The sequence below is a fragment of the Gobio gobio genome (genome assembly GCF_949357685.1).
Source record: "Gobio gobio genome assembly, chromosome: 17".
Classification (NCBI taxonomy): domain Eukaryota; kingdom Metazoa; phylum Chordata; class Actinopteri; order Cypriniformes; family Gobionidae; genus Gobio; species Gobio gobio.
The window spans coordinates 26715517-26787605 of NC_137110.1; the positions used below are offsets into that span (position 1 = coordinate 26715517).

General features: G+C 38.3%; 5 protein-coding genes across 5 annotated transcripts in view; 3 read left to right on the plus strand and 2 right to left on the minus strand.

The window, feature by feature from the left end:
* Positions 1-15065, plus strand: part of gng12b (guanine nucleotide binding protein (G protein), gamma 12b) — an 88070-nt gene extending 73005 nt beyond the window's left edge. Inside the window, exons 2-3 of the mRNA XM_079841274.1 lie at positions 8443-8555; positions 9563-15065. Of these exons, the coding sequence (XP_079697400.1) occupies positions 8463-8555; positions 9563-9688 (219 nt within the window). The 5' untranslated portion in view covers positions 8443-8462 and the 3' untranslated portion in view covers positions 9689-15065. The remainder of the gene's footprint in view (positions 1-8442; positions 8556-9562) is intronic.
* LOC307141225 (uncharacterized protein) lies at positions 462-3034 on the plus strand. The gene is made up of 5 exons (XM_079841271.1): positions 462-671; positions 816-1816; positions 2161-2230; positions 2305-2479; positions 2665-3034. The coding sequence occupies exons 1-5, from the start codon at positions 650-652 to the stop codon at positions 2825-2827; spliced, it is 1431 nt and encodes a 476-aa protein (XP_079697397.1). The 5' UTR covers positions 462-649; the 3' UTR covers positions 2828-3034.
* Positions 15066-21302: 6237 nt separating the features above from the next.
* gadd45ab (growth arrest and DNA-damage-inducible, alpha, b) lies at positions 21303-23575 on the minus strand. The gene is made up of 4 exons (XM_079840326.1): positions 23438-23575; positions 22987-23088; positions 22576-22789; positions 21303-22075 (listed from the first exon to the last, which is right to left on the minus strand). The coding sequence occupies exons 1-4, from the start codon at positions 23485-23487 to the stop codon at positions 21962-21964; spliced, it is 480 nt and encodes a 159-aa protein (XP_079696452.1). The 5' UTR covers positions 23488-23575; the 3' UTR covers positions 21303-21961.
* Positions 23576-24652: 1077 nt separating this feature from the next.
* sec16b (SEC16 homolog B, endoplasmic reticulum export factor) lies at positions 24653-52697 on the plus strand. The gene is made up of 26 exons (XM_079840715.1): positions 24653-24733; positions 24980-25150; positions 25868-26161; positions 28708-28808; positions 28893-28995; positions 29111-29195; positions 30375-30495; positions 30661-30806; positions 30890-30951; positions 31624-31762; positions 31912-32139; positions 32917-33014; positions 41921-42002; positions 42843-42960; positions 43071-43182; positions 43274-43379; positions 44553-44690; positions 44804-44917; positions 45723-45804; positions 45961-46296; positions 47234-47262; positions 47449-47550; positions 47650-47742; positions 49379-49478; positions 51871-51920; positions 52002-52697. The coding sequence occupies exons 3-26, from the start codon at positions 25902-25904 to the stop codon at positions 52008-52010; spliced, it is 2814 nt and encodes a 937-aa protein (XP_079696841.1). The 5' UTR covers positions 24653-24733; positions 24980-25150; positions 25868-25901; the 3' UTR covers positions 52011-52697.
* Positions 51515-55976, minus strand: znf648 (zinc finger protein 648). Its single transcript, XM_079840716.1, has 2 exons — positions 55842-55976; positions 51515-55421 (listed from the first exon to the last, which is right to left on the minus strand). The coding sequence occupies exon 2, from the start codon at positions 55354-55356 to the stop codon at positions 53893-53895; it is 1464 nt and encodes a 487-aa protein (XP_079696842.1). The 5' UTR covers positions 55357-55421; positions 55842-55976; the 3' UTR covers positions 51515-53892.
* Between the last annotated feature and the right edge of the window lie 16113 nt (positions 55977-72089).

Consider the following 72089-nt stretch of genomic DNA (forward strand, 5'->3'; position numbering starts at 1 on the left):
ACCAGTTGCTTCAGTCCTATCTAGCTTGTGGCAATTTATTCCCTCCTAAAATTCAGTCTGTCAGTGAAGCACGTGAACACAATGACCAGTTATACAATACAGAAATACAACATGCAATAAGGACAGCTAACTGTGTCAGTCAGAGTACTTCAGAGGTGTCAGGGGTTGTTTATAAAGGAACCAAATATACCAATGGCCTTGTAGTTGTTGTAGCCCAGAGCAGCTGTGGGTTTGTCTTTGGGAAAATATCACTGATACTTATTAATCCAACCAATGTCTACTTTGTTGTCAAACTGTATGACTCTGTGCTATTATCTGACCTTGGACTTCACTCTCTGCACAACACTGATCTCAAGTATGTGTGTGTTAATGCTGACAATCTCTTGAATTACTATCCCCTTCCGGTGTATGAAGTGGCAGGCCTTTCTGTGGTGTCATTACATCACTCCATATGTTCTTTTTAACTTTAGATACTGAGCTGATTCAACAAGAAATCACAAAAATTCTTCCAGAATTGGATATTCCAAAACTTAATGTAGTAGTCAATCATCTCTGTTTTGTGGTGGGCGTTGAGAGGACACAGGACCTTGCGCTAGTAGAGCTGACAGACCTTCAAGACATCTTACTTCCAATACAATGTCGAAAACTAATGATGGCTTTTAAACAAATAGGTAAGCCAAATCAATTCTGATTACATGTCTATGATCATTATTTTCAACATCATATTCCATATATGTAGACATATATACTTGTATAATATGCATATTATGTACATTATATGTCTCACTTTCTTTTTCTGTATGTATTTTTCAAAGCATTGAGAGACCAAGTGGATGAGACGTCATTAGAAATAACATTCACCTCGTTACCATCACCAGACTTAGAACAGCCATCCACTTCTTACACTCCTTCAAATTCATACTGGCTAAGTATGTTTCAGATTCCTTGGAACCACATGCCTGCAGCCCTTCTTCATGCAGCGTCTAATAAGGAGAAGGCTCCTCTTGGACCAAGAAGAGAGTTTATAAGAGCTGTTGTAGCAGCCATAAGAGAATTTTGCCCAAACCCAAGCTTGGCAGACTGTGGGGAAGTGGCAAGAAACATTTTTTCCAAATTTCCCTTAACATTTGGAGACTTTACGGAGGAAGGGGAACAACTGGGGAAAGGCTATAGTTCACTTCAAAGACAGCTGAGAACCAGAGTAGAACATGTCAACAGAGACAATGTAGCACACCGGATTCGTCAACCAAAAAGAACCAACAAAGCTGATGAAGAACAGGACAACATAGTCAAAAAAGTTCGATGTAAAGTTGACAGTTATGGATGCATTAATTGGCAACCTACCTCCATGCCAGATGGAGAGACATCTGAATCTCTTGAAATTAAGAGACAGACTTTATTAGAAATGTTTCAGTCTGGAGGCCCAAGGTCTTGTGAATTGTCTGATGTGGACAAGCTAATGAAAGAGACTTATATTGCTCAGCGCAAAATGATTAATTCATGCCCCCCTCCTGCCATTAGTGACATAGCACTGGAATGGCCATATCTTTTCAGTAAAAGAGGCCTATGCAATCATTTTGAAACACTTACAGGTGTTGATATAAGCAGTTGCTTGAGTGAATGCCAGAACGGAAAATGCATACGGATTGTGAACTACTTTCAAAAACAGACGTTAAAATGGAATGCCGAGGTCCAGGCTCTCCTCAGAGAAATTGAAGCCACACCAGCAAGCACTGATAAGACTGCCATATCAGCCATCCTACTGACAATGAAACACTTCAAAGAGAAAGAAAACTCTCTCTTCATTTTAGTAGACGTAAGTAATTAAAACATTACATGACTAGTAAAGAAATACCTTGAAATAATAATTGTAGGCTTGGTTTCACAGATCATATGTGACATACCTGTATAAACATGGGCAAAGATTTGAAAAAAAAAAAAGTTGGATGTATGATGTCTGTCTGTGCTACATAGTACAGTCTGTTAGGCCTTGTCTGTTTGACAATTATTTTTGTAGTATGGGCCTGTATGATGCTACACAGAGCATAAGTGCTTCTATGGACATTTCACTCTAAAGGGTGTGCTCACAAATCAGAATCAACCTTAGCTGTAAAAGAATTTGAACAGCTTTGTAATGTTTGGCAATTTTTTTTTTCTAAGAAAACTTCAACCCAAATGTCAGTGGAAAATGAGCTCCGTCTTCCAGTCACACCAAGGCTCATCATGCTTGGTAAGTATGAAATAAATGAGAAATAGTAAATGTGTTTGGCAGTTTTTTTATGGTGAGTTTTATGGCTGTTTCAGGAGACAGCCTTCTAACTTCATCTAAGTGGATGGTCAGCATTGAGGGAAAAGTGACACATTGCATTGATGAGCAGTTAGATTTCTCTGCGGCACTCTCTGTGTTTTTCAGCGTGTTCTATGTTTTTAACATTGAATACCAAGAGTCAGCCAGTGCCACATTAGAACTCATTCAAAGGTACATGTTAAAAAATTGTTCAATAATGTAACATGAGTTTGCCACAGTTGTGCATTTTATTTTTATATATATATATATAATATTATATAATTTTTTTTTTTTTTTTTTTTTAGTATGATGTTTTTCTGAACTGTTTAATTTGTTACTCCATTTCTAAAATAGTTGTTGTCTGATTTACTCAACAGGTTTTTAGTGAGGATTAATCCTGAGGGGACAAAGTGTGCTTCCAAAGCTGGAACCAGCCGTAAAACTGGGTCATCTGTTAAAAGAAAGATTCAAAACATAAATCCACATGTACATACATTTTTGCAGAGGCTCACCGAATTTGAGTGGAAAACAGGCAACTAAGTGAAAATATTTTTGTTAACGTTTTACTTGTAAGAATATGAGAAGGTCATTTAATTTATGTTAACTTAAATAACATGAGGGTCATTGGTGACAGAGAGATTTTTGGGTGTTGTATCAAAAACAAACAGGTTGTTTCTTTCTGTTTTTGTAATTCTGTTATGTTGGGATAAACACCTAAGTAATAAAGTGAATTTGTGTAAAGATTTAAAAGTTCTTTCTATTTTATTTTTTAAATGAAGTAACATGAAAGAATGCTTCGTAAGTTTAAGAGTACCACAATGAGTACTGCATTATAAATTATTTAAATGTATATGTATGTTACTGTACAGTAAATAACTGAAACCACTGCTGCCAGTTATCAACTGTAATGCCTGATTTACGGTATAAAACTGGCAACAGTGTTGCCGGTTAGTCACTGTATTGGTATATACACAGTACTATACTGGCAACACTGTTGCCAGTTAGTCACTGTATTGGTATAGACACAGTATTATACTGGCAACACTGTTGCCAGTTAGTCACTGTATTGGTATAGACACAGTATTATACTGGCAACACTGTTGCCAGTTAGTCACTGTATTGGTATAGACACAGTATTATACTGGCAACACTGTTGCCAGTTAGTCACTGTAACAGATTCTTTACAGTAACTAGCTGGCAACAGTGTTGCCAGTATTTTACTTATAAAAAACCTGGTAAGGTTTAACAGTGCAGCGGTTTGCCTGCTGGATGATTCAAAGTCACTGTTGCGTAGACAGCATACGCTGACAGCACTATAGTGGCGGAAATGTCACACACCGACGTCCCAGCACAGAAAGGACAATTCTAGAGCAAATGAAGGGAATGAACGTGAGAGGGATAAACTAAATCCCATGGGTCAGGATATGCAGTTATTAGTGAGCCCTTTCTCTGCTATGAGTCCAGGCACACAGACGCCCCCGCTTCCTGTTCCTTTACTATTTATACATTCATACACATCTTTAATCATTTATACTACAGGGAGAGGAGTGAGTGGGTTAATGAAACGGATGTGGGATCTTGGAAGGCTCACTTGGCGCTGGTTTTGGCAGTTAATCATATTGTAATCTTGATTCTGTCTCCACACGTGAACCTCTGCTTGGATGGTGTGAGTGGATGAGAACAAAAATCGACCTGAAAGGTCAGAGGTCAGCAGTGTGAGAGTAGTGAATAGAGTTTGATCGGCACAGCACTTGAGCCGTGTCTATCTGTGTCACAGTTCTCCTCTCTGTGCTGCGTCTGCAGAAAATTGACTCGTTGTCCCTAAGAAGCCACTCTGAGCGAATGAACCGTTACCGCACAGGAACACTGTGCCTTTTCAAAGAGCTGCATACTCAACCTTGACTGAGATCAACTGAACACAATCTGTCCTTGGACAAATCAAATTGTCTAGGTCTGTTAGTCAGACTGATTTCAGACTAAATCCGACATGAAATTTTTTTTTCATTGTTTTAGTCCCACTGAAATCTTTTAAAGCGCATACAAACATACTGAATACTTATTACAGTTCTGACTTACTACAGTTCGTACTAAACACAATTTATCAGCATTTATGTATTTCATTCTTCAGTGTTTCTTTAGATTACAAATTGTGTTGTATGCATAGACCAACACATTCTCACACCCAACTCGTCACATATGGATGCTTGGTCATGACCCCTTGGTGCCATTTTTTCCTTTTTTTTCAGGTGATTGCCTTATGCGTCAGATCAAGACGCATAATTCTTTGCATTTGTAAAAGTAGACATTATTTTACAAATATTTATTCTTTATATTTTGGAGCAACTAACGTGTTCATTATTTTACAAACTAACCCCACTCCTACCCTAAACAATATAGGGTAAACTGTACCCATTTTCATTTATGCATTTGGCAGACGCTTTTATCCAAAGCGACTTACAGTGCCCTTATTACAGGGACAATTCCCCCTGGTGCCTTGCTCAAGGACACACTGGTGATGACCGCTGGGATTGAACCAGCAACCTTCTGCGTATCAGTTCAGTGGTTTAACCCACTGGACCACCATCTCACCCACTTCTAAAATATATAAAAATGTACACTCACCCAGGTATTTATTGCAAAAACTGACCAAAAACAGTATATTAACTCATGTTCAAGTCTTTTGAATCCATACAAAAATTTTATGTAAAGAACAGAGTGGATCTTGGGGCAGTCGGACTTGTAACCGGAAGGTTGTGGGTTCGAGTCTCAAGTCCGGCAGGAATTGTCGGTGGGGGGAGTGAATAACCAGCGCCCTCCTCCACCCTCAATACCACGACTGAGGTGAGACCCTTGAGCAAGGCACTGAATCCCCAACTGCTCCCCGGGCGCCGCAGCAATATGGCTGCCCACTGCTCCGGGTGTGTGTTCACTACTGTGTGTGTGCACTTGGATGGGTTAAATGCAGAGCACAAATTCCTATGGGTCACCATACTTGGCCACACTTGGATCTTAATGTTTTAATCACTGAAATGATCCCGCTGTTCCGTGAATGCACAAAATCATGTCTCATTCAAAAGATACACTGACTCTTTAGCATGACGTAAGTGGTCACAAGACACATGAGAGCCAATGCCATTCCACTAACAAAGCTGATGTAACGTTTCTTCGGGCGGCAATTTTTTAATGATCTATGGCAGATGGAGACAGTGATCACTTTTGGGTCAAATCAATCGTTTGGCCCTCGAACACTTGGAATATTTGTACTTTTTGAATAAATTGTAGTCGTATCTTTCTGTTATATATAATGGGTAGGTTTAGGGGTGGGGTTGGGTTATGTGTTCAAACCTGTCTAAATATCGTGAATAAAAAAACAAAATAAATGTAAATGAAATGATGCTGGCTGATTAAGTTGAGAATAACACTCCAACATATCATGATTGCAAAAATGATAACCCAAACGATAACATCCCCCTGCCCAATGCGTCTGTGTATGATGCCAAAGGTTTCTCATATAAATCAATGGAGTACCCTGTACATTGAAAAATTATGCTAAAGGGGTACCCTGTGTGTTAAAAATTGACCAAGCATCAATCTGTGTTGCAGAGACAAGAAACATGCACAAAATGTAAATGTAGCTCAATTGCAGCATGTAAACACAAGCATTGTTAATCAATTTTGCCTTTTAAAAAAGACATGGATGCCAACTGTATAACCTGTTTGATTTGAGCAAATCTTGATTCAACTAAAATTAGCAACCTGGATGCTTTATTGTCCGGAAAATGTAATAGTTAGTTAACTGCTGTCGTCAGTGGCGTCATGTTTTGTCTGTGCTTGTTAAGCTGCAGCTAAATAGTTTGTTCTCTGGACCGTAATGTATAGATGGCCCCTTGACCTCAGGGCTTGTGGGAGCAACTATGGCCTCTGTCTCACACTAATTATGTCACTACATTAACAACTAGTTGTTATCCAAACCTCTTAACCCCTTCTAAGTATGTCTGCTGTGCGACCAGATAAGGTCACCTCCCAACACAGACCTCCGGGTAGAGATACCAGCCTTGTGCCGGTGGAACGGGAGGCAGCCGTACACTCTTCCTCTGAATTCTTGATAAAGCTGTGTCTGGGCTTCTCAGGAAGTAGGATATAAGGGTTTGTTGTGCTAGAGATTATGCGGCTGACCATGTAGCAGTATGGAAGCCACTCTAATAAACATTTCCCCTGTTGTCAAATCTGACACTTACACCGTGTCTACACCAGACACGAACTGCAAAAACAAAACTACTCCCGTATTTATCAATGGCGCTGTTTACAGTGGAAGCTAAAAGACCTGCTGCTGTCTGTTATTTCATTCATGTTAATGAAACGATGATATTGACAACAAAAAACAATACACTGCTCTTTTTATTTGATCTTTACTGTTTTCATATTTACAATGACGTTTACTTAATCAAAATACTTAAAGTCTGCATGCCATTATTTTAATTGAATTACTTATATTTTTTGGTAAAACTTTATTTTACAACACAACATTAAATAAAAATCCCTACATAATGGTGCATGTTCTTACTATAGTAATAACAGTAAATTATGCATAATTAAATGCAACTAACTATAAAAAGTATATACAGTCAAACCAAAAATTATTCAGACACCATATATAATTGTTTACTAGTGGGTGCAGGACACTATAGTTCATTTATGTAAGTGAGGATAGCAAAATAAAGTAAACTGTGACATATTATACTCAAAAATTCTTCATACAGTGGACTACCAGTACAATTTATAAAACTTATTTTTACAGGACACTTTGACCTGACCATGTTTTGCTTAAGTGTTTATTCTTTAATTACTAACGCGACCTTATACACCACAGAATAAACAAAATGAAGCATTGCTTGGTAATTGGTTGACCTAAATTGGTATTATCTAATTATGTGCTTGAATTGAACAGCTGACAGCTGATTGGTTGATTGTAATCCATTACATACCTTTCTATCAAAGTTATCTGACATTATCAAGATTAATTTGTTCTGACACAGTTTAACTCTGAGTTCTTGTCATATTTTATTACCATTTTATAAACAATAGCAAATAAACTGATAAAGTGAGAAAATGTTGAAGGTGTCAGAATAAATTTTGGTTTGACTGTAATTACACTGTAACAATGACACCTTAAAATAAAGTGTAACCTTGTTTTTTAAATCAAATTTATATGTATTAATGTATATACACTGTAAAAAAAAAAACTGGTAGAAAATTATCAGGACATTATCCAGTAATTTTACGGACATTTACGTCAACCCTAAAACACAACTCAATGAAGTTCAAAATTCAAAATACAGGTAAAATTTATACAGTAATTAATACAGTACATTGTGCCCTATTTCTATGTTTTTTTAGAGTGTCGTTTTTATTTTATTTTTACAGTTATTTCATGTATAAAAAATGAAATTCATTTTGCTGTGCTATTGTGAAGTTTAATTGATACTGGTATCTGCTACCAAATTTGTTTTATTGATTTATTTACTAAAGTTAGGAAGTGAGAAAGCTAACCATCCTCTCTATATCTCCTGACAAATGAGAGACCACTTGCCTCACTCAAACCATTTCCTTTTCTACCTTTTGTATTGCACAACTCCTTCTGCTTGAACGATTGCACTGCTGACTCTGTCTCTGTGTGCCTGTGCACATGTGTCCATTGATGAGTTGGCAGAGTAACCGGTGATGATGGTTTACGGAAAGAGTGCTCTGCAGGAACAGTCGGTAGCTGTAGAGACTGAGCTGCTGGCAGCATGTGATCTTCTGTTTTCTGTTCACACACAGCTTTCTTTGGTTCTCCCGCCTGCTGTCGTAAAGCAATACAGAGGCTGCAGATCCAGTAAAAAAAAAGGCCCTCGCTGGGGGTTTGACGCACTAAACACCCTCACCCACTGCAGGGGTCAAAGGGGCCCTCAGTACCTCCTCCTCAGAGAGCTATATGTGTTAACATGCATGTACATACAGACACATTTCCTGTCTTGCATATGTTTTGCATGCAAATTCTGCTGAATGTAGTTCATGGAATGATACGTAACTTTGATCTGCTGCTGGCTGCTCATAGGAAACAAAGCAGAGTGCGTGTCAATATCAAAAAAATTTTTTTTCTCTTTTCAATCCAGGTCTGTGAAGATAAACAAAGATGTCGTCTAAGACACAAAGCTCTAATAATATAGCCCAGGCCAGGAGGACTGTTCAACAGCTACGGATAGAAGCTAACATAGAGAGAATAAAGGTAAATTAATTGTTCATTATCGTTACATCAAATACTGTCACTTTATGGATACCATCCATGTTGTACAGTAAGATTTAACATACACTTGACTTGATTTAATTGATGTTTCTCATGATCCCAAATATGTTGTGAAAGGGTTAATAATGCATTTGCATGAATTTCTTTACAAAACTTTACAAAATTGTAATTTAATTAAAATAATAATAATAATGGATTAAAAACAGCACTTCGTGAGGTTGGTTGATAAAATGAGTGTGCAGAGCTGTAAATCTAGAAATGGAATGGTCTGAAGAAGCTACATTTAGGTTATTTTTTATTTGAACTGAATTTTATTTTATTTTTTAGTTTTTTTTTTTTGCTCAAAATAAAATTCCTGTACTTCTAAATATATATATATATATATTTCAACCCTTGTCCTACCCAATTTCAACCCTTGTCCTATACCCATTAATTTGACTTAATGTAAAAATTTGATGAAAATTGTGAAATAATTGACATTACTTATTTAATACTTTTGATGACTTAACTTTTTTTATTCTAAAATGTGGTATTGTAGCGGTTAAAGAACTGAGCTTGTTTGTAGGCTCGCACAAAAAACATTGAAGTGTTCTTCCTTGTGTTTTGTGTTTTGCATTTTGCAGAACAAAAGTAATATAGTTGACATAATTTAATTTAGTTTAACACCCCTTTAATGACTAATTAATAATTAATTTAGTTGCAAATCAATCAAATCTGTATGTACTTCTTTCTTCTGTGAAATGGGGGGAAATGTATTTAGAACAATTACTTAGTGTTTTTTGTAGTAAAAGTAAATGGAATTCAGTATTGTTTTGGACACCACCGATGTTCATTGCATGGACAAAAATAGTTGAAATATTCTCCTTTTGCATTTTTCATAAGAACAAAAGCCATATATTTTCATATTTGAATGAACTATCATTTTAATTAATAGTTAATTTACTTGTATAGACATATCGCATATTTCACATTGTGTCTCTTCTCTGCAGGTGTCTAAAGCTTCTGCAGACCTCATGCATTACTGCAGCGAACATGCCAAGTATGACCCTCTGCTTATGGGTATCCCAGCTTCAGAAAACCCTTTTAAAGATAAAAAGCCCTGCACTATATTGTAGTGAGATGCTTGAACTCTTGATGTGTTTTGATGTTCCTTTTATTGTTTTGTTTTTTAATAGAAAGAATATGATCTTCAAACATTCATTCCCTTTTCGCCTTAAAGTGAACTAAACCCCAAGCCATTATTTGATTGTATCTACAAATCTCCTGACTAGAAATGTTCATGTTCTCTATGAAAAGGAGAGTCAAAGCACATAGTAAACAAATCATTTGTGGTGCAAAGACAAAACCAACCCATGAATGAATTTTAGCTTTAGGGCACAGCACAGATGAGTTGTTTGCTTTGTGATGGAGTCCACTGATGTGGTTGTGTCTTCTGCAAATAAAGGGTGAGGTCAGAGTGGGCGGTTCTCAGCCATGCTAGTATCACGAAGCACAGGAAATGATCATTTAATGACTGCACTCTGTAATATATATCTGCAGATAAGCAGAGCCTCGTCGGCTGTGCTTTTGACCCCAGCTGATGCTTTTAAAGGCATCCAGTCACAGGGAGTGTTGGGGGTTGATGTGAGGGGTGAAATGTCAGCATCACAAATGTGTGAAGGGTGCTTGTGCTCACTGGTGGAGGAAACAGGTGTCTTTGGAGGCGTCACATTGACGCAATGCTGCTCCGGCCCTCCCTCATTAACTCACTCTTTGAACAATGGAGTAATACAAAGCTAACTGCTCCTGTCAAATCACTACACGCAACACTGTGCCCTTTGCTTTCTCTCGCTCAGTAAACCAGGAGAGCTGTGTTTCTAAAGTTCAACAACTGCCAGTACTTGCAGATAAGCATTTTAAGAGTAATACAAGATGATGTGTTAATGCTGTGGTATGGAAATGTTGTTTATTCCCCCTTTTTCTTAAAAATAGCCAGACAAAATGTGGGCAACTTTCCTTTTCAATAAGGATGACTCTACTTTACAATAAGGTTCAATTCAGTGATATTAGTGCATTAGGAATCATGAACTAATAGTAATGAACAACATATGATGAACAGATTGAATTTAGGCTTTTATTAACATATAAACATTGATAACATAAACAGAAGCTCAATTGAACCTGCTTGATGCGTGAGAACAAACCTCATTGGTTCTTGCTGAAGCTCAAATGTGCTGCGTAACACAAGAATGAACCTCATTGGTTCTTGCGGAAGCTCAAACGTGCTGCGTAACACACGAGAATGAACCTTATTGGTTCTTGCTGAAACTCAAACGTGCTGCGTAACACACGAGAATGAACCTCATTGGTTCTTGCAGTAGCTCAAACGTGCTGTGCTGCGTAACACACAAGAATGATCCTCATTGGTTCTTGTGGAAGCTCAAACGTGTGGCGTAACACACGAGAATTAACCTCATTGGTTCTTGCAGTAGCTCAAACGTGCTGCGTAACACACAAGAATGATCCTCATTGGTTCTTGCTGAAGCTCAAATGTGCTGCGTAACACACGAGAAGGAACCTCATTGGTTCTTGTAGTAGCTCAAACGTGCTGCGTAACACGAGAATGATCCTCATTGGTTCTTGCTGAAGCTCAAACGTGCTGCGTAACACACAAGAATGAACCTCATTGGTTCTTGCAGTAGCTCAAACGTGCTGCGTGACACGAGAATGATCCTCATTGGTTCTTGCAGTAGCTCAAACGTGCTGCGTAACACACAAGAATGATCCTCATTGGTTCTTGCTGAAGCTCAAACGTGCTGCGTAACACACAAGAATGAACCTCATTGGTTCTTGCAGTAGCTCAAACGTGCTGTGTAACACACAAGAATGATCCTCATTGGTTCTTGCTGAAGCTCAAACGTGCTGCGTAACACACAAGAATGAACCTCATTGGTTCTTGCAGTAGCTCAAACGTGCTGTGTAACACACAAGAATGATCCTCATTGGTTCTTGCTGAAGCTCAAACGTGCTGCTTAACACACAAGAATGAACCTCATTGGTTCTTGCAGTAGCTCAAACGTGCTGCGTGACACGAGAATGAACCTCATTGGTTCTTGCAGTAGCTCAAACGTGCTGCGTAACACACAAGAATGATCCTCATTGGTTCTTGCTGAAGCTTAAACGTGCTGCGTAACAAACAAGAATGATCCTCATTGGTTCTTGCGGAAGCTCAAATGTGCTGCGTAACACATGAGAATGAACCTCATTGGTTCTTGCTGAAGCTTAAACGTGCTGCGTAACACACGAGAATGAACCTCATTGGTTCTTGTGGAAGCTCAAACGTGCTGCGTAACACACAAGAATGATCCTCATTGGTTCTTGCTGAAGCTCAAACGTGCTGCGTAACACACGAGAATGAACCTCATTGGTTCTTGAGGAAGCTCAAATGTGCTGCGTAACACACGAGAATTAATCTCATTGGTTCTTGCAGTAGCTCAAACATGCTGCTTAACACAAGAGAATGAACCTTATTGGTTCTTGCTGAAGCTCAAACGTGCTGCATAACACACGAGAATGATCCTCATTAGTTCTTGAGGAAGCTCAAATGTACTGCGTAACACAAGAATGAACCTCATTGGTTCTTGAGGAAGCTCAAATGTGCTGCGTAACACAAGAATGAACCTCATTGGTTCTTGAGGAAGCTCAAATGTGCTGCGTAACACAAGAATGAACCTCATTGGTTCTTGAGGAAGCTCAAATGTGCTGCGTAACACAAGAATGAACCTCATTGGTTCTTGAGGAAGCTCAAATGTGCTGCGTAACACATGAATGAACCTCATTGGTTCTTGAGGAAGCTCAAATGTGCTGCGTAACACAAGAATGAACCTCATTGGTTCTTGAGGAAGCTCAAATGTGCTGCGTAACACAAGAATGAACCTCATTGGTTCTTGAGGAAGCTCAAATGTGCTGCGTAACACAAGAATGAACCTCATTGGTTCTTGAGGAAGCTCAAATGTGCTGCGTAACACATGAATGAACCTCATTGGTTCTTGAGGAAGCTCAAATGTGCTGCGTAACACAAGAATGAACCTCATTGGTTCTTGAGGAAGCTCAAATGTGCTGCGTAACACAAGAATGAACCTCATTGGTTCTTGAGGAAGCTCAAATGTGCTGCAGAACACAAGAATGAACCTTATTGGTTCTTGAGGAAACTTAAATGTGCTGCGTTACACACAAGAATGAACCTCATTGGGTCTTGCACGTCAATCGAACATGCTTGAGCTTTCCTTTACCAGATCTGATGTTAGAGTTGATGAATGTTTAAATGTGAATAAAATCCTAAATTGACAAGTTCTCTTTTGCGGTTGAACGGTCAAAAACACACAAAAGCATGGTAAAATGTTTACGTTGTTGAGTATCCTCGCATAGCACAAGATCCGGATCTTAAGATCTTAAAGTGACAGCAGCTTAATAAACCTGCTGCTGTGATTTCTGTCATTAATGTAAATCAAAGAACAAAAGACAAAGAGAATCACTCACTGCTCTTGACTACACTTTTGTAGCTTTAATAAGGATTAATCTATATATTTAATTTAGAATTTATGTAGTGAAGACTGTGAAGTGTTTGATAACTTTATTAAATCCCTGTACATTTCCTACCTGTTGGATCAAAGTTAATATTGTCTTTATGTTGTTTCTACATTCATTTTGAGATTCAATTTGTAATTATTACAATATAAAAATATATTAACAACTTTAATGTCAGGTGTGATTAATTACAGAAAAAATTTATGATTAATTTGTTAATTTCTTTTTATCGAATCGGGAAATGTCCGGGTGTTAGTTCATGATACTCGCATTAACTAATGTTAACACAATCAACCTTATTGTAAAGTGTTACCAAAATAAATGCACTAACTAATGTTAACGGATTAAATATTGTAAAGAGTTACCAAACTGTGTTTGTTTGATATTTCACAGAACCCCCATTTTTGAAATGCCCACGTTCATTAAATGGGATCAGATTCTACATACAAAAAAACTGAATGCTGAATTTGCATTAGGATACTTTGACTTGTGTTATTGCACTGTGTATGATAGATACAGTAGCAATACTTTATTGCAGATCATGGTACATAATATATTGTAACCCTTTAATGATTATTTACATGATGCCTTATATGTTAATGTATGCATTTCTTCTGATTGTTTTGTTATTATTGTCTGTTTTTTATGACAAACTTTTAATGTCATTGTGCCATCTAATTCTGGGATCTAGTCAGCAATAGAAACTATAGGCTCGCATATACATCATTTTTCTGTACTCACCGAGCACATAATTATTTCCCTGATTGTAATGATTTTCGAGACTGTTATATTCATGCCTTTTGACTTCATTCCATGTTTACAACTCCTGTAACTTTTTTGTAATACCCTTGTGAATTGCCATGAATATAATGAAAGTGAGTGTGTAATGCCTTCATGACACAGCTGGCTGAAAACAACTTCACCAGACCAGCTGAACCAGCCTTAATGAAGCATTCCTGACTTGTTCACTGCCGCACTCAGCAAGAGTTAAACTACTGTGAACTTGAGGCGCTGCTGTCCCACAGACATCTTCACTGTGTCTTCATCATTACACATCCGTGCCATCAGTCTGGATATACCCAGGCCGACATCTGATCCTTGCCTTTGCAACAATAATGATTGCTCATGCAACTGAACTTGCAGCTAAACCACAATCCTATCTGAACAACAGTATGCTTTGAATGGCAATTTCAACCTTGCTGTCTTGTTGAGTGATGCTTTTAAAGTGACATTTTTGCAATGTTTCCCTAAAGTAGTATTGAGTTGTCACAGTGGCCTGTTGCTCTTTGGACAATTGTGTTTTTCTTGATGCGGTGGTCATTTCTGAAGGTGTTATTGTATTGTAAATATGACATGCACAAGCTCTTCTGTCTGCCTTATCTCTTTTTGCCTTTGAAAAAAATATTTTTTAATATGAAGAGCATTCAGTGTCATCATATTTGAGTGAATTTTCCATCTTCCTTTCCTTGTGCAGAATTCCAGAGTTGGGTCCCAGTATATCGAGTTGTAGATGTTGTCTTTTTCCAACAAAATATAGTTTTATTCTGAGTCTTGTTGTCTTGTTTATGCATGTTCTTTGCTAAGTCCAGTCTTACATTTGAATTTATATATTTAATCTGTATTGCACTTTTCAAGATACATATTGTTTCAAAGCAGCTTCACATAAAATGTGTTTCAATGTTACAATCATATTTAGCATTTGCTAATACAAGCAGAAACAATTATTACAAAGTTATTGTATATACGGTGTAAGTTTGAGTCAATAAGAAACTGATACTTTTATCCGGCAAGGACACATTGAATTGGTCAAAAGTGACAGTAAAAATTTAAAAATTTTCCAAAACACACCAAAAACATTATATGTTGGATTTACTTAATTTTCGGATTTACTAAATGTCAACAGGTTCCACATAATTGGTTATTTACTAAATGAATAAAAAAAATACAAAAAAAACCTTTTATATTATTAAAACAATTGTAATTGTAGCTAGCAGGTTCTCACCCCAAGCACTACAAGCTCTGCACTTCACTTCACCACAATGGTAAACTCCAAAAACACTAACATAACAAAACATTAAGCATTAAAAAGTCTCTCCATTCCCTCATCTTGTTAAAAAATGCATCAAATAGCACTTTATTTAAACATTTACTCGAATTCAGCCCCTTTGTAAAGCATGATGGGAAGTGAAAGTCCTGTTTGATTGGGTTACTTGATTGAAACATGTTATTTCAAAATCAATTTATGTCAAAGAGTAACGGTTTTAAGTCAGTTTAGCATGAATCAATTACATTTGAACCAGAAACAATTCAGCTTTAATTGTAAAAATACTTTGCAATAATACAGTTTTCACTGTATTCTAGATCAAATAAATGCAGCCTTGATGCATTATAATAACTGCATAAAGGCTTGCAAATCAACTAATCTGTCATAGGTGCACACACAATCACACAGTGTGTAAACTAATGATCCTAACTCAAATTAGACAAATTAGTTAAATCAGACCCACTTTATATTAGGTGGCCTTAACTACTAACATTGAAATTGTACTTACATTTAAAAAATGACCAGCATGTAAATACATCTGTACTTAATTTCTGTAGATACATTTATAATTACACTGTTGACACTTCCCTTTCACATAACCCTACCCTTAAACTTAAGCTTAAGCTTTCATCATGGTGACGAGTGCATGGAGCATGAGCTTAGTTTGAGAACAGATATGTTAAATGTTTTATGTTTCTGTTTTCATTCAACAAGTTCTATGCTAATGCTATCAAAGCATTGTGTTACCAATTAGCAAGGTTGCATTTATTGAATTATCTCGTTAAAGCTAGTCAAGTTTCCACTATTAAAAATATTTAAATTGAGATTACATGATCATTTTAAATTAAATTAATGAATTATCTTACTCAAATATTTCAAATTAAGAGCAATTCAAATGTATGAATACCAAATAAATCTACAAGATCTGCTTACTTAAACTTTAAATATGATGTGATTACATAAATGTTTTGAGTTTTGACAATTTATTCGGGTTTACAGTGAAAAATAATATACTAAATAGTTTGTGCGTATTATCAAGGTTTTTTTTAACGTTTTTAACGTTTTTTTTACATCAGGAGAGTATAATGTGTATTTAAAAACTGCCTTATGCTTTCGCACAGCTGCCAGGTGTTCATGGTCTCACTTTTCCCACTTACTCTAATTTCTCTGATATTGTTTTATTTGGGGCTCCAGGTCAAAGCCTTGTTGTAATGCAATGATCCCAGTAGAGCTCCTCTCATACCCGCTACACTCAGAAACAGGTCAGGCTGTATTTACTGCCCTATATCGATGTAATCAGTGGAGCTTCTTGCGGTTGATTGATGAACTGGCTTTGTGCTCGTGTCAATTTTAGTGCTTGAGTTACATGTCATCTCGGTGGAAAAGCTTCCAAATAAACCCCTTAATCCTGTATAAGGAAAACAAGGAGCCATTTATTTATTATTTAGCTATGAGATTTCCGAGACCACAGGTGGATGTTAATACTTGGCTTGGTATTTCAGGATTTATGCCTGTGTAATAGTACTGCTCTCCTGAGGTTAAAAAAGTTAATCTCTCCAGTCCACTGCAGAACCTAATAAACACTTTAGTTTAGGGTCCAATTCTCACTAACTAACTATTAACTACGACTTTTGCCTCAATAAACTCCTAATTACTGCTTATTAATAGTTAGTAAAGTAGTTGTTAAGTTTAGGTATTGGTTAGGATTAAGTGATGTAGAATATGGTCATGCAGAAAAAGGGATTAATAATAAACAGCCAATATCCTAGCAATATGCATGCAAATAAGTGACGTTAAAGGATTAGTTCACTCAAAATGTAAAATTATGTCAATAATTATTCACATTCATGTCATTCTAAACCTGTAAGACTTTCATTCATCTTCGGAACACTTATAGAGATCTGAAATGACGCTTCAAAACGTTAATAAAGAGATCATAAAACTAATCCATGTGAATTTAGGGGTTTAGTTCACATCTGAAGAGACATGATCGCTATATATGATGAACAGATTGAATTTAGGCTTTTATTCACATATAAACATTCATCAACTCACATCAGTTGTGGTAAACAGAAGTTCAAGCACTTTTGAGCTTCCACAAGAACCAATGAGGTTCATTCTCGTGTGTTAAGCAGAACGTTTGAGCTTCCACAAGAACCAATGAGGGGTTATTTTTGTGTTACACAGCACATTTGAGCTTCAGCAAGAACCAATGAGGTTCATTCTCGTGTGTTAAGCAGCACGTTTGAGCTTCCACAAGAACCAATGAGGATCGTTCTTGTGTTACGCAGCACATTTGAGCTTCAGCAAGAACCAATGAGGTTCATTCTCGTGTGTTAAGCAGCACGTTTGAGCTTCCACAAGAACCAATGAGGTTCATTCTCGTGTTACGCAGCATGTTTGAGCTTCAGCAAGAACCAATGAGGTTAATTTTTGTTACACAGCACATTTGAGCTTCCACAAGAACCAATGAGATTCATTCTCATGTGTTAAGCAGCACGTTTGAGCTTCCACAAGAACCAATGAGGTTCATTCTTGTGTTACGCAGCATGTTTGAGCTTCAGCAAGAACCAATGAGGTTCATTCTTGTGCGTTATGCAGCATGTTTGAGCTTCCTCAAGAACCAATGAGGTTCATTCTTGTGTGTTATGCAGCACGTTTGAGAACCAATGAGGTTCATTCTTGTGCGTTACGCAACACGTTTGAGCTTCCACAAAAACCAATGAGGTTCATTCTCATTTTACGCAGCACATTTGAGTTTCCTCAAGAACCAATGAGGTTCATTCTTGTGTGTTACACAGCACGTTTGAGCTTCAGCAAGAACCAATGAGGTTCATTCATGTGTTACGCAGCACATTTGAGCTTCCTCAAGAACCAATGAGGTTCATTCTCGTGTTACGCAGCATGTTTGAGCTTCAGCAAGAACCAATGAGGTTAATTTTTGTGTTACACAGCACATTTGAGCTTCCACAAGAACCAATGAGGTTCATTCTCGTGTGTTAAGCAGCACGTTTGAGCTTCCACAAGAACCAATGAGGTTCATTCTCGTGTTACGCAGCATGTTTGAGCTTCAGCAAGAACCAATGAGGTTCATTCTTGTGCGTTACGCAGCATGTTTGAGCTTCCTCAAGAACCAATGAGGTTCATTCTTGTGTGTTATGCAGCACGTTTGAGAACCAATGAGGTTCATTCTTGTGCGTTACGCAACACGTTTGAGCTTCCACAAAAACCAATGAGGTTCATTCTCATTTTACGCAGCACATTTGAGTTTCCTCAAGAACCAATGAGGTTCATTCTTGTGTGTTACGCAGCACGTTTGAGCTTACTCAAGAACCAATGAGGTTCATTCTCGTGTGTTTGAGCTTCCAGAAGTAGAATAGCTTTTTACTCCTCTAAGAGGAACATTAAATTGTTTGATCTGTAGAACTGCAGTCAGTCCCTTCAGAAACATTTGCATTCCTCATGCGTGGGAACAGCCGACTTCTCACTTCCACCCATAAAATCATGGCCCCCAACGCATAAAGCTGGAGTTTCCCAGCTCTAGGCACTTTTAGAGAGAAAGTACCTCTGTGTCACACCATTTACCTGCATACCTGTATTTGGCAGGATGAGGTTAATGGCAGGCCGGGTGGTAGAATCTCCAAAGGTCACTGCAGCAGGGGCATAATGTCAGCTCTGTTTACTTCAGCCTAGTACAGAAATAACTCTCCCAAAACGGTCCATGTCTGGCTCTCTGATAGGGCTTTTGCACCACAGTTGAGTGTGTGTAGTCAAGTGTAGCTTCAAATGTATTTCTTAACTAAAACACTTAACTGCATCCCCCTTCTTTTTGATGCCAAAGACTTCCCTTGACAGGAACCCTATAGGTATAAAGACTCATTTATGCAGTATGTGAGGAAATATATGCAGGATTTGTCAGTATAATTATTCTGCTCAATAAATTTCATGATTTCTGACCTTTAAAAAACAGAATGGTCATTAATGTCAAATTCTGTTTTATTCTATATCCCCCCCCCCCTTTTTTTTGCTCTGAAACAAGATAAATGACTTATATTAAAATGTTATACTGTTTTGTCTAAATCGTTTTAAAAACATATATGTGGTATAAAATAGTTTTAAATGCTAAAATGAGTTCAGGCATCACATTATATGAAAAATGTATATTCATTATGAGATTTGCTAAAGATTTCATTTGACAGTATGTTGTTAAATTATTAGTGTTTTAAAGATTAACGGACAACACTTAACAATAAGGTTTCATATTTTAACATTAGTTAACACTAGTAAACATAAACAAACAATTAACAGCACTTTGTTAAACTTAGTTAATTTCATATTAAAAAAATGTATCAAATGTTGTATCTGTTAACAATAGTAAATGCACTTTAAACTAGCAAGAATAAACAATCAAGAATTGTAATTTTATAAATAAACATTAACAAAGATTATTAAATGCTGTAAAAAAAAAAATATTGCTTGTTATTAATTTGTGCATTGCATTAGCTAATGTTATCAAATGGGACCTTATTGTAGAGTTACTGATTCACTTTAAGTGAGTTAGATGATAACAAATGTCATCTAAATTTAAAAAATAGGGGAAGTGAACATGCTCAATTAAATATCCAATAAATTAAAACATTTTAATATCGATGGCTGGCCAAAATGTTCCCATGTCATGCATTAAGGGAACACATCGAACACTGAGGATCAGTTTCCTGTTTGAAAATATGACCTAATGACCCAGTTCCGACAAAAAAAAAAAAATCTAAATTCTGCTTCCCAACATCAGCTGCTTGAGAGCAATGCAGCAAAGCTTTTTAAATGAAACGAGAGTTTACAGTGGTATTCCATGTATATTAGGGTCTTTCCGGTCTTCTCTCTCTTTGTCCTGTCTCACTCAGCACTCCAGTGAACTCAGCAAAGGGAACAGAGGGCTATTTTTAGGCGTCCGCTCTCCTGCTGCAGCCTTGACTCATTCTATCTTTTTTTTGTTGTCTTTGTGCACATTTTAACTCAGCCATCGTTTTGCATGTCCCCCTCCCCGTCTGTATGCTGATGCTGTCACAGGTATGATTCACTCTCTCAACGCTGTTTCTATTTCTGGCTTGGTCAGGGCCCGGATTATCTTGTTTTGTGTAAAGACACAAGGCCGCGATGACCCGACGTCATGCGTCTCCCAGCTGCCGTATAGTGAACGTAATGGAATTCTCGGTCCTGCCTACTTGTGGAAATAGCTTTTTTTAGCAACAGAAGAAAGCTGTTGGACGGTTTTCAAAATGCTGTTGACAAAACAAAGCCCAATGACACTTCAAAACTGCCCTCTACACATCAACACGTGAAACATTAAATTGATTCTTGATAAGGCCACTCTCAGAAATGTTTTTTATAGAGCTATCACTGCGGTACAAAAGTGAAAAGGTACATCTTTGTACACCCCTAAATGGTACATAATAGTACCTTAAAAGGTACATATCAGAACTTTAAGAGTACATATTCATACCTTAGGGTACTGCCCCAGTGACAGTGCAATATTATTTTATGGGCGAAAAAAATAGCCTTAAAAACATTCAAATTCTAGTTCTCTTCTATAACCAATATCTAAATCAATAAAGACTTAAATTTAAAAAAAAAATTAAATACAAATCCCAAAACCCATATACCGTACACCCCTAGTTTACGGGAACATCTTATGACCCATTTGGTTTTATGGCAAATAACTGAAAAATATTCAAATACTACACAAATTCCTTTCTAAAGAAATAAAACAAAAACATTAAAAACTAAAACCAGCGGTTCCAAACGCTACAAGAGAGGGTTATGCATCGCACCATTTTAAATGTACAGTATGCAAAAGGAATTTTCATTTTAAGATTAGCTAAAGATTAGTGTTTTTAAAATTGGTCGAATTTTTAAAGATTAGCGTTGAGTGTTTGTTAGGTGATCACAGGCATTGGGCATGTACAATTAAATATCAAAAATAATTAGATACAGATAAATATCGGCAGATAACTGATATGGTACCAATATATTGTGCATAACTAGTTGAGTGTTCCATGTTCTCAGACACTATAACATATGCATGAACTCGCAGACAATAGAAACACTGCCAAAGACATATGCATGGGTCAGACATTTTATTTTTAACAATATCTGAGGATGAAAGCAACAATATAAATACAATTAATAAATTAACAGTTTAAAATACAGAGAACATATTCCAGAATAGGTCAAAATTAAAACAAGCAACTTATTTCTATCTAAATCAATAAAGACTGTTGTATATTCCCTTTTAAATAATTATAATACAGGACAGCATTAATATCAGAAGTTATGTCTATAAACTGCAGCGTTGTCTGCAAAAGGGTCACATGCCCGACATTTAACAGTCCATCTGATCACATTTCATTGAGTAGTTTCCAGTTGGACTCGCTCCACTCTCTCAGCTCACTTTTAGTACTCTAATCCAGCATGTGTGATTCAGTTTCCTGTACAGTCTCATTTCCCGACAAACTGTGGGACTTGTCATTCCCTGGCAGCACTGCGAACATAGTGCTGAGTCATTCTTCCTGCTCTGGGGTGAAACCATGAATCGACTGTCCAGCAGGACGCACAAAATCCACACTTCTGATCATTGGGTTTGCTGGGATACATTTCATCCATTGCATTTCGTTAATCCCCCTCATGTCTCTTTCTCACTGGCATTAAGCTTTATCCAGAGCAGAACATGAATCCAGTGCAGTAGCCCGTAAAAACGGTGACATTGTTTGTCCACCTCTGTTCATCGTTCGGGCAGATTGATAACCGGCACCCACTGGTCCAGACCCCGGCTGTCTCTGCAGAACCGATTTACTTTGCTGAGGGCTGGATCCTTCCACGTGGATGACTGCGGATTCTGAGAGAAAAGAGAAAAATTATGAAGTGCACTTGTATATTGCATGCATTCTAGATCCATTCAGAAGGTCTGGCAGTGAGCGGTTTTAACAGCTGCTGTTAACGGACAAGCACTTGTTTTCAAAGGGCCTCTCTCTAATTTGTTAAAGATGGTCACTTCACAGAGCTTTTCTTCCAGGAAACCGTGTTTGCAGAAATGCCCCACTGTTGCACAGGAAGTTCTGCGAGTACTAAAAGACAGCCACAGAAGTTCAGCACTGCTATTAGATCACTCTGAAGAGCTGCCAGTTTACTGCAGCTCCAGACCGGCTGGAATTCCACATCACAGACACACTCTGATGGATCATTGAACTTTAAACTACTTCAGGCGTGCCGCCCTCAAAGAGTTTAACTAAACCTTCCTGGCAGTTAAAATGAATATGCATGAACAATTCTGCAGCGGTTATCAAAGCAATGCGTGCGAGCAATAAAAAGATACAAGGAGAATGAAATGACACATACGGTGACTAATACACAGTGTAGGTCCATCGACTCTCCTCCCGGTTTCACGCCTTCCAGGATCTCTGCCAGACGTCTCATGTTGTTCACTCGCAAGATATTGATGTCATTCTCACAGCAGAACGCTTGAATCAAGGTGAAGTGAATCTGGAGCGCAACATCTTTCACATCCTCCTCATCTGTGGCCAGCAGACACAAGACCACGTTATCTGGGTCCCTGCAAAGTGTCAATAAAAAGTACATTTCAAAATGTGCAAAAGCTGACAAATATCAAATTAAACTATTTTAATCTTAAGGTGCAATCACATTAGCAAAAAAGATCCAATGTCTCTTGTCAATAGTGAAGCACAGACTTTTAAAATATTAAAAAGACAGGTACTGTTTGGATGGAAAGGATCTTCACACATCACTTACACATTAAGTGACTTCGCTGCCTCATAAACTCCCACAGTGATGCATCCCTGAGGTAAAGCAGCAGTCAGAACCTCTTCCAGTGCCTTTTCAACCGTGTCCATACTAAGAAGATGATTAAAACAACACATTAGCTTTAACTTACAGGCGATCCCTCATACAAAATGAACAATACAATTCTCATTAATAGCGAAATGTAGGACAGGTTCTGCATGAACGCGATTTGCAAAAGAATAGATTAAATCTGATCAATGTCACAAGTATTGCCGTTTGATCCAACTTCTGCAGGAGTTGCAGCAAACATTCAAGAAAGCAACAAGATACAAAATGTGCAATGATAGACTCGTTCAAACTGAATACAAAATTCGGGAAATGATGGTCTTTCAACGGCACAAACAGACAATATGCGCGGCCAACTAATATGCAACACCTGTGAGTTTATATGAAAACATACCTTTCCGTTGCGTTGTCTCCACACGGTTCTTCAAAAGTCATATTGCACATTAGAAACAGATATCCTTAATGTATGTGCTCTCTGTTAGCATGTAATCCTATGCGATCCAGACGCAGAAATGTCCAGCTCGTGCAGAGTGGAGTTATAAAATGAGGCTCGCATCATGAGACAGTGGACTACTCGCTCCGGTCTCATTTACATACCGTCTCTGATTGGTCAGCTCACATGGACGCGCAACTCTATTTACATACAGTTAAATTAAACTATCTGAATATATTTTGTAAATATTTTACATGCATGCACAATAATTTTTAATCAATCACTCAAGAATATACTAACAAAAAAAACCCCAAAATTAATTATAATGATTCAGGACAGCATTATCTTTTAAAACGACAATTTTTTTTGAGTGATGAACGTGATTAAAACGATTAAAAAGTGACATCTGGTGGCGGACTAATTTATTGTTTAACTTCTATTCGTGAAACGTTCCTAAATAAGGCAATAAAAGTTAAATACGCTACAATATAAATATGGACATTTTGCATCATTGTTGTTCAGTAGTCTTAAAATACACAACTTGTATTTATATTAATCTGCACAAAACTCCCCCGTTAAGAAAGAAGGCTAAATGTAGCCATAACCATATTTTTTTGGCTTTAATTAATTTATAGTTATTATTTCATTGGTTTTACTTTACAACTATTTAAAACATATCTATATATTTTTTTCCAGTGAAGAAAATAAAATCTGGTACTTCAGATAGTACTTGAGTCCTAAACAAGAACCCTACCAAATGCTTAATCATTTTTTAATCTGATTAATGACCAAAGCTTGATCAGTACTTAATTGCAGCACACACATCATTTATTTACCTAAATCAAATTGATAAAGAATCACTTGTAAGAAGTGCTTGAAAAGTTTCAAAATCATTTTTCTTCATAGAGTCTATTCCCTTCTTCCTTTTTTGAAGGAAAGGAGATTCTGCATAGGAGCCTTTTTATTAGATTTTTATTAAGAACATTATATAAACAAAGAAGAAAGCAGTCACATTGTACAACAAATAAAGAAAGAAAAAAGGTACAAGACAGGAGTATGTGACTCATCAGAATTCCCTTCATAACATGGCAGTGATCTCCTCCCATGAGTAATACTGTGTTTCTCCGAAGTGTTTCCGAGCAGCTCCAGCGTCTGTGCGTGATGGTTCCGCACGACGTGGCAACTTCAAATTTTCCAAATATGGGAGTGAGTGTAGAAAGCTCAGGCGTCTGTCAAACCTGTGTATGCAAACACACTGTAAGTCCAGCTTTGATTTATTGCACATTTACCGTATCACAGTTATTGTATCTGTATAATTGTTTATGGTTAGGCGCATATTAGTGTTTTTACACAAATGTATGGCTTCAGTGATGCATTTAGATTAAAACTAATAAAAAGCCGATGTCCAGCTGTTGCACAGAGCTGACAACAGCTGTTTAGAATAGCCACAACGAGATGCATCAGATAAAAGTTGTATTTTGACTCCATTGATTTCCCTTTTAGGGGTTGAAGGGCAGAGAAGAAAGACTTTGAGACTAGAGTAAGGCAGGTACACATGAGTCAGCTTTGTGTTGTGCTTTGAAATGATGTGGCATGTGCACTTTGAAACTGTGAAAGGACACAGTACACAGTGAACTGCGAATGTCTATATGGAAAACATCTCAAATAGAAACTGTGAGTTATTTGAAATTTGATTTTAAGAAAAATGTTATTGTCAGTTATGTCAAATTTTTGTATATTAAAAATAAAACATTAATCTTACAATACGTTCCTTTCTATGTGCATGGCAATTTTTTTCAGACCCACTTTAAATTAAGTCTCTTTAACTGCTATTTAATAACTTTCAAATTAATAATTTGATGCAATTCACTCATTGTGTACATGTATGTTTATTACATTGTACTTATATTTTAAAAATACCTTCATGTAATTAAACCTGTTGTTAATTTATGTAATTACATCTATAATTACTCTGTTGACTCTTCCCATACACCTTAACCCGAACTAAAACTAACCACTAAACCTGTCCTTAACCTTACCCATCTTCCACCTCAATAGCAGCTAAAGTGTTTTGCAATACAATATCAACTCTATTAGTACATCTAGTTTGCTGAAAATACATTGTGGAACCAGTTTTTCATATGCCCTTGTAAAATACAAAATGTAATATACACTTTGCTCTGAATTTGTACTGATGTCTTTAGGTACATCATAAGTTACTACTAAAACACTTGCAGAACTGAAAACAACGGTTGTTTTTTATTTACTGCTCACTTCCTGATAAACAGCCTCTGTATCTATGCTCACTGATAGCATTTGACCTAGTGTGTATACAGCAGACAAAATCCTCCTCTGTTGGCACTAATAACTGACTTATCTTTGCAAATGCAGTTTTCTTTAGGTTTTTTTGGCACTGTGTTGTGTGATGGAACCCAGAGGGCAAGGCTGGCATATGCCAAGCCATCAGTACCAGTCTAGTGACAGAGACGACCACTACAGATCCTCCCACCAAACACCGTATTACTACCCACCTACAGACCCAAGAGGGAGAGAAAGACAGTGGCCCCATGTGGATCCTCGGTATGGAAGCTACATGGCCAGTCCTCCTCCTAAACCAGAGTATATTCCTGGATATAGCAGCAGTTATGCATCAAACCAACCACCACACTTCAGACCTCACTCCAGGTAACAGTAAGATTATCAATCATGCAGCAAAATGTGTTATCTTAAACATTTTTTTTTTCATTAAACATATATGAATGTCCTCAAAACAAAATACAGTAAATGTACGTTAGAAGCAATATTTGTTTTTGAGAGAATTAAGTTTTCCATGAGCAAGACACTTAACCCCAGCTGCTCCTGACAAGCTGGATGGCGCCTTGCATGGCTGACACCGCCGTCGGTGTATGAATGGGTGAATGTGAGGCAATATGTAAAGCGCTTTGGATGGCCATGGGTCTGTTGAAAGCGCTATATAAATGCAGTCCATTTACCATTTTCAAAAATAACTTATGTATTTTTGCTTCTCGGTTCAATTTCTGAAAGGTTCAGTGTGTAGTATTTAAGAGGATCTATTGACAGAAATGCAATCTGTGTTTTCAGTGGAGTATAAAGACCTTACATAATGTACCATTATGTTTTTATTACCTTAGAATGAGCCATTTCTATCTCCATACACAGCGGGTCCCCTTACACTGAAGGCCCTGTCCCAAATGGCACCGTAAACCCTTACAGTCTTCCTACGAGTCCGCACTTTCATGACGTAACGCTGCTTTGACTGTCGGGAAGAAGTCTGCTGCACCAATGCAGGCTCGGCAGAAGTGCGCATCGAGGGTGCATATCGATCGCAAAGGGGGCACTCGCGAGCACCATTCTAAGACCTAAAATGACAAATGGGACACCCTATACCGGTCTTGTTGACTTAACGGACACGCGCAGTAAGTCCACAAGACCGAAGTGCATAGGAAGTGTGCCATTTGGGACAGGGCATTTTGCGCCATCATGTTTCTACAGTAACCCTGCTCCACAGAGCGCTAGTCACTCTCTGCTCTCTCCGACGACAACATTTTTGTCCTGTGTCTGCCCCCTTTGGGAGGGGTGAGCGTTTGGGGATGCAATTCACAACCTCACCGCTAGGTGCAGCCAAAATTCACACACTGCACCTTTAAGTACATTTAACTTTTTGTTTTTTAAATTTCAGATATTTTTACCTGAAATCAAGACAAAAATACTGCTATTGAGCTAGGATGAATTAAATGTATTAAAAGTGACAGTCATTTTTTTTATATTCTTCTAAAAAAAAAAGTTTTTAAACAAATCCTGTTCTTCTGAAAAGATATTGAATATTGAAGGAATAGATCACTCAAAAATGATAATTGTCTGATGATTTACTCACTCCAAAGTCATCCAGATGCATATGACTTTCTTTCCTCAGCCTATTCTAATGCAAGTGAATGGTGCTCAATGTATGTATAAACTTTTTATCTATAAATGCTCGCCTTGGTCCAACTCTGCGAAGGGCGTTCACAAGAAGATTGAGTTCACAAACTTTTGCATGATGTCCACACTTTGGAAGGTCACGCATTTCAATAGGAGTTTACATCCAGAATATTCTCAGGAAAGGACCATTTTTAAGAATAAACTGAAACAAATACTTATATACAGCAATGACCATTTGTTTTGCTCAGCGCTCCTTCTCCACACTTGTAAACAATTATTGTCGCCTATGTCATGCGTGACCTTCCCAATGTGCATACATCACGCGCATACATCAGTATATAATTGCTTTTATTTTTTTGAAAATGACTGCTCATTTCGCTAGAGAAGACCCTTATTCATTGGCTGGGGTCGTGTGGAGTTGCCTAAAAATGGATTTTGACCGTTAAAAATGGTATACGTTCGGCACCACTCACTTGCGTCAGAGAAAAATTCTGGAATGTTTTCCTTCAAAACCTTAATTTCTGTTTAAGTCAAATATAGATTGATTCAGTGTTGTTTCAGTTCTGTTGTAAAGATCATCAATTATTAAATTATTTGATTTAAACTATAAAGCAGTTCTGCAAAAAAAATTATGCCATCGCCCTACTCACTTCAATTCTGATACAACAGCGTCAGTACAGTCAGATCAATAATACTGTTGCATATTAAGTGTCCCCAACTAAGCAAGCCAGAGGCGACAGTGGCAAGGAACCCAAAGTCCATCAAGTGACAGAATGGAGAAACCAAGCTCAGTCGGGGGCCAAGAAAGAAGAAAGAAAGACATCTTGGGTGGCCTTGTGTTTTTGGGTGAACTGTTCCTTTAAGCAGCAAGTTCCTGTAACTCTTTTCAACATTGATAATAGTAAGAAATGGAAACACAAAAATTATTAAAATAGAAAACAGTTATTTTAAGCTGTAATAATATTTCACAATATTATTTCATTTTTACAGTATTTTAAATTGAAGTTGCAACCGACTTTGCTTCAGTGTTGTGACGTATTTCCAACTGAAATGGAATATTAAAGAGAGGCAGGGTTTTATTTTAGCACACCACTCCCCTCCAACTGTCAAGGATGGAGAGGAGTGGTTAAAGGATATTCAATCCAAGCAGTCAAACTGACGTCATCAGAGAAGGAATGCCATTCCAGAGCGGAAGCAAATTGTCAAATTTTGATTAAAGATTATGTTATTATTTGTACATGTGACGTGAGGGTAGCCTAAAATCCCAGGTCTAACTTCTACTATCTTTTCAGGCAGGAATATGACTACTCCACTTCCGGCTACTGGCCCTACAGAGAAGACTACGGGTATTATGATTATCATGGTTATCAAAGAACACAGTACAGCTCCCCAGGTACATAATATTCAGTCAGAGGCCCTCAGCAAATTCATTCTCAGCCAAATTCAATCTCATGTTCACCTTATTGCTTTTTTGTAGATGTCGGTGGCTGGAGCCAGACAGATGGTTGGAGAACCAATGGGTATCAGGGTAGAGGACTGCAGCAGGAGTCTGCAAGAGCTTCATACATAGATCAGCAGGGGTCTGTTGATAGCTTATACTCATGTGCTACTACTTTGTCACGCATTAAACATGTTTTCAAGTGATTTTGTACATTTTATTTCATTTTAAGTGACTTGACTCATTTTATTTAACAGCTATAGCCTTAGAACAGACACTCAATATGGTGTCTCAGAGAGACAGCACAGAGAAAGTATGGAAAATAGAGATGGAACTGGAGAGGTTTGTTTTCAGAAATTACTTTTCATAAGACTTTAGTTTAAAATCTTTCTACATATAACACAGCTTTAAATATACATTACCGTTAAAAAGTTTGGTGTCAGTATGTTTTTTTTTTTTAAAGAAACTAATACTTTTATTTAGCAAGGATGCATTAAATTGAGAAGAAGATTTTATTTCAAATGACTTTCTATTCATTAAAAAAATTATCATGGTTTCAACAAAAATATTAAGCAGAACAGCTGTTCTCAACATTGATAATAAGAAATGTTTCTTAAGTACCAAATTATTATCATATTAGAATGAAGAACCAAGTGATACAGTCTTGAGTAATGACTGCTGATTGGCATCACAGGGAAAAAATATTTTGAAATAGAAACTGTATTTTTGATCAAATACATGTAGCCTTTTTAAGCATAAGAGTAGTCTCTTTTAGTCACAATTATTAAAAGTACACTATGTAACTAACTTTGATTTTTGTTCAAAAATGTACAAAACAAGTGCATGAATCCATCTTCCAAACCGTGTTTTTTGTCATATCCTAAGTCGCCTATAATAAGTGTTTATATTCTAGACTATGACTATTTTAGACCGGGTGGGATGACAACAGTTGGGGAGAAGCCCAGTACCTGCGTGGCGCTTAATATATTTTTAAACAGAGAGAAGTAGCTCCCGCTACAATGTTCTTTCACAAAATGCATGCAGTTTTTCTTTTTTATTAACAGCTAGAGTGCCAAAAGTTACATAGTGTACCTTTAAAAAACTGTCAGAAAGAATTGTACCTTTAGGGGTACAACAGGTTGTCACTTGGGTAGTACCCTTAAAGAGACAACTTTGTACCTTATCTACTTCTAAAAGGTACATATTAGTACCATAGAATAGCAGTGTTGGGGGTAACACATTACAAGTAACTCGAGTTATGTAATCAGATTACTTTTTCAAGTAACTAGTAAAGTAACGCATTACTCTTAAAATTTACAAAAAAGTTACTTTTTCAAATAAGTAGTTACTTTGTTTTTTCCCATTTATTAAGACGTCCCTTTAAGGTTACTGCCCCAGTGACAAACTGTTGTAACCCTAACAGTACTATTTTTGCTTTTATTTTGAGAACGTACTGACCCTAAACTTTTAAACGGTAGTGTGTAATGTCCCTCAGGCTGTTTTTTTCTTCTTATTTTTTAGGTGTATGATAGTGGAACTCTTGCCAACTCTAAAGCATCAGGCCTGTCCTCGAGCAGCTATGAGCTCAGCCAGTACATCAATGGAGCTGAACACAGTGAGCCAGAGCTCATATCTCACACAGGTTTGTCAGAACCAAAGTTTAGACACAAGGTCTGTCCAGTCTTCCTTTAGTGCTTTGTGTTGCGCAACAGATGTGTGGTTTAAGTTTCCTTTGTACAGCAGTTAGTTTTAATACTTGAATCTTATTAGTCACTGGACTCATTATTTATTTTGTCATTTGATTTAGATGCTGTACCCATGGAGGTAGTCCCACTAAAGTTCTGCATCCCTCATGTGGCAGTGAGTTTTGGCCCTGCAGGTCAGCTGGTATGGGTCAGTCCAGCCCTTGCCTCTGAGGGCGAGCCTGCTCAAGTGGAGCTCCACAGCTTGGAGGTTAGAAAGACACGGTAAAAACATATTTTAAGTAATGATATGAAATATTATGGTGGATTAAATATGTTCTTTAATGATTTCAGGTCATTCTCTGTGATACACAAGAACAGCAGAATATGAGAGACTTTCCTGGACCACTGGCTAGGTATATTTCAAAATATCCCTCTCACAGTGATACTTAAACTTTGTAGAAGTGCAATATAAAATATTTAAAAAACATTTTTTATTGTTGATATTGTTTTTGTTGTTTTTCCTCAAAAGATTCTGACAGGTCATCATTAAACAGCATCATTTATTCACCTTTTTTTGCTAGTCATGTATGAAAGGGGTATCCCATTCAATCCCCATAGGGATTTTAAAGTGCCCCTATTATGCTATTTCAAATGTTCCTCATTTTGTTTTGGAGGTCTCCTGCAATAGGTTTACATGCATCAAATGTCAAAAACACTTCGATTTTCTCATAATATACATTGCAGCTTCACCTCTTTTCTTATGTCTGAAAACAACTCGATCAAGGATTCAGCCTTTCTAAACCCTTCCTTTTCCTATTTTTGCCCCTTCTTTTGCCTACTCTACTCTGAATGGTCAAATAGCCAAGTCAGAATTACGAGTTTATATCTCAAATCTTCTTGCCGTACAAGTAACTTTACTTAGTACAAATAAATGTACTTGTTTGAATTCAGATACTGTCACAAGGCATAATGTTGAGCCCTGTGGAGGACCGTTAGCAGGAAATATTTTGTACACTGAATGAAATGGAAGTCTTTGAAATGCCATCTGCTTAAATATATTGCTGCTTTTTTCTTATTTTGTGAAGGGAGGATTTGCATAAGGTTGATGCCATGAACTTTGCCCTGCAAATGTCTGAGGAATGTCTGAAGGATGAGAAATTAGAAGATGTCACTTCTGCTGCCCTCTTGTGGCATCTCCTTATACTGCTGTGCAGACAGAATGGAGTAAGTCCCATTACTCATTAAAGTATATTGATGTTACTATTACTAAGCCACCGTATAATAATTCTGTAGAGCATTCTTTTCAGCTTTGCTTGTGAGGTATGATTGCCCATTTTACACTGTTAATATGAGTATGTGTTGGTGTTATGTAGAGAATTATGGGTTCAGATGTTGCAGAACTGCTGATGAGGGACTCCATGGGTGCATGTGGCGACCCTGCAGATGGAGAAAGCCTCATTGACCTTAATGAAACACCTACACCAGGAAAAGAGACCCTAAATATTGCTGACCTTCTGACTGGATACCCCCCAACTGACAAAGAGGCCACAGAGCAAAACCTTCAGAAATACACAAAACTATTGCTGTCTGGCAGGAAGAAGGTTCATTTTATTGAATACAAATTTTCTAATTTATTATTCTATTTTTCTGTTCATGACCCTGTGAAATTCTTTGACCCAATGCATTTTTTTTTCTTTGTTGACATTTTTTTATTGAAATGGACATGACAGTGAGACATAATGAAATACTTCTTTATAATTTTTAAAAGCCAATATCCACATTATACATTTAATTGGAGAAAAATTTCCTGAATCAAAAATTTCCATGCCACTGCGAAGATAAATAATCAATATATATATATTTTAATAAATTTTCCTATAAGTCTGTACGTTGTAAATGTGTACACTACTATTCAAAAGTTTTGTGGTCTGTAAGAATTTTTTGAAGATGTTTTTGAAAGAATTCTCTTATGCTTACCAAGGCAGCATTTTTGTGATATTTCAAATATGGACGTTGTGCCAGTCTTCGGTCTCATGGTCCTTCAGAAATCATTCTAATATGCTGATTTGGTATTCAATAAACATTTTTATTTATTATATTATTAAGGTTGAAGACCGTTGTGCTTACTATTTTACCAGGATGCATTTTTTCAGTATTCATTGTTAAATAAAAAGTCTTCATTTTAAATTGAAAGGTTTTGTAACATTATAAATGTCTTTATTCTGACTAATGATCTATTTAATATATTCTTGCTATATAAAAGTATTTAAAAAAAGATCTTACTGACCATAATCTCCTTTTTTGTGCCTTGACATTTGTAAATATCTTTTCAGAGCTCAAAATCTGATCTTTTCTCCCCAATGCTCTCCTCACTGCAGGAGGCACTGGATTCAGCCATGCAGAGTGGACTTTGGGGTCATGCCTTATTTCTGGCCAGCAAAATGGACAGCAGATCCTACAACACTGTGCTAAGCAGGTTTGTAAAATATGACTGACACATTTACCTTTGCATTTTAGCAGTAACCACTTCCCATCAATAACTGGCACAGTCAGTGATGTTTTCAAATAGAATGAATGCCAGAATAATCATGATCCCTCAATCACAGTGCAATGTCTCTATAAAAACTATTTTAATTTGAAATTTTACAGTCTATAATCATCCTGGTATGAGGTCTGAGGTATGAGGTCAAATACACAGTGATACAGAAGTGAAGACAGTTGCAGAGCTCAAGAAAGGTCAAGTTTATATTTATGCAACCTGACGTTTGCCAATTCTGAGCAGTCTGATATCTGTTTCATATATTAAGGTTGACTTATCTTGATATACAGTATGCCTCATGAAGAATTAACATTAACTGATAGCAATCCCAGTTCTATTCCATAGTGAAATATGCAAAATATGAATATGTTTATCGCAACCGGTTCACATTTACAGGTACTCACCCTGCACCATCTGTGAGACTGTGGCATCACTATTTCCTATTCCTCTCTCAAGAAACCTTTCTCTATCTTGGTTGAGTGTAGGGCTTCTGCTGGTTATCAAATGGGCATCCCTTTCCTCGATATTTTGTTGATTTATGCGCATGACATATGGGCGGGTGGGTGGCTGAAGCTAAATGGTAGAACCAGCATCTTCGTTCCACCCCGCTCTCCACCTTCAAACTCAAAATGTTCTTAGCCCTTCGCCATGTTGGGTCTGTCACCACTCATTCCATTTTATCCATATATCCACCAGAATGCTAACTCTGTCTGTTTGGGGATGTTTGCTACCAGCTGTTCTGACTGCCCTGCGAAACCCCTGCAGCCAACCTCCACTGGCAGGTTCCAAGCCTTCCATCCTTTCCATTTGAGAATCAAAGCCTGATATTTCTTAAGCTTATGCTCGTGTGCCTCTTCAATCCTCTCTTCCCATGGTACTGTCAGCTCAGTAAGTGCCACCTGCTCTGTACCCTTTGACCAGAGCAGAATGTCAGGTCTTAGAATATTATGGATTATTTCCTCTAGGAATTTAGGTTACTTCTTAAGGTCTGACCGCATCTCCCAGTCGTTCCGCCATGGCCGTCCTTTACTCATCATCTCTGTTGCCACACTATTCCCAGGCCTAAGGAAATCTGAATGAAACAAGGCCCCTTAAAAAGTTGTTTTGGCTTCTTTCTTCCCTGCTTCACCCCAGCAGCCAGCTGAGTTAAAATTTGGTCATTTGGTAGCCACCAAAATTTCCCAGCCACCAAACTTGACCTGCACAAGGAGAGGACAAGCTCAAGATTAGTTGGCCTTCCTCAGAGCGTGCAGCTGTGGATTTCCACTAACCCACATGGAGGTTTGATGGAGTAGGTAGAACATTGTATACAGAACACAACAGAAACTTAATTTGAGGCCATGTCCTGCCAGGTCAGGACCCTCTCCCGCACACTTTCCCACCTTATCCAGCTGCCCTGCTTATCATGGTTGAAGGCTTAACATGACTTTCCTCTTCTGCCTTGTGGACCTTCCTCTGGACCATACCATACTGGTCCCTCGGATTTGCCCGCTTCCAGCTTGCCCTGGTCGTGTGCACATAATTCCAGTTTGTCCTGGTAGGGTGCCCATGAGGTGCCCATGATGCAGGTGCTCCTCCACCTTCCCTGACCACTTGCAGACCCATTCTTGGACCATTTGAATGATGTCCTCTTTGATCTTAAAGAGAAACCGATCCTGAACGATCCCTCCTCAACTATAAACTTCTGGAATTTGAGTTTTTGTCAAGACAACCAGGAACCGCCAAATCTCTCCCTTTTTTGAACTGACGTATCCATATCTTCATTGTCCAACGTGAAAGTGGTCAGCCTCCTTGCCAAAATCCTAAAAAAGATCTTACCATCCACATTGAGCAGTGATATGGAACGAAATTGATTGATATCTGTGGAATTCTCTTCCTTAGGGATGAAACACCCCTTACAACCAACCAATTGTCAGCAAGGAAGTTCTTCCTCCATGCCACCTTCAGTAACCTCCAGAGTCATTTCCTGAGCCTTTCATAATGCTTGTACACCTTGTACGGTATACCATTTGGTCCTGGAGCTGATCTTCCTCTGTCTTTCTTTAGAAAGTTGTTGATTTCCTGCAACTTGGTTTCTCTAGTCCAAAAGGGATAACTTGTTCCGCCGGTTTTGAGTTTCTCTATCTCCTGCAAGTTGTCCTCCCTTCTAGGGTCACTATAAACTCGACTGAGATGTTCTTCCTCCTCTTCCTTTGTTGCTTCCAATTCTCCTGATCCTTTGCTGCCCAGAAGGTTTGACAAGTACTTGAAGGGATTCCTGATGAAGCACTCTCTTAATGTGTTACCTTAAATTATCTCATATTTTAGTGAGTGCTGGCTTCTCATCTTCTGTTGCTTCATGGAAAGTCTCTTATATTTGCAATCTCCTTAAGTTGTCTGTTCCCATTCAGTCGGTCACGTTCAACGTACGTCGGACGTACCGACGAATTGGGATTACTTCAGGGAGCCCCTATCAGCTTCGAGATATAGAGAACAGGCCAATGGGCCATTGGCGTGCGAGATTTGCATCTTGCGCTCCGCCCCGCGCCGCGGGTATAAACAGGAAGCGAGAGTGAATGCACGCTGTCATTCACTTCCGAGCCGAACGGCGTTGATGAAGCAAGACTGCTTTTCTAAAATAGAGCTTATCTGCAAGAGAGATGCTCCAGAGAACGAAAAGGACGCTCTGTGTTGGCGTTCAGTGAGTGCACCACAGGACTGCACTTACCACCTGTGTGTTGCCGCGGTCTTCCCCTGGGTGCTTCAGCACTGTTTAAAGAGCGTTTCCTCACAAAAGAGCAACACGGGTGTGACACTGCGTCTTTTTCAAGACGTCATTTCACTCGTGCGTTTCTGGATGCGGTTGTTTCCTGTCCTGACGGCCACGATCCCTCTCGCATAAACATGTTGAGACTGTGTCGTGGGTGATCCATGTTCTCTCAGGGGAACGGGATCACGTCGACGCGCTGGTCATCTCACCTTCCGCGTGAGGGTTTGAGTGTTCAGCGCGCCGTGTGCCGTCTGGCTGCCGGGTGACAGCGCGGGTTGCCACGGCAACTCTGCGCGCGTCACTCGGCGCCTCCGATGCGTGGCCGAGACTATGATGCCTCAAACGGGGTTGAGTCCCTTCGCTTATACCCCGATCTAGTCTCTTTTCTGGTGCACCAGAGGGGGGACTATTTTGGCTGATAAGCCTGGGTGGCCTGAGGATTACAGTGAGGCTTCCCCGCCGCGTACATCTCTGTGGGCCCCTCACTCCTCTATCGCATCGCAAGCATGTTGACACTGTGTTCGTGGGTGGTCTATGCTCTCTCATGAGAGCATAGCCACGTCGGCGCGCTGTTCGTCTTGCCTTTTTCATAAGGGCTTGAGTGTTCAGCGCGCCGTGTGCCGTCTCACGGCCACGCCCACTGTCTCACGTGTCTGCTGGTAGCTTACAGATGGGATTGCTGGTCCTTGAAAGGGGACCTAGCGTTTCATCGTGCAGCCGACAAGCTGTCACGTCAGCCGGTGCTTCCGGGAGAATGGCGACTACATCCCCAGGCGGTCCAGCTAATCTGGAGTCGTTTCGGGGCTGCACAGGTAGACCTGTTTGCCTCCCCAGAGACGACCCACTGTCAGTGGTTTTATTCCTTGACCGAGGGAACCCTCGGGTCGGATGCCCTGGCCCACAGCTGGCCCCGGGAAGAACGCAAGTATGCGTTTCCCCCAGTGAGCCTTCTTGCGCAGACACTGTGTAAAGTCAGGGAGGACAAGGAGCAAGTCCTGTTGGTCGCTCTATATTGGCCCAACCGGACTTGGTTCCCGGAACTAGTGCTCCTTGCGACAGCACCTCCCTGGCCCATTCCTCTGAGGAAGGACCTCCTGACTCAGAGACGGGGCACCCTATGGCACCTGCGTCCAGACCTCTGGAAATTCCATGTCTGGTCCCTGGACGGGACGCAGAGGTTCTAGGTGACCTACCGCAAGCGGTAGTTGACACCATCACTTCCGCTAGAGCCCCCCTACGAGGCGCCTCTATGCGTTGAAGTGGAACCTGTTCGTCGATTGGTGCTCTTCTTGCCGAGAAGACCCCCGAAGATGTTCGATCGGATCTGTGCTTGCCTTTCTACAAGATGGGTTGGAGCGAAGGCTGTCTCCCTCCACCCTCAAAGTCTATGTTGCCAAAATCGCCGCTAATCATGATCTAGTAGATGGAAAATCTCTAGGTAAGCACGATCTGGTCGACAGGTTCCTTAGGGGGGCGAGGAGGTTAAATCCGCCTCGTCCTCCCTCCATACCCTCTTGGGACTTAACTCTGGTGCTAACTGCACTACAGAGAGAACCCTTTGAGCCTCTGCAGTCAGCTGAGTTGAAAATTCTGTCGTTAAAGACAATACTCCTGACTGCGTTGGCCTCCATCAAGAGGGTAGGGGACCTGCAGGCATTTTCGGTTGATGAATCGTGCCTGGAATTCGGGCCCGGTAACTCTCATGTGATCATGAGACCCCGGCCTGGATATGTGCCCAAGGTTCCCACTACTCCCTTCCGGGACCAAGTGGTGAGCCTGCAAGCGCTGCCTTCGGAGGAGGCAGACCCAGCCCTAGCTTTTCTCTGTCCCGTCTGTGCTCTCCGGACTTACGTGGATAGAACGCAAAGCTTCAGGACCTCAGAGCAGCTCTTCGTCTGTTACGGAGGACAGCAGAAGCGAAAGGCTGTCTCCAAGCAGAGGATGGCCCACTGGATAGTGGATGCCATCGTCTTGGCTTATCAGTCCCAAGACGTGCCCTGCCCGCTCGGGTTAAGAGCCCACTCCACTAGGGGTGTTGCCTCTTCCTGGGCGCTGGCTCGTGGCGCCTCGCTGACAGATATTTGTAGAGCTGCGGGCTGGGCGACACCTAACCCGTTCGCTAGATTCTATAGCCTCCGTGTAGAGCCGGTTTCTTCCTGTGTGCTCACTTCCCATAGTCAGTAACACCGAAGTGCCCGTTCTAGTGTCGGCTTGCTGCGCCATTCCCTCCCCTATGGTAGACGGATGCGTGCGCTTATTCTGCTCCAGTCGAGTTCCCCGGATCGGCGAACCCTGTTGAGTCCTCCGCAACCCGCGGCAGTCGGACGTGGCGGAGCGTTCGACGCCAGGTCTAACACTCGTATGCATTGGTGGAACTTGTGTTAGGCTGGGTTCCATATGTAGTGACCCCCACGGCGGTCCCATGTGTGTATTCTTCCACGGTACGGCTCCCTACGGCGAGCCCGTGTCTTTCCCTCGGCAGAGTGTCCTCTGCCGTCCCAGGTACGTGTTGTCCCCCTCCACGAATTGGCCGGGGCCACCCCTGGGACTTCCGTATGTTGTGCTGCTCACGGCCAGCCCATACGTGTATTCTCCACATGTTAACTCCGTCTGGGCATGATGTGGCTTCCGCAGCTGCCTTCACAGGCACGCTTTCCCAGCGTTATCCAATACAGTCAGCTGAATGGGTCTTGCGGAACAGCAGCTTGGACTCTCCCTGCGTGAACTTTCCCGCCCGCATCAGATAGGGGTCTGAGGGGCTCATCGCTGGGCGCTGGAAGTGGTAGTAACTGTGGCGTTTTCCATAGGGGATCCCAATTCGTCGGTACGTCCGACGTACGTCGAACGTGACCGACTGAATGGGAACGTCTCGGTTACGTATGGTAACCCTCGTTCCCTGAAGGAGGGAACGGAGACGTACGTCCCGTCGCCACAGTTGCTGTACCATCACTGCAGGTTGAGCCACTAAGTTCGGCTCCTCAGTGAAAAACAGCGTGCATTCGCTCTCGCTTCCTGTTTATACCCGCGGCGCGGGGCGGAGCGCGAGATGCAAATCTCGCACGCCAATGGCCCATTGGCCTGTTCTCTATATCTCGAAGCTGATAGGGGCTCCCTGAAGTGATCCCAATTCGTCGGTACGTCCGACGTACGTCTCCGTTCCCTCCTTCAGGGAACGAGGGTTACCATACGTAACCGAGACGTTTTCCTTTAACTTTCAGCTCCTCCTTCCCGAGGCAATCAGCCCATATTCTCCAGATGATTAATGTCATGGCACTAAGCTCCTTTCTCACATTTCCTGCATTCACTGCTTCCAGCATTTGGTCTACTTCATAATCAAATATCTCCCAACCCCTTCTTTGCTGCTGCCGTGGGCCTCTTTCCGGGCATCTTATGTTCTGTACTCCCAAGAGTCTTTACTTTCCCTCTGGTGTCCTATCCCCTCAGATACTTTGATGACATTGCTGCCCCCCACTTCATCACATGCCCGGAGATTTTAGGGACTTTGGTTTGCCTCCTGCCCCGAGCCCTCTTACTTCTCACCAGGTTGCCCTTTGCGTTGCACACTACTGGTATCTTTGTCTGGTGTATCTTCAGATCCCTCTCATTTCTGCATATCTTCTCACATCACAGACCTGGAATACATCGCTTGGCTCTTTCATCGTTGATTGTCTATCCTGTGAGTTTATCATTCTCCCCCACTCTTGCCCCACCCTGGAGGTATCTCATAATATAACTCAATATTGGGTTCCTCCTCAATGAGAATGTGCTTCAGCCTGCCAAGCCTCTGCAGCCCTGCTCTGGTTGTTCCTAAAGTCTGCGGTCTTTCCCAGCTGTCATCGTTCTTCCTAGGTCGCCAGCTAGCCTTTCCTAGCTGTCACTGGGTCTGCCAGAAAGAAGTATGCAAAATATGATAGAGTTTATTGCAACCTGCTGACATTTACGGGCCCTTTACCATCTGTGAGCCAGTGACATCGCTATCCCCTCGTCCTTCTCAAGAGCCCACACTCACAGCCGCATGTAAACATGTTGTTGGCTTGGATGTTATTCACTGTGAGTGAAGAAGACAACAAAGTTCCAAATTGTTATACTTGTAAGGCCTAAGAAAACCGTGGGGGAATCACAACGAAAATGTGACAAACCTAATTAGACACTAGTGAAGTCAAAAATGTTGATATTTCGATACATATTGATATCCCGAAATGTCTGAAACGGTTCCAATACACCTTTTCTGCAGTATCGATACACCGATACCAGCTGTGCGTTCTCGCTCTCTTTTCTCAGACGGCAAAGTGACACACACCCGCCTCCTCTCACTCACTCGTCTCATTCGCTTCTGTAGTTGAGAAAGATAATGCATGTTGTATAGTATATTGGATGTGTGTGTAAACTCTTAAAGGAGGGGGAGGGGGGGGGGGGGGTCACACAAAGTTTATGTCAATCGCATGTCAATATTGAGTACCAATAGAGTAGTATTGCATCCTTCATATCTCCAAAAAGTCTTTAGTTTTATCATATTTATAAAAGACAGACACGCTGTACAGAGTCTTTCCGAATAAAACCACTGACACTATCGTGTGGGCGGAGCTAAAGAGCCACAAGCTATTGTGTTGAGAGCGTCTGAAAGCTGTGACATCCTTAGAAAACGTGGAAAATACAAGAAAAAAAGCAGCATCAACGACTACAGCAGGATGTCTCTATGTATTGTGTACTGTAACTGTATATACTGTATTTGCTTAGCGGCTTGTGTAATGGGGAAAAACGCAAGGTCTTGATGAGTTTTTTTAAAAGTTGAAATTATTTTAACTTGAGCGCTTTTTAGAACATGTCATGCACGAGTTTTACAACATTTGTGTGTGTTTACTCATGGTTTATGAGGACATGATTTGGTTTATGGACTATTGTATGTGACTTAACATTTGCAGTAGCAAGCGGAACAGTTTTGCACGTCAGACTAGTGTGTGTTTACATAGAAAAACAATGGAATAGTAGCGCATTTGAAGGAAGAAGCATGCTTTGTGTCAACGTCCCCTAGGTCTAATATGAAATTATCCATTTAGTTCAACATATTTTATGTACAGTGGTCAGCTAAACAAATGTATTTAAACACACACCATACATCGCATACTCCACTGATAAATTAACTATACGTTCATGTTGTTTACTTGATGTGCAACACAAACACTTGCGCAACTCTGTTGCTGCTCCAGAAAAACAAACTCCATCCACTATCCCCTTAACGCTGGGTTCTTTGGGAAGCTGTACAGGGTGGTCTTTCCCTGACAACCAAAAACACACTTCTTTGGTGACATTGTTGATTTCGTGTAGTCCTGTGACCTGTGCAGCGCAGCGCAGCCGACGACTTCCCGGGCGTGCTTTTACTCTCTCGCTCTGGTCGACGTGTGTGCACGCGCCCTTCCGGGAGAATCGCCCGTACGGCCTTTACAAGGAAATTCCGCCCCTGTTGATGTCACTTGTGAGTAACCAGAAGGAGTATTTTTGGCACAGAAATACTCCGTCAAACGTTATTTTTTTAAACTTTGCCCATGTTTAGCATGGGAATCCAAGTCTTTAACAGTGTAAAAAAACTCTGCATGAAATAGCGTTATACCCCCACCCCCCTTTAAAGTAACAGCAGTCTAATATTCCTGATGTTCAAAGAACAAAAGACAAATACTTTAATTGTAAGCATTAATCTGTATTTAAAATGAAGACTATCCAGTGTTATTTCTTACCTGAATATACTGTTGGACCCACCAGAAAAACAAAAAGCCATGTTTGTTTTTCATATATGTTTCTTTATTCTATTGCATTTATTTGTGCTGTTGTTTACAATTGGTTTATTTGTTCTTATTTGATTACTTTTTACTTTATTTTTTTATGAAAATAACATTTTACTGTAGAAAAGTAGATTTTTCTTTGTATATGCAGTCAATTTATATTTGACACATATACAATTTATATTTTGACTGAAAATCAAAATTGGCAAAAATCTGTATTGGCAGGTCACACTTGAAAAATTGGAAATCAAATCAACTAAGAAAATAAAAATTGGTGCATCTCTATGTAGCAGACTGAAAATGTATGTGTTTAACAGATTTACAGGCAGTCTGGCTCCCAGTGACCCTCTGCAAACTCTCTTCCAGCTGCTCTCTGGGAGGATTCCAGCCGTTTCCATGGTAATCTACATTCTGTGCTGACTTAGTTTGTAGTTATTAAATGTCTTTTACTTTTTTCATTATTATTATTATTATTTTATTTCATTTTTAGTTATTCACGTACATCAAGTTAAACTAAATGAAAATAAGAAATGTTGCCTTGGCAACTATCTAAAATAAAATAAGTAAACTTTTATATTTTATATTATAATATTTAATGTTAATACTATAGGCTTTAGTTCTAGCTTAATAATATCCCTGGCTATATTTTCACAAAGGAATGGGATGGAAATTAAGAAATTAATACTTTTATTCAACAAAGGATGCATTCAATTAATCAAAAGTGGCATTTGCATTGTTAGAAAAATAAAAACAACTAAGAACAAATAAATGCTGTTCTTTTGAATTTTCTATTTGTCAAAATAGTTTCCACAAAAATATTAAGCAGAATAATTGTTTTCAGCACTGATAATAAAAAATATTTTTATTGAGCACCAAATCAGCATGTTAAAAGTATTTCTGATGGATCATAGGACAGCTTCGCCATCACAGGAATAAATTAAGGCTGCATATCATTTTGACAAATGTACCGCCAAGAGCTGTGCAATGCTTCTTCGAAATTTCTCCTTATACATATGTTTCATTGAAAAATATTATATGAATTTGTAATGACATGATGGTGAGATAATAATAATAATATTTTGTTAAATTTACATTTTAAATGAATTATTCCTTTAAGCAGAAGTGTAAAACAGAAACTTCCAATCACACTTCATATACAATATTTTTCTTTTCCTCCAAATCATCCTCTTGACCTTCTCTTCTAAATGTTTTCTTTATGTTCTCCTCTCCTCTTTGCAGTCCTGGAGTTGTGAGAAGTGGGGAGATTGGAGAGCACACTTGGCAGTTATGCTGTCCAATGAGACCGCAGACCCAATCTTACATCACCGGTCCATCATCACCATGGGCGATACCCTAGGTATTATCCAGTCCAGTTTAGAAATAACCATTCTTGTATGTTCTCTGATATTTTGGTCCAATATAAAATGATTCTTAAAGTAGATCTTGACTTTAAATATATTTCCTTAGCCTCCAGGGATATGCTATATGCCTCCCAAATCTGCTACCTCATAGCTCAATGTCCCTTTGGCTGGTACAAAAACAAATCAGAGCGCCTGGTTCTTCTGGGCAGCAAGCAAAGGTGAAATTCAGTGTAACTGCTAACATATCTGAATTATTGTGTTCCTGACCTGAATTCAAATTGCTCTTATTTTTTGATCTTCTGATTGCAGTGTACAGTTTTCCAAGTTCTATCACAACTCTGCCATTCGCTGCACTGAACTGTTTGAGTACAGTCAAAGGCTTGGAAATGCTCAATTTATCATTCCTGCTTTTCAGGTACAATTCACACATTATCTACAGCAGTGTTTCCCAAACTTTTTAGAGTGGCGTACCCCCTCTCTTACACTTGACTGCAGTCACAACTTTTCCATGAGGGGACAATATTTCCCCCTTAAGTTCATTTTTTGGACCTTTCTAAAGTTCTTCTCTATAATAAATTTGACTTGACTTGAAGCTCGGTCACACTTCAAGACGGGATGTTTTGGAGAAATTAAAGTGATATTATGGTTGTTTCAATGTTTTTTGTAGAAACTTTTAAAGTTATTTGGATAACTGTCATCTGTTACTGTCAAGCAGACGATACAGAATTCCACGCTGTAAACTGAATCTATTTAAGAATTCCTTTGAGCCTCATCCATCTATTGTAAGAAAAAAAAATTGGTTTGTCTAAAATGTATCTAGCATCCCCCTTTATAGAACACAAGGCTCATCATAATGGATGTATTTTACAGTCACGCATAATATAAGATTGTAAACATTTAATTGATGAGTTGTGAATACAATATATGACCTAGGGCAGGGGTGTCCAAAGGCGGTCCTGGAGGGCCACTGTCCTGCAGAGTTTAGCTCCAACTTGCCTCAACTATGCCTCTATGCCGGTCTGGAAGTTTCTAGTCTAATAAGACCTTGATTAGCTGGTACAGGTGTGTTTAATTGGGGTTGGAGCTAAACTCTGCAGGACAGTGGCCCTCCAGGAGCAGGATTGGACACCCCTGACCTAGGGTATGATTTCCCCCCCATAATTCACCAAATATGACAAAACGGTAACTGCAAATCCACGTTTCACTGCCTGGATTCTATTTGCTTCTCTTTTCTGTCGCTTTCAGCAGTCTGTAAAAAGATAGCTCTGATTTATTGTTGAATCTATTTGTACGGTCAATCGCACAGCTCTTTCCCATTTTAGATGTGCTTTGTGTGTTATTCGCGGCATTCACGCTGAACACCAACACTGCCATTCATCCTTTTTGCCACTCAGTGTGTGTAACCGCCTACTTGTGACATCATGTGCATACCCTCTATAGGTCACTCTTTTATATGGTCATAAATGCTCCTTAATTTTCAAACATTCAGATTATATGACTCTTTCACATTTATATGTTGTTGTACAATGGTTCTGTGGGTGATCATGTGATTTATCTATTGCATAATATTGTGTTGTGTTCTGTGTAGGTGTATAAATTCCTGTATGCATGCCGGTTGTTGGACTGTGGTCTGTTTTCTCAAGCCTTCCACTATTTTGAGGTGGTAGCAAAAGCCCTGCTCAGGATAGAGGAACCCCAAGTAGTTCTGCTTGGAGAGCTTATTAAAGTAATGCACACCTGTACATACAGTACTAAAAACGAATCCTGTAGTTCTGTTCATTTTGTGTATTCATCGAAATGTGTGTGCCTGTTTTGTTATCTGTCTGTTTGCTAACACAGTTGGTGGACAGACTTAAGTTCTCTGAGGCACAGCTCAGTGACACAGGTGTCAGTCAGCCTTTCCTGGACCCTGACTGGCTGGTGCAGATTCGCTGCAGACATCAGACCATGCAGGTAAACACAATGTTTGAACAATACATATATTATAGTCGTTAGTCCACTTTAAGATTTTCAGGATTGTCTATGGGAAGACCATTTGGAATGTACATACCACACTGTCACTTTACCTATGGGGCTCACTGACCGATATTGACCTAGTATTGACATCTGTCTCGGGTAATACGGTCACAAGTTGTCAGCAAAACCAGATAGAAGTTTACACCTATTTTTAAGTGACCCCTTGTTATTGGATTTCAAGGAGATGATTTTGTGACCTTATACATTAGTAAGTATTACTGCATGTTGATAACATGCAAAAAGCTTCCTAATGTATGCATTTTAGTCTAATTGAATATACAAAAAATGTATATCACAAAAAAATTTATATTAATAATATACATCAAAGTATGAGACATATAAAATGCATACATTCATATAATTTATGTAAAAGATAACCATATTAGCTGAATTTCACATACAGATGTGTATTACTTGCATGATTTTAACTTTTGATTTGCCACAATTATTGATTGTCTGGTAAGTCTTTCACAGTTGTCCAGGGCACATTAGGACACATTTTGTATTTATACTGCAAAGGTTATATGGTGTCATCTGTTTATGTATTCCTCTGAACTTGGATTGAGTGAAAATGTTTTGGACTCTGATCACAGCTGTATTTTGAGCTTACCCCTGATAATTTGATATTGATGTAATAGCAGGTATAAATAGGGCCTCAGACATCATATAAAACTGGCCACTTTCCTTAATGATCCATATGATGACCTTTCCACTGCTTCCACTGACCTGTTTATTTGCTTAGGTGGGGAACTGCTGTAGTGAGACACACCATCCACCAGTTGGTGAGACTACTTGGACTCATGAGGACAGCAACAAGTGTTCAGGTTATAAACATATACCAGAGATTTTTGAGTATGTGCCCATGATTTTGCCCTTTGAGCCACTAGGTCACGATAAAACTGAGAAAGTCCATTGGTGTTTCTCAGTTTGTCAGTATGCTGCAAACATTTCATGTGTTTTGTCTCTTGGCTTCTCTGTAGATTTTACAGAAGGTTCCCAGACAGAGGCATTTAACCATGAACCCTCAAACCCATCTCAGTCAATGATACCGCAGACTGATGCCCGGTTTCAGGAGTCTTACTCACCAGCGAGCCTCTCTTCTGAAGAACAGACTCCTAGGACTGTTGCCCCAGTGCCACTGTACCCGACCCAGCAACCAATGACACTGCCCCCAGTTTTCCCTGTGGAAACGTTTGGGCCTCCACCAGTTTCAATAGACCAAAGCTATGCTAATCTTGATAGCAGCAGTAAACATGATAACTTTCACAGTCACACTTCTGCTTCCACTTCGCCTCCAAAAAGCTACAGTAATACAGGTTAAGATGACTATGGAATGAATCAGTATGATATGTTTCAGGGGCTGTTAACAAGACACCGTTTTCAACTAAAAATTGAAAACTTTTTATGTGTTTTGGCCGTTTATTTACACGACAACGTCGTTTTGGGGGCTAGAAAACACACATTTTTGAAAACGGGTTTGAAAGTGCAAGTTTTTTTTAAACGATACCGTTATCGTCTCCATGTAAACTTCAAAAACTTAAATTTGTGAAAACTGTGACATCATGCGTATTATCTGTTCAGTCTATAGGCGCATAGGGTTTTTTTTACAAAGTGACATCGCCAACTACTGGCCTGACATGCATAATATAGCATTTTTAGACGTTTTCATGAATCCATGAGAACGAGGATTGAGAGAAAAATGCAAAGGAAAAACTTTTCTGTTTTTAGTACATCGTTGTCGTGTAAACGTCCCCTTTATACCGTTCTTCAATGATCTCTTGAAACTAATGTATTTGTACACTACCGTTTAAAAGTTTGGAGTAAGATGTTTTTTTTTTAAAGAAATTAATACTTTTATTCAACAAGAATGGATTACATTTATCAAAATTTACAGCAAAGACATTTATAATGTTACAAAATAATGCTTTTATTTTGAGAATTTCCACAAAAATATTAAGCAGCACTTAACATTGATAATAACAAGGAATATTTCTTGATCACCAAATAATCATATCAAAAATGATTTGAATTTTTTATTGAATTGAATTTTAAATTGTAATAATACTTCACAATATTACTGGTTTTACTGTATGCTTGATCAAATAAATGCAGCCTTGGTGAGCTTAAGAGGCTTTATCAAAACAATTTTTAAAAATCTTACCGACCCCAAACTTTTGAACAGTAGTGTACACATTTGCAACACTAATTTATGATATTTATTTCATTAATATAATGTTTAAATTATTTTCTAAGGTGGTGACTTTTCTGCTGATGCAATAATGGTGAGAAAAACAAATAGATTTCAGTTCCTTTTTATTTGAAAGTCTGATAAACCTTGGGGAAGTTGTCTCTGTGTGTATTTTAAGTATTTTAACACAAACACAAAATTACACATCACCTATATGCATGTAGGTATGTGTGTTTCATACATTGGTCTGTAATTGTCAATATGTTTATTACAATTCAAGCAGGGTGCTGCTGAAAACAATGCTGTAGTTGGAAATATTAATCAGTATGGGGCAATTCCAAGTGAGGAAAACAACAGAGAGGACAACACACAATCAGCTAAGGTATATATTACATCAAATGTTTACATGATTCCCTCTTTACTTTTTGTTCTTGTATGTATTTTGTAATTATTATTGTTGTATTGTTTAATCTCTGAACAGAGCTCTAAACCTGGATGGTTCAGTGGCTGGTTCAAGTCCAAGCCTAAAGAAGACCCAAAAGAACAAATCCCAGACCCCTATCCCACCACGATGGTAGACACCCTTACATTTCCCATAAAGTTATTGTAAAATAGGTTTATGATAAAAGAGATATAAATCAGAACAAAATGAAAACACAGTTTTTTATAACATGTTCCTCCTTATTGTATAAAAGTATTCACTGTTGAGCATGGGGTGGAAAAGAGGAAAATCTGTTAAATCCCAGCTGGCTGTTTCTATGGGCCGCTGTACAAAAGCCGTCCGCCATATTGAAACGGTCAAAGACCAGTCCTTAAACACTCGAGAGCAAGTTGACTGTGTGTCTGCAACCGCAGTTAGACGCATATACTATATGAATATCTATATCTGCAATAAATTCAGCAGATGATTTAGCTAAACTTACACAATACACAAGACAAAGGCATCAGCTAAAACGACATTAAGAAGTTACCATAGTATAAAAACCTGTAATATTGAGTTAATACATAAAAACACAAACGCGTACATTCTCACCTGTGAAAATGTATCACTTGTCTTCTGGAATTTAAATCTCGGTAGATTCACAACCAGAAGCAGTCCAATGCTGTGGCATCATTGGTTCTTACTGTGAATGACGACACCAAAATGGCAAACTCACCGTGTCTGAAGAGGTCGAATGTGAATTATACGTATACATATCTATGTTTCAAGATACAACCACCAAACAACACTGTTCTTACTCTGACTTTTATAACTTTTATAACTAATTTGACTTGCCAAACATGATTGCAACGTCTTACATCATGTTAGAAACATGCTAACATGTTAGTCATGCTAACAACAGGTTAAATTATGCTAGCAACATGCTCATCATGTTAACATGTTAAATTGTTAGCACCATGTTAATTCATGGTAGCAACATGTTAACAGTGTGTTAAATCATGCTAGCAACATGCTAACAGTGTGTTAAGTCATGTTAGAGATGTGTTAAAACATGTTAGCATCATGTTAACAACAAGCTAAATAATGCTAGCAGCATGCAAATCATACTAGCAAACGTGTTAAAACATTCTAACATGTTAGATCAGGTTAACAACACAATATCAACATGCTAATCATGCTAGACAAATGCCAATAATGTTTGTAATGTGTTAAAACATGTTAGCGATATGGTAAAATATGCTAGCAACATGTTAAAACGTTAATTAATGCTAGCAATGAGGTGAAACATGCTAGCAACATGTTAATTCATTTTATCAATATGTTAAAACGTGCTACCAACATCTTAACGTGTTAAAACATAAAAACATTCTAATTAATGATAGCAAAGTGTTAAAAACATGCTAGCAACATGCCAATTCAAGCTAACAATGTCTGAAAAAATCTGCTACAAACATGTTAAAATGTAAAATAATGCTGGACGCATACAGCATGCTAACAGCATGATAAAACATGCTTATAAAAGCGTATAAAACTTTCAGACTTTTTTTGTGAAGCCAACATAAAAGTTTGCCCCAACGAACTTTACTTTCTAGCTTTATTTATCATAGTTACTTAAATCTGATGAAGCTCCTTTCCAAGTTGTAAATATCCTTCTGCTGTTCATTTATAATGGCCCTAAAAAGCATTTGCACAGTGACAGTGTTAATCTTTGTTTCCAATAAACCTTGTTTGCAGTCAAGTAACAACATTTTGGTTTGTTTTCTGTAAGGAGTCAACAGCCAACATTCCTTTCCCTTCTCCTCCTCCACCCATGCCAAAGGCTTCACAGCCTCAATTCAGTGGGACCAATCCCTTCTCTAGGAGCGCTGGTGAGTAAAGATCATCTGTACTGGTTTTGGCATCACTGACTTGAGTGAGCATGAGCTGATAGAATCAAAATGTTCAGAACCACTGTGCTTATTCTGCTTGACAACTGTTTCAGCTCTTCCATTTCTTTCTTTCTTTCTTTCTTTCTTTCTTTCTTTCTTTCTTTCTTTCTTTCTTTCTTTCTTTCTTTCTTTCTTTCTTTCTTTCTTTCTTTCTTTCTGAAACTGTAATTAGATTGAAAAAAAATAAGTAAACTGAAAAGTACTTTTATAAAATACACTTTATTTAATTTTACATTTTTAAATGTTATAAAAACACTTTATAATGTTCAGTCATTTGATGAACTAATCATTTACAAAATATGACTATGTTGATTAAATAATAATTAATAAATCATATGCTAACATTTTATGAACGTTTTAATTCAGTTATAAGTAATTTATAGGTTTTTAGTTAACGATTAACTAATCATTTACAAAACATGACTATACATATATAAATGATTAATAAATGATATGCTAACATGTTTTGTTAATTCAGTCTTAAGCAATGTGAAAGTTATTAGTTAACGAAATAATAATTTACAAAACTTGACTATACGTTTATAAATGATTAACAAGTGGTATGCTAATGATTTACAAATTGGTTATAGGTTATTTTAAAACAATTAATAAATCATGAAATAATCTAACAGATCATTAATAGATGGTAAATAAGTTATTAGTTGATATATTGGTAAAACTTTTTTTCTCATTTTTTAACATGAATTAATTTATTATCTAACATGAACTAACGATCAGCAATACATTTGTTACAGTATTTATTAATATTTGTTCATGTTCATCGAGTATGTTTAGTTCACAGACATTGCATTAACCTTTCAGTTACCGGATATAAAAATACAAAAACCTTATTTGATATTTAAACTATAAATATATTTAAATGTATTTTACTATTATATGCAATGGATATCTTTGAGCCCCTAACTCACCCCATACCTAAACATAACCCACTTTCAGCTTCACAAAAATAAAGTAATATAGAATTATTTACAGTGACAATTATCTTAGTTACAATATACTATTGTATGGATAATTTTACGCTCCTTACTCCACCCTATATCCCTAACATAACCATTTTGACAATATACAAAACGTAACAGTCAGATAAATGTACAGTCACAATAATTCATTTAAAATATGACCAAAAGCAGTATAAAGGATAGACCAGCTACATTACCAGTGCTCTGACAACAAAACATAATTTTGTGTGAGTTACACAATCCAATTAAAGCTGTTAATCGTGCCAAACATTCCCCTGATCCGCTTGTCCATCCTCCAAAACGTCACGCTGCTTCTCACTCAAAGCATTACTACTTTGTAGTTTGTACTGCACTGTATGTGCTGACTGGTGAGGGTATAGACAGCTGTCTTCTCTGACACACATGGAGTCTTCAAACCCTATGCACCTGATGTGAGCTTCAGTGGAAGGTAAACTGGTTCTGAGGTTCACATTATCATTAGATCCACATACTCCACACAGAACCCACGTCTGTGCTGATGAGTGAAAGGATTTAACATAACCCACTGGAATTCCCAGACTGTGAGTTATTTATAAATATTTATCCACAAATAAATTACTCTTCTTAAAAATACTGCTTAGTATACCTGCATGTTTGTGCTTTTGAAAACAGACCAGCTTCACTTATACATCAACTTCACAATACATCAATAAATCATATACTGATCATTTACTATTGGTTTGTTCATCATTAATTCATGATTAATCATCGTTTATTGAGCTAATGATACTAAAACAATTTTGACATAAAAATTTCAGTGATTTATAAGTGACAAAACATTTGTAAATCATTAGCATACCACTCACTATTTATAATGTAGTTGCGTTTTGTAAATTATTAGTTCATCATTTACTAATAACTTATACAGTTCATCATTTACTAATAACTTATACATGACTGAACATTATTAGTGTTTTTCATTCTTTCTTTCTTTCTTTCTTTCTTTCTTTCTTTCTTAGCTCAGCTTTTGGCAGAATAAACAGGTTGAAAATAAATTGGTAAACTAAAAAGTATTTTATAGAATAAAAATATTTGTAATGTATAGCAGTCAATAAAGTTATAAATTCAGTGAATTTTAAATGTGTTTTCTGTGTCCAGAAAAGTAAGGATAAAAAAAAAAGTACATATTAAAAATTAAATAATATCAAAAGTTGTGGGAATTTTTCGGTCAATAGGTGCTATTATCTGGAATATATATGTATTATTCATGTTTGAGCACCATATCTAGCCAATATTTTGTACAAATTAAAAGTTTTCAAAGCTCAAACAAGAGGTTTAACAAGTCTAATAGGAATTTTGTCTCTCTGTTACAGGACAAAAATTGTCTGGGACAGTGAGTCAGAATCAAGGGTACATGTCACAGGTAAAAATCCTGATAAATGTATATATTTACATACACCATAGCTGTCATGACAATATTCAGGTTTTGTTGTTTTGTTCATAGGGTCCCTAATGAAGGTCTACACTGAAGAATAATTATCAGCTGTGGAACTCAAGGATGGACTTTTGGGTTCCAGCCAGGTGTTTACATGACTAAGGGATCTCTCAGGCAAACCCCTTCAGTTCTCCTAGAGAAGGTCAGAAGAGAGTCTGTATCTTCATATACAGTACCATCTGTGGTTACAGAAATACATTGAGGACATAGAGATCTTTAAATAATCTGTAAAGGGTTTGGTGTCCTCTCGTCTTTGAATGAAGACATTGAACAGCTGAAGCACAGCTCCCCATGCTGACTCTAGGGATTCGTGTTATGCCCTGCGGGGACAGCAACATGATGGAATGGGTGCTGTGCAAGGGTGCTGTGATCCATGGAAGCATGAACTAAAAATGTCACCACAGATGGCAATGTCAGTAAATTTTATAACATGTAACACCTCCACCACCATCCCACCTCCAAACATGCAAAATTATTTTAATAATTAAAGTGGCTTTTCACAATTAATATGTTTGGAATAGGAAGCTGGACAGTAGTGAAGAAGGAAACATTGTAATTTGGAAAATGAACAGGTGGTCCCTTTGGGCCACAGCCTTGATTTATCCCAGAGGGAGAGATAAAGTTGTTTTACTCAACATCTCTTCCAAAACTGTATACAAAATTGTTGTAAACTTTCTAATAAAAATCAATTGTATTTGTATACTTCAATGTATTTTATTAACGACTTAGATATAATTAGTCATATAAATTGCAACTAAAAATATGGAAATATGAGCCAGCATATCTTGCTGCAAAGCAGGACAGTGGAATTTGACAAGATGGGTGCCATCTTCTTTTACCATGAGTAAGCAGGTCTGGCAGCACAGAGACAAATGTTAACAGAAGTGGCACTCTGGGAATTAGGTCTTGTGTCCTCAAGAGAGACATACAGAGCCAACAACAGGAATCAGTGTTTTCCTGCCAACACCCTCTCATGTCTCCAAAACCACACTTCACACATTAAAAAATGACATGAATCCTAAATAATAATGGATTTTATTTAGTCTGTCTGTGACATTTTTAATGAAGAAAAAAGAATGTTTATTTGCAATGGTAATAACATTCATATTCAGTATTATACAACATATAATCTCATGTAAGTCAGTGATTTTAGCTGCATAAAAGAAGAGGTAACAGTTTTAGAATTCATTTGATTCATCATATAACACACCAGCCCCATCCCTTCAACCTCAAAGTACACATTTCCCCCGCTGCTTACATTTCATACCAAAAATTTTTACTATCACATAGTAATAGTAATATCATATAGCTTTTAACAACATATCTTGAAACTTGATATAGCACTATCCATGTGGCACCACTAAGAGAATTCACAATATTCCTCCTCACTTTCTCTGTTTCTCTCTCACACACACACACACACAGTCTGTCTTGGTCGGCAAGAGGCCTTCGAGTGCCATTAACATGTTATAAATGGGTCACCAGTGTGTTTACAGTATGTTTTTTTGCTAGGAATATACACAGTGATTTATTTGAAATACAAGCCTTTCAAAAGTGGTCCCCATCATTCCCTGCATTTAACACGAGTAAAAATAGATATGTTTTAAATGGTTTTTAAATTCTAGCTAAATATAACTGTTGTTAAGGCTGATAGATAGATAGATAGATAGACAGCCAGACAGACAGACAGACAGACAGTCAGACAGTTAGATAGATAGATAGATAGATAGATAGATAGATAGATAGATAGATAGATAGATAGATAGATAGATAGATAGATAGATAGATAGATAGATAGATAGATAGATAGATAGATAGATAGATAGATAGATAGATAGATAGATAGATAGATAGATAGATAGATAGAGATGGATGCTAACTTACAATCTTCCAGTCGGGTTTAGGAAACGCACTTTTTAGGATCAGCATGGCTCTGCAAGTGTTCTGTGAGCAGAGAATCCTGAGGGAAAGATTTATTGCACTGTCCACATACAAAGATCATGCCTTCACTATGCTGCTTCTCGTGCCTCTTGAGTGCTGCAAGGTGGCCGAATGACATATCGCACCCCTTGCAGCGGTAAGACCGCACAGCTGCGTGAATGCGCTGGTGTCGCACCAGTCGGGACGCCATGGCAAAAGCTACCCCACATTCTGAGCACTTGTGTGGCCGCTCTCCGCTGTGAACTGTCAGATGTTCAGCGAGATTGGAGGACTTAGTGAAAGCTTTGGAGCAAAAAGAGCAGGTGTAGGGACGCACGCCGCTGTGGATTTTCCTGTGCTCCGTCATGCGACTGGCCAGGGCAAACGCCTTCCCACATTCCGGACAAATAAAGGGCCTCTCGCCCAAATGTGTGCGCTCGTGGCGGAGAAGAGACAGGGGTTTATTGAAGGTTTTGCCGCATTGCTTGCAGAGGAACGGCTTGTTGTTGGTGTGCATGTTGCGCTCGTGTTTCCGCAGGTCAGAGGAGCGCACAAAGTCCTTGCCACAATCCTCACAAATGTATGGCTTCTCTCCGGTGTGCGTTCGGATGTGTTTGCGGAAGTCAGAAGACCAAATGTAGTTTTTCTCACAAAAAGGGCATTGGTAAGGTCTTTCGCCCGTGTGCAGCCGCTTGTGCTGCTGAAGAGTCCCCTGGTGCGAGTAGGCTTTCCCGCACATGTCACAAACGTGTGGTTTAAGACCGCGGTGAGTATCGATGTGGCTCAACAGGTTGCTGGACTTTTTGAAAGCCCAGTTGCAGTAAGTGCACTTGTACGGGCGGTTTTCTGCGTCTCCCTCAATTCCTCTCTTCTTAATGGTCGCAAACATGATCTGATTTTGTAAAACCTGCTTCTGTGAAGATTTCGGACCATCCGCTACGTTTCCCTCCACCTCACATTCGTCCACCGCAGCCTCCTGCGGATCTCTTAGAATCGCTGCCAGTTCACATGGAGTAGTGACATCCACCTCCTGTTTCACCTTCACATTGGTGATCCTGGCCACTTCCAAGCGCTCATGATTCAGTTGGGAATTAAAGTCAGATCCAGACTCAGCCTCCACGTCAGCTTCATTCACTCTTCTTTCCTTTCCAGAGGGTAGTTCAGAACATTTCTCATGAAGGTGGCCTGAAGCTTCAGTCCTTGAATTCTTAGAAATCATCTCATGGATTCTCGTTGTATTATATTTTCTGTCATCACAACTGGTAGAAGCGCTGATATCTTCTTCACTGTGTAGATTAAGGCTCATTTTCATGGTGTCAGTAATGTTACTCTCCTCAGGCAGATAATGCCTCTTGCTGATGAGAATCTTTCTAATACTTCGTTTTGATATGTAGGCATTACCTATAAAAGCTGCTGAATTCCACAGGTCATTCATTTTAGCCATTGTAGTTTAGTGCATTGACCTTAATTAGCAAATAGAGATGTCTGTGCAATCTATGTTTGCAATGCCTGCAAAAGAATAGTTCATAAGTTTAGTTGTCAGATTTATATATAATATCTAAAAAAATACAGTTGATCTCAATTTTATAAAATGGGTGAAATGTAGAGACTACTGTAATACTTTAAAAATCAAATAACAACATACACTGCATTGTACAGCAGATACATTCAATTCTAAGAGGCTCATGTTTGCCCTATTTTAGGCTACAAATGAACTCTGGATTTGACAGTAATGATGGTGTAATGAAGCTACCAAAATATCCAGTATAAATTATACTAACTGGGAGACCATCCAGTAGATCGCCTTGATCTTAGACTTACACAGTCCTGAGCCAGCAAAGAACAAGAGTTTATTCTCAGCTGTCACAGTGCATAGTATGCACTCCAAAGAAACATTCAACTATCCCACACATGCAAAGAGTCTCTTACCTTGGCTTCACCAATGCTGATTTCAAAGAGAGCAATTAATGCACTTCCTCTTTATGGTGGATTTTAGGCAGACGTTTAAGATACCATAGGAGGAGCCTGAGCTCTTCCTTCACTTGGGGGAGTGCAACATTTTCTGGCAGCGGTCAGCACTTTAGCAAAACCATTTGCTGTCGGGAAAGATCAGCTCATTGACCCTTTCACCCATGACAGGCGTGAGGTACAAGATATTTCCCGGAGAACAGCACATAACATGCATACCTAGATACAATTACAATCCACCAGGATTATGTTTAACCACTGTATAGAGTATATAGCTTTTATGTTTGTTTGTTTGTTTGTTGCTTTATAGTCTGTTGCAACATTATGATGCAATGATTCCCAATATTTTTAGTACAAGGCATTTCATCCACTCTTAAAAATAAAGGTGCCAGGAAAAACCAAAAAGGGGTTTTCACGGTAATGCCACACTCAAAAAAAAAAGGTTATATATGTTCTATATGTTCTATATTCTTCAGAGGTGCTATATAGCACCTTAGTCAAAGAACCGGTGAAGAACTGCTGTGCCATATAGAACCTTTTTTTTTTAGAGTGCATAGAAGAACCATTTTTGGTTCCCTGAAAAACCGTTTTGTGAAAGGTTCTTTAAAGAACCATTTTTTTCGAACCATTATATAGTCTAAAGAACCTTTCTACACTATAAAGAACCTTTTGTGCAATGGAAGGGTTCTTTGGATATTAACGGTTCTTCATGGAACCATACACCCCACCAAAGAACCTTTATTTTTAAGAGTATACCATCTCTAATAGCAGTATATGTTTGATGTTCACTGCAGTATTTTTTATTTTTAAATGTGTATAAATGTATGGCTGTTTTTGTCTCTGGAATGGACAGGAAGGATCTGAGAATCTTACATTCTTAAGTTAATTTAATTATCATCTTAATATTTCTCCTAATTCACTTATTGGGTGAGAGAATTAGGAACAGGAATAACCTGCTGATGCCAGACATAACTAACAACCTGATACCTGTCTAGCAGAAGACATATAGATGCATATAGATCAAAAAATTAAGAGTCAGAGGAAATATGAGAGGAAGATAACATACTGTAGAGCAGCTTGTACAAGACACCTGTTCGCTGCTTAAGGTTCAATCAGTACAAATGCTGATGGCAGGGGAATCCTGGCAGTGAGGATTACTCTCTACAGCAGTGTTTCCCAGCCCCCCACTAGAGGTCACTAAAGATTTACAAGGGTCATTTTCAATCCTGGTCCTGGAGACCCACAGCATTGCACATTTTATGTCTCTATTTTCTGACCAGTTCAGTTCATGGAGCTTTACTATTGAGCTGATGATCTGAATCAGGTGTGTTTAAAGGCACAATATGTAAGATATTTAGATTAAAATATCCAAAAACCACTAGAACAATGTTATATATTTTGTTGACCTCTGTTCTTACACTATCCCAAACGTTTTCCAACAATGTGTAAATCCAGAGAAATCAGCAATTTTATCCAGTGTTATGGACCGTGTCTTTGCGTCTCCTGTCAATGACGTCATATCCGCACTACCCTTGATTTCCGTAGAAACTGTGGAAACACCAAAGATGGTTTATAATATGTGACCCGTGCTGGCAAAAGGAGTCATAATGTGCACAGGATAATTTCAAGCTACAGGCAAAACAAATGAAAAATGTCTATTTTGGTCGATTTTGAGGTTTTCACAAAAATCAGTTCATTAAGCCCTCGTCTAGCGATCCCAATGCTCCAAATAGCAATTAAGCATCTAAAAGTATGTTTATTTGTACGTTTTCGGAGAGGAGTACCTTTTCTTTGTCCATGAAAACGATCTCACTCACGCTGACTGACAGATCCGACGCATGCGCACAAAGACGTGCATTATCCCACATACATCACGAAAAGAGCGGAAGTGGCCGACTGCAGCATAAGCATAATATAAGCTCCGAGACCAGTGTTATGCGCAGGTCTCTCTCATTAGCATTCGCTCCCAAGGGCTCTCGGCGCGTCCTGCTTCATACCACCGTAACATTAATAAAACTTAAAACTTGGCCCACCCTTTTCAGCTATAACAGCTTCAACTCTTCTGTAAAGGCTTTCCACAAGGTGTAGGAGTGTGTTTATGGAAATTTATGACCGTTCTTCTAGAAGTGCATTTGTGAGGTCAGGCACTGATTTGGACTAGAAGGCCTGGCTCGCAGTCTCCGCTCTAATTCATCCCAAAGATGTTCTATCGGGTTGAGGCCAGGACTCTGTGCAGGCCAGTCAAGTTCCTCCACACCAAACTCGCTCATCCATGTCTTTATGGACCTTGCTTTGTGTACTGGTGCGCAGTCATGTTGGAACAGGAAGGGACCATCCCCAAACTGTTCCCACAAAGTTGGGAGCATGAAATTGTCCAAAATGTCTTGGTATGCTGAAGCATTAAGAGATCCTTTCACTGGAACTAAGAGTCCAAGCCCAACCCCTGAAAAACCACATGACCCCACACCATAATCCCCCCCTCCACCAAATGCAGTCAGGCAAGTGCCGTTCTCTTGGCAACCACCAAACCCAGACTCGTCCATCGGATTGCCAGACAGAGACGCGTGATTCGTCACTCCAAAGAACACGTCTCCACTGCTCTAGAGTTTACACCACTACATCCAACGCTTTGCTTTGCACTTGGTGATGTAAGGCTTGGATGCAGCTCTCTACACACTGTTCTTGAGCTAATCTGAAGGCCACATGATGTTTGGAGGTCTGTAGCTATTGACCCTACAGAAAGTTGGCGACTTCTGCGCACTGTGTGCCTCAGCATGCGCTGACCCCGCTCTGTGATTTAACGTGGTCTACCACTTCGTAGCTAAGTTGCTATTGTTCCCAATTGCTTCCATTTTTTTATAATACCACTAACAGTTGACCGTAGAATATTTAGTAGTCATGAATGGACTTATTGCACAGGTGGCAACCTATCACGGTTCACTGAGCTCCTGAGAGCGACCCATTCTTTCACAAATGTTTGTAGAAGCAGTCTGCATGCTTAGGTGCTTCATTTTATACACCTTTGGCCATTGAAATGATTGGAACAAGTCAATACCCAATGGAATTATTCACACAATTCTACAGTTAATGCTTCTTGTTTAGTCGTGTGATTTACATAACATCAAATTAAACCTAACTTTTTTTTAAGCATGTGATACTGTTGGCAATCTAGAAGTGATACTGGTTTCATCCAGAGCACTACCATAGTGATTGCTTTATTATTAAAGCAATTAGAAATATTGTTAGCAGGTCCTCAACCTGAACACAAACTCAACACTTCACCACAATGGTAACCCCCAAAACCACTAACATTAGACATTTTAAAAATCCAACATAATAGAACATTAAATATTAAAGTCCCTGTAAAGTGATAATTAATTATGTTTTCAGAGTTTGTCACACCACAGAAAAATGTGTTATTAACTACCCAGCCAAATTTGAATGGTAAAAAAAAACGGTAAGTAAATAAAATAGCTTATTGAAATCTTGAAAAAAATAAGCTGTATTCTCTTCTCTCAAACGCTGGGGGCGTGTCCGCTGTCGGCACTGAAACCACACCCACTCACGGGAAAGCTGCCGTAAGCACACAAGACAACACTCATTGGTGGGCACCTACTGCCGAGTGCCGACGATGGCACCAGTTGTCGGCGGGATGGGAGAATGAAGGCCGGGGCGGGAGATAGTCGGTTTGACTCCATTCTGAATCTCCGATGAAAGTTAGTAAAACTATCCGGTGTAAAGTCACTGCAGAGGTTGGTGTTGGTGGTGATCCTCAGCTCTCCATCAAGGTGGCTCTTCACAAAATAAATCAACCTCTTCTTCATCGTTTTTGTTTTGAAGCTGTTTTGTAAGTTATTGCAACCAGGTAATATGCATTTACGTGACGAAGGTATAGCTATAGCTAAACTGTAGGCTGTAGAAACTAACAGAACTGACAGGAGCTCAAGATTGAGCGGGCGAACTGATGCGAATGTGCACTAGTTATTATAGTGTTAGGGGAGGTGCCAGCCTCAGTGCCGGCTCCAGTGTGTCATCGAGCCACTGTTTTAGCCCCGCCCAAAAAATCTTGAACACAGAAATGGTGAAAAACTTTTTAACGGTCTAACTCCACAGTTTAGTACTACGCTGTTCACTGTCTTTGTAATGTGTTTCAGCATTACATTTCTAACATTTATAATGTGTTTGGAAACAAATCTTGAATTGCCTTTACAGGGACTTTAACAATTCTCTCCATTTTCTAATTTTGCTAAAAATGCATAAAATAACTCTTTATTTTAAAGTCCTCATGATATCAAAATCGACCTTATTTACTTTGCTAGCACACATTACAGGTCTTAGGGTGAACAATGAATCCGTGCAAGTTAATACACAGAAAATAATTGTTTTCCGTGGTAATCTTTAATCAGAATCTGAATCTGAAAAAAAACTTCCGGTTCACTGGGACTTTAACATTTACTCTACCAATTCAGCCCTGTGAAAAGCCTGATGGGAAGTGAAAGTCCTGTTTGGATTTCGTTAAATGATTGAAACATATTATTTCAAAATGAAAACATCAAGTGAAGTCAAAGAGTAACTATTGAAGTTTATTTAATATGAAGCAATCACATTTGAGATATAATATATCCATCCAAGGAATACATGTGTCTTCTTTGAAACACAACATTAATCTGAAGTGAAACCTGCCCCCCTGGTAGGTTTACTTTAAGCCTAAATTTAGTCCTGAGTAGCTCTAGTCTTCCTCCAGGAAATCAGCTTATTTAACTCTGGACTAGACTAAGTATAGGACTATTTAAAACCATGACAGAGAAAGCAGATTTCTGTTAATCTAGTTTAAAGGGCCATTTTAGTCTAAGACTAGGTTTAATCTCTGTCCAGGAAACTGCCTCAAAAACTCATAATTGGCTTTTTCTCTCACAATTCTGACTTTTTTCCTGCGATTACAAGTTATAAAGTCAGAATTGCACAATATAAACTGTCAATTGCGTGTTATAAAGACAGAATTGCGAGACATAAACTTGCAGTTCTGAGTTTTTTTCTCAGAATTGTGAGTTTAGGGTCAGTAAGATTTGTTAATGTTTTTGAAAGACGTTTTTTAATGCCCACCAAGACGATCAAAAATACAAAATACAGTAGTATTTTGAAATATTATTACAAATTAAGAATTTTCTATTGTACTATATTTGAAAATGTAATTTAATTTGGTGTAATTACATATGTCCTGGTCAGTGAGGTGTTTACTTTGACAATCAGAGAGCGATCCTCACTATAGTATCCTTCCTCTTCTACTATTTAGTTAAAGGGTTAGTTCACCCAAAAATTTAAATTCTGTCATTAATTACTCACCCTCATGTCGTTGGACACCCGTAAGACCTCCGTTCATATTCGGAACACAAATGAAGATATTTTAGTTGAAAGCTGATGGCTGAGAAAGGCTTCAGATAGGCCTCCATTGGCATTCAGTACACTCTAAAAAAAAGTCTCGTAATCATAAGGGAACCTTTTTTAGTGCTATATAGCACCAATTTTGGTGCTTCAGTGGTTCTTCAGAGGTGCTATATAGCACCTTAGTCAAAGAACCGGTGAAGAACCTCTGAAGAACCGCTGAAGAACCACTGAAGCACCAAAAATGGTGCTATATAGCACTAAAAAAGGTTCCCCTATGATTACGAGCCAAGAACTATTTTTGGTGCCATATAGAATCTTTTTTTTTTTAGAGTGTACATTCACACTTCCAAGATCCATAAAAGGCACTTAAAACGTTGTTACAAAGTCCATCTCACCACAGTGGCTCTACAATAATTTTACGATGCGACGACAATAGTTTTTGTGCGCAAAAAAAAATCAAATAACACCTTTATCCAGACAAAAGAGAACTGGAGCGCTGCTGGAATCCCTTGTATCCTCTGGTGCTCTTGGAAGGGTTAAATGTTGAAAAGGAATTTGGAAAAAAATCCAAGTCAAGGCACTCAATAGGATGCAAAAGTAAAAAGCCTTTATTAGTAGGGCTAAAACATTAAAACACCAACGCGTATCGGCCCATTGGCCTTCATCAGGGTGTTGGTCTTGTTCTTGTCTTCCGTGTGTGCCTCCACGACGCATGCGCGAGAATATGACGTAGCCCCGGGGTTCGGGAATCCATTAAATGCACACTCTAACCCCATTTTGAGAACTACGCTGAGACCTAAAGCACGATCAATGTAGAATTCAACAGTTTAGATACGCGCGTCTTCCTCTGCTTGTTAACAAATCGCTTCTGGGTCATGTGTCCAAACGCCGGATATGCGTCATATTCTCGCGCATGCATCGTGGAGGCACACACGGAAGACAAGAACAAGTTGGATAAAGGTGTTATTTTTATTAAAAAATTTTTTGCGCACAAAAACTATTGTCGTCGCATCGTAAAATTATTGTAGAGCCACTTTGGTGAGATGGACTTTGTAACGACGTTTTAAGTGCCTTTTATGGGTCTTGTGAGTGTAAATGCACTGAATGCCAATGGAGGCCTATCTGAAGCCTTTCTCAGCCATTAGCTTTCAACAAAAATATCTTCATTTGTGTTCCGAATATGAACGGAGGTCTTACGGGTGTCGAACGACATGAGGGTGAGTAATTAATGACAGAATTTTCATTTTTGGGTGAACTAACCCTTTAAGTTTGAGAGTTAATGAGACTGCCGTGTTGTCATACCGTTTTGATGACAAGCTGTAATTTAATTGTATGGCAAAGTCTGATGGAAACATATTGGGGAGACTGGGGTTAGTTGGCCCTGGTTTATATTTAAATGTCACACAAGCTAACATATATCCTGGAAATAAATATGTTGCAGCAGTGTATGTTAAATTAGCTAGCACACTAATAGTGGCCAACAGCCACCCTAGCTTCATGATGACACAAACCTTTTAAGATGCACTTGTTGCGCATGCATGTCATCGTGTTAATATAATACTTGAACTATTGCTTACTTGCCTTTTCAACAGTCCATTAAAAGCACAAGAAGCTTCAACAACAGCTGCAATTTGTTGTCGCCCATGCTGAGCTGAGAGGATATGCACAGTTAAAATAGGTGTTAACAGTTATAGAACCTAGCCAACCAAAAGCATGTTATTGCTTTCAGATTTTCCATTAAATAAATTAGTCTAAGAGCAATTTCAGCGAATTGCATTTAACTCTCCAAGCCACTTTAAAATGTAATTCTGGTTCAAATCGAAGAAATGGCAACATGCCAGCTTTGCACATTCCCAGTGCATAAATCTTTATGTAAAACATGATCTAGTTTAGAATTCTAATTGAAATATCATTACATTAATTATAAACATAATTGATAAAAAACATTGTATTAATTAAAAGAACATATTTCAGAACTTTTAAAGATTTAGAATACGTTTACAATTTCAGAGAGCACAAAGGGCAGTGGAAATTTCACTGGCGTGAAAAAAAAGATGATGGCGTGGGATAAACTGAATTTCCAACACCTCAAAATAGAAAGGAAACCTGGTTGGATAGAATGACATTAAGAAACAACAAAATATTGTGTGTTAAAATAAAACAATAGATTAAGATCAATTAAGACCTATATGCATATGTGTATGTTTGTCATTTATTTTTGTAGCATTTCTGCTGTTTGAATCTTTTTCTTTTCAATAAGCATTGTTTTTAGAATGGCATGTATCTGCTTTATTATTTTTAAGTTTGGATGTTTTTGAATATCAGCATAAATATTTAGGTCATAAGGAGGAGGTTCTATCCAATAAAAAGAGGACATTCTGTTCTCTTTCCTCACACTCTAGTCCTGGCTTTTGTTTGAAATCCACATTCAAACCAAATGGTGTAAACAACCTGGTATACCACTTGTGTCCAGCAGAGGTCAATATTATCTAATTAATAGTACAGTAGGCTATGTTTACCATGACATTTTACAGTAGGCTATGAGAGAACTTGAAACGACTGTACAAGCATCTTATAAAACATAAATAAACACACACACACACACACACACACACACACACACACACACACACACACACACACACACACACACACACACGTTTAATTCATTACAACTGACCTAGTTTTCCCCTATTAGCCTATTGGCTAAGATTATTGCACTTCAGTAAAATGTTTTGCTCCAAACCTGATGTTGGTTTTTTTCTTTCGTCATGGTTCAATGTAGTGGAATCAAGTGCTTTATTTGGAAATTAATTGTACATTTACATTGTAACCCTACCTGAACATAATTTATGGTGGATAACAGTAAAAAAATCAATTAAATAAAAAAGCCCGTTCTGACATGATTAACTAACTGTTATGATGTTCCAAAGATGACTTTTTGTCCATACAATAAAAGTCAATGGGGTCCAAAGTTTTTTGTCAGTTTTTGTCAGAAATGTTCTTCAAAAAGTCATACAGGTTTAAAACGATATGAGGGTGAGTAAATAGGGAAATGCTGACCTGTCCTTATCATCAAACTGCCTAACCACTGGCATCTGACCTCACCCAAACTCCCTAATCAGTAAGTTAGACCTACTTAACCACCAAGAAATTGTTGCTTCACTCAACCAGCTTCACCAGAAAAAAATACTCTTGTTTTAAAGGTCACTATTCAAGATATTATTTTACATCAAGAATGTCATTGTATTGATATATGAGGATGCAGTGGCTGGCACAGGGAGGAGGCGGGGGTCTTGAGTCCCTGCCCCTTTAATCGCTAATAGTAAAGTGCCCGTCAGTCGCATTGCAATGCCGAGGGGGTTTTCAAACGATTTCATGATTTCAACCAAGGGGGTTGATTTCAAACCCCACCACCACCCCGGAACACGATTTCACCCCTGCCCCAGCGGAGGTCTGTGGGGATGTCTTGAACCTGATGATCTTTAGCCTTGTGCAATATCAGAATCTGTGCCAAAACAAAACTGTTCTTTATCTGATGATACTTTTGTTCTTGGAATTGCCAACCGTTTCCTGGATATTATGTTCAACGTATACAGGCTTCCATTCTGTTTTGTTGAAGCCAAAACTTGTGAGATAATGCCATGCAGAACTGATGGGTATTGGATATTTCTACTTTATCCGGTAACAGCCTGATGGAAACTATCTCTGTACTGAAGAACTAACAGTGAATATCTGTGGTTTCAGATTCAGTGTGTGTGTGTGTGTGTGTTTCTGTGTCTGTGTGTGTTTTGGATGTGTGTAAGTGAACATGCGGGAATGGGAAAACAATCTCAATCAACAGCTGTTCTGTTGATTAAAAAAGTTATTATGCTTGCACTTTCATCAGTCTAACATATTCATTTATGAAGATTCATCTTTATGGTTTGATAATAAAAATGAATACAAAATAAAATTATTTTATAGTTTATAGTCTTTATTTTTTATCTTAGTTTATCTCATGGGAGCAAACACACTAAGATCACATTACTTTACTTACTTTGTCTCAGTAACTCTCAGTAACTTTTGATGGTAAAAAACGTATTGGCCGATAGCCTGTATCACATTTCTATAATAACAATGACAAATAAAAAAAAAACTGACAACCTTTGCCTGTTTTAAAACCTGTCAAATGATGCAGTCTGAATATTTTCCCATAGGCTCATATCTGTATAATTGATCTCTGCTTAGGCTCAGTTTACCTGTTGCACATAAAGGCATAAAGAACTCACACTGCCAAATTCTCAGACTATTTCTTTGTCCCCTTTTGTTAACATCTTTGCTTTGCTCAGACTGGTTTGAGAACAAGTATAATTATTACTGGTTGCACAGACATGTTGTATTAATGTATGACAAACATTTGAGGACTGATCATTGCACTTGGGTTCAGATTTCAGTCCCAAAACGTGTACATATTTTTAACTGAGTTAATAAAAAATTGAGACTGCATGTTTGTTTAACTTAGACAGACAGACTGATACATACAGTAAATACAGTGCATATGCCTAAACATATAACTATTTTTTTCTCTCTGTCAAAACGTGTTATCTTTCTCTGCTTAATGTGGATATACAAGAATAAGTAAACTAATTTGGCTATAAAATGAAATGACATATGAAATTATTATTTTGTTTGTTTGTATCCTGACCAGCAACAATTTGGTTTAGCCGGTCAGAATGACCCATGTCTGATGCACACACACACACACAAAAAGCTTTATTTTTCCATTTGTAATATTGTTTTGCTGTGAGAGGGGGATTTGATCTTTAATTCAAAATTATTGCAGAGCACTTTTTAAAAGTGTATTAAGAAACTTGAAAGTGTACTTTCTTTAAGTGCAATTAAGTGTCATTTAATTAATATAATATCATCTACAAGTGCAGTTGTATGCTTGTTTTAGATTTGAGGGACCCTAGTGCACATTCAAAACTATTATGTGCGCTTCTTTTTTACATGAGTATATTCTTTCACCTGTGATTCCATGAAAAACAGTGCTGTAAAGCTGGTTTTCTCTATGGACTCTGATGCTGTGGAAAATTCCACGAAATAATCCTGCACAAAAGAGGCGCCATTGAGAAAAACCTCAGTCTCTGTTTAGTATAATGTGGGTATGCTTTGAATTAAACCTCTTGCGCAACCAATATCTTTGCATCAGTTAAGAATACCTCAAATAAAATCTGGCACTGACCTGACGTCAAACATTCATAGGGTTTCATTCCATTTTTATTCAATTTAACTTGCTGAAGGGTCTTCAAGCATACAGTGCATGTATTTCACAATGTTTTACCCTACAGTGCTATTTAAATCATGCTTTAAAAACCAGGTTGCTTTTTGTAATCCTCAATGGGAGAATGTCTTCAGACTTGTAAGTGATAGAGTTAAAAGAGATGGCATGCTACACGAGTCCTCTGTAGTTAATGAATTACAGTGGTTTCACCAAGCATATGCATTTAATTAAGTGTCCTAAATAGAGAAAGAACACTTTGTGGCCCCTGACGGAGAAGCTGCTTTTGCTTTCATTCAAAGGACACGTGAGTTCAGTCGTTTCCCACATAAATCAATGTGTTAGCAGTATGTCTTAAGTAATTTCTGCCCTCCTTTGTCTCGTGCTTCATATTTAAAAGTTTTACTTTAAAGTACATTCTAAACCATTACACTTAACATATATTAGCCTTTTCTTGTCATTTAAATAAGTTAACTTGTTTCAACAAGTTGATTAACATATTAAAGCACAACCAAATTACTTAGTTATAATTTTAACTACTGTTATTCAATATTACATTTAAAGTTACTATTTTATTATTATTATTATTATTATTATGTGCTAAATTACAACTTTATCATTGCAAATTTGTAATTTCAAATATTTTTAAATACATGACACAAGTTTTAATAGAAACAACATTAAAGTGTATTTTAGTTGACCATAAATTAGTACATTTGTCGATACACGTTAACCATCAAAGACAATAGAAGTAATTATGAAATATAAAAAGTAATTTAATTTATAAGAAGTTTTCATTTAATAGCAATTAACATTCAATTAAGTGTCTGAAAACATTACATTAATTTTAATTATATTATTTTAAAGTGTATTATTTCCATAATAAATACTCTTTTTAAAAGTTTGCTAAAGTGTACTTCTTTTCATATTGCCATTATAAAAGAAGATCAAAAGTTAGATTTATTATGGTGAATTACTGTGAAGATTTATTTAGAAGCCTTTGTTGTAGTTTTGACCTGTTTTATCAATGCACTTCCCCCATCCCAAAGGCACCTTTGACCTTTTAGACACTGGGAACTCAAATGGAGCTGTGGGTATAAGGGGGTAAGTGTATTCCGTCAGTTCCAAGTCAGAACATATAAGGCTGACGTGTTCAGAGCTGGGAAAACTAGATAAAGCCAAGAGATCGTCAGGATCACACCTCTAAACTCAGTGGGACAGGTCAAAGCTAAGCCAACAGAAAGTCTGAGCTTTCTGAGGCTGTGTGTAGGGAAAGTGTATGATGTGGTGACTAGGGGTGAGAGTGTTCATGATGTTTATCATCTCTGGCAGATCTCCAGTGGCTGCTGAAGAGCCACCTGCTGTAGGACTGAATTTAGTTTGTACTTTTGTCCTCTGTATTTTTGTCCTCTCTGTTCAGCAGGGGTTTGACAACAGCATTGTTGCAACATTATGTTCTTTTCTTAGGAGCTATAAGATATAGCAAGATATTTTTGACACGATTTCGGACATTCACTTAAAATGTTATGATTTTTATTGCATTATATTCTAAAATTTCAAACTTTATGAAACCATCATATTCACACAGGTGTAGCAGAATTACGTCTTGGTTACTGTTGTAACCTCCATTCCCTGGAATAAGACATGGGGCACGTTCAAAGCTCAAACCGGTGCGCAACGTTTTGCTACGGTTTCCGGTTGAACGTCAGGTTTCCTGGAAACGTTGTGTAACAGTGTGCAACGGGTTTGAGATGCGTTTTCTCTCGTTTGGTGGGTGTGTCAAACATGTCAGCCCAATCAGCAGCAACATGTATATAAACCGTGGTATTAAAGACAGCTCACACAATGGGTCCAAGTAAAGATGTTTACAAATGTGTCCGCTGCAGCTCAGTATACACGACAATTGAAGGTATTAGAAGACATGATTGTCGTAAGAGTTTTATAGTAATATATATATATATATATATATATATATATATATATATATATATATATATATATATATATATATATATATATATATATATATATAAATATATATATAAATATATATATATATATAATATATATATATATTATATATATATATATATATATATATATAATCAACATGATGATTTATTTATTTATATATTTAGCTTAATTGCAAGGCAAGTTTATAACAAATTTCATATATGGTAATTAAGTGCTTGACATAAAATGAGAAAGAAAATACAAGCTATTAAAAAAGTAAGAACTAGAAATAAAATTATTTAAATTAAAATTGATTACCAGGAGATAAAAAAGTTAAATAAATGGGATTGGGATGTTGTCATTTATTCTGGACAGCAAGGGCAGTGATTGCATGTATTTTGCAGTATTAAACACGTATTTATATCGATTTCATCAGGCTCCGAAAATTCCTCAAAAAGAACACAAAGAATGGCCTTCTCGGCTGCCATAGTTACAACTCTTGCGTCAACAGAACAGGGTGTTCAACGCAGCACCGTTTCCGTTTAAAAAACGTTTTGCAGCGTTTTGTCGGGGCTGAACGCAGCCATGGTGTTGATGGATGACACTAAAGGTCATACTTGGGAGCTCCAATCACCTCTGATACTTTGATAATAGACCAATGAAAATTTGCAAGTGGAATTTGCATGTGCTACTCCCCCAGACATATAAGGTGCAAGCGTGCATCCACTCATTCAGGTTTGTGCTGAGGAGCCGAGACAGTGTCCTGGGGCCTCATTTATAAACGTTGCGTACGCATAAAAGAAGGCGTATGCCGCATATGCAATAATTGGTATTTATAAAAAGCAAACTTGACGGGAAAATGTGCGGTCCTTCACGCAAGCTCTGACCTAGACGTACGCACAAAAACGGGTGAAATGAGAAATGGCGACATCGTCGGCAGATGGAAGAAACACGTGAAAGTGTGTGAAACTGTAGACCGTTGTGTAAAATAAATGGCAATACTGCCTCTCATAAATAACATGAAGACTTCACAAAGCAAGTCTACAATTAACAGCCTACATGAACACCCGTTTGATCGATCTGCAGTATAAAACAAACAAAATCAAACAAAAATTACAACAGAAATGCAAATTAACACATATTTGCCTTTAGTTTTATTTTTGATAAAATAACGTATGACCTATGTCTGCAAGACATTACATTTGCACTGAACTTTTTCCCATTTCCACGTAGATTATAACCGGCATCTGTAGCTTGTCAGATGCAATTAAATGGATGGAAATAAAATGCCCCATCACAATGCGTAATGACGCACAATGGCTGATCTTGCACTCTTAGAAGATGTGGCAAATGGAAGGATTCGGAGTGAACGCATCTTCTGACAGCAAGAAGACTTGCTGGCAAATGAGGACACTCTGGCGATGGAGCGCTAGACGCTTTTTTGCCTCGACTTTGATGTCAGACCATTTCTTTTTTTTTTCGGCCACGGTCCGAGGTTGTGAGGCTACAGCATTTACGGCGTCTGCAACCTTTTCCCACTCAAGTGCCTTTTTTGCATTAGTAATGCCCACACTGTGCCCTCCAAAACAACATTTTTCTCCTCTTTTCCACCTCGCCAACGATAACTTCTACTTCACATTGAGTGAAGTTGTGTTTTTTTTATTTCCTCTCTGTGTTTGCCATGATTTCGCAATCGATGAATATTAACTTGTGGGCATTTCACGGACTATTTATGGGCAACTATGGGCGTGACATGAAGCCGCAAAAGCTGCGCTACATTTAGAATTGATTGTGATTTATTAAGGGAAAACTGTGTAGGATGTGCGTGCGCACGGTTTTATAAATCTGAATATTTCTGTGCGTATCCACGTCCTATGTTTCATCCGTACGCCACTTCTGATGCAAATCCTACGCAAAGTTTTATAAATGAGGCCCCTGGCCCTTTCAGCGGGCAGTTCAGTTTTATGGTAGGAGGGATACCACGTCTCGTTCCATTCATCAAGGAATGGAGGTTACAAAAGTAACTGAGATGTGCAGATGTCGGCAAGCCCCCGCATACTGGGCAACAAGCACACTCACAATATCATAACCTACCCAACGCCCAATGTAACACTGCATGAAAAGTGGGATTTTCGTCAGTATGTGGCACTGTAGATTGCTGTGGAACTTCAGGTTTACGACTGTGCACGGCAATTTGCAGGCAACACCGAAAACTGCCGTAAATTGTCGGAAATTGACGTGGGCCTTGCTTGGCAGTTGTCCCCCCATGACCCCCCCTCCCCTTAATTCTAGGGGAGGCTTTATCATGTAAATGAACATGCTGTGAGCTACACAAATGCAAATCAGAGTAGCAGCAGGGGGAGTTTTATCTAGGTTCTGAATTTTTTTTAACTAAAACAAGTTTAAAGTTTAAGTTAAAATGTTAACTTAAATTTAAGTTAAATGTACTCGTTTTAGTTCACATTACTAAATTTTTAGGGCAACCAGTTTGCTCCAATTTTTTAAGTAGATTCAACTTGTCCGGGCTCACAGTGTAGATTAATTACTCTGTATGTCATTAGCAATAACCAATGTTATGTAAAAAAAAAAAAAATACAGGACAGCAGTTCATGTCTTCAACCTTTTAGAGAGGTTATGTGATGCAACAAGACAATGAACCAAAGCACACAAATAAATCAAGTAAAGCATACAGTTTACATATCAAAATTAATTTTTCCACCCTGCACTGTGAATGATTTTTTAAATGGCTATTAATCATAAATGTGAAAAGTACAAGTTTGTGTGTTTATAGTTAAGTCAGATTGTGTTTTTCTGTAATTGTCATTTAAATTGAGCTCACACCACATTTTATGAATTATCAATGCAGATTTTCAAGAGGTGGTTTCCTGGACAGGGTTTAAATTATGCCAAGAGTAGGCCTAATCTAGTAAATCGCGAGTTAAAAAATTGTTGCCTGGAAAAAAGATTAAGCACAGATTACTAACACCTGGACTATGAGTCCTGAAATAAAATAAACTGGATTCATTTACAGTTTTATCTAATTGCTCACACACAATTTCTGAAAATACGGCTCCATTTCTTGTAACTCTACACACAAAACACACAACATGCAAAACATCAGACATCGCTTGCAAAAGCAACACTTTGTGCAAAACTATTTTAACTCTTCCAAAAATGTTGTTTTTGCATATATCTAACTACACACAAATATGCACAACTGAGGAATTTACAGTTGAACTGAAATCAGCTGAACTGAATCAACACGGAAGTCACTTGAGCTGAATATTGACACTATATTGGCTTGTTAGAGCCGGTTTACAGCAGAATTTGTTTTGAACTTGTTACTGAAGCTGCTATGAAACAATATATTTTGTTGTATGCATATTCTTTATTTCTCAAACCTTAGTTTTGATTTCTAAGTGATCAATTTATGTATAAGTGTTTTCACACATGATCATTGGCTGTATGGGTCCTCAGTAAATTAATGTGGCATTTAAATGGCAAAAGTTATTCTTGTCTCTATATCTTATGGCTTCCTAAAGACACGTTTATGGGTAAATAAAATATTAATAATATAAATAAAATATCAAAACATATTTTTAATATAA

What these genes read in the sequence shown, in the direction of transcription:
- sec16b (XM_079840715.1), top strand. Translation starts at nt 25,902, where the DNA reads ATGGAACCCAGAGGGCAAGGCTGGCATATGCCAAGCCATCAGTACCAG. An exon ending in TCATACATAGATCAGCAGGG is followed by an intron (nt 28,996 to 29,110) that starts GTCTGTTGATAG and finishes TTTATTTAACAG; the next exon opens with CTATAGCCTTAGAACAGACA. An exon ending in ACCCCTATCCCACCACGATG is followed by an intron (nt 47,743 to 49,378) that starts GTAGACACCCTT and finishes GTTTTCTGTAAG; the next exon opens with GAGTCAACAGCCAACATTCC.
- znf648 (XM_079840716.1), bottom strand. Translation starts at nt 55,356, where the DNA reads ATGGCTAAAATGAATGACCTGTGGAATTCAGCAGCTTTTATAGGTAAT.
- LOC307141225 (XM_079841271.1), top strand. Translation starts at nt 650, where the DNA reads ATGATGGCTTTTAAACAAATAG. An exon ending in GATGGCTTTTAAACAAATAG is followed by an intron (nt 672 to 815) that starts GTAAGCCAAATC and finishes TATTTTTCAAAG; the next exon opens with CATTGAGAGACCAAGTGGAT. An exon ending in ACCAAGGCTCATCATGCTTG is followed by an intron (nt 2,231 to 2,304) that starts GTAAGTATGAAA and finishes TGGCTGTTTCAG; the next exon opens with GAGACAGCCTTCTAACTTCA.
- gadd45ab (XM_079840326.1), bottom strand. Translation starts at nt 23,487, where the DNA reads ATGTGCAATATGACTTTTGAAGAACCGTGTGGAGACAACGCAACGGAA. An exon ending in GGAGACAACGCAACGGAAAG is followed by an intron (nt 23,089 to 23,437) that starts GTATGTTTTCAT and finishes TCATCTTCTTAG; the next exon opens with TATGGACACGGTTGAAAAGG. An exon ending in TACACTGTGTATTAGTCACC is followed by an intron (nt 22,076 to 22,575) that starts GTATGTGTCATT and finishes CTTTTCTCTCAG; the next exon opens with AATCCGCAGTCATCCACGTG.